General features: G+C 36.9%; 1 protein-coding gene and 1 pseudogene across 3 annotated transcripts in view; both read right to left on the bottom strand.

Annotated features, from left to right (window-relative positions):
* Window positions 1-13,682: 13,682 nt before the first annotated feature.
* On the bottom strand, window positions 13,683-65,036 carry RB1CC1 (RB1 inducible coiled-coil 1; the record flags this gene model as incomplete). Of its 2 annotated transcripts, none has more annotated exons than XM_080694415.1 (22): window positions 13,683-13,760; window positions 14,674-14,744; window positions 18,310-18,446; window positions 21,365-21,423; window positions 24,688-24,735; window positions 25,848-25,902; window positions 27,418-27,658; window positions 27,750-27,858; window positions 29,680-29,845; window positions 37,789-39,689; window positions 39,779-39,905; window positions 40,496-40,599; window positions 42,354-42,415; window positions 42,723-42,804; window positions 42,890-43,076; window positions 43,288-43,472; window positions 48,466-48,636; window positions 52,046-52,472; window positions 55,062-55,264; window positions 62,794-62,964; window positions 63,358-63,484; window positions 64,933-65,036. In XM_080694415.1, the coding sequence occupies 22 exons, from the start codon at window positions 65,001-65,003 to the stop codon at window positions 13,683-13,685; spliced, it is 4,782 nt and encodes a 1,593-aa protein (XP_080550541.1). The 2 variants fall into 2 exon arrangements, with proteins under 2 accessions (XP_080550541.1, XP_080550540.1); XM_080694414.1 differs by having other exon boundaries at window positions 18,319-18,446; window positions 64,933-65,003.
* A 5,853-nt stretch (window positions 65,037-70,889) lies between these two features.
* LOC308262070 (histone-binding protein RBBP4-like) overlaps window positions 70,890-72,089 on the bottom strand; it is a 1,268-nt pseudogene continuing 68 nt past the window's right edge. The window contains exon 1 of the transcript in view: window positions 70,890-72,089. This exon is cut by the window's right edge and continues 68 nt beyond it. The product of the transcript in view is annotated as a histone-binding protein RBBP4-like (transcript).

Genomic DNA, 72,089 nt, shown 5'->3' with positions numbered 1-72,089 from the left:
TCATTATTCACTGAACAGCATCATCTAAACAAAATCCAGTATCACCAGTTTTGAGTTGTCTTATGGCTTTTTTTCTTCCTGGTCTGTTGTAGGGTGGTGCTTAAGAGGTCTTTACTAATTTGGCTTTCCTTGCCTACAGACAGTATATTTGCATCTCTGCAAAATTAGCAATTAGCTCTTTGGCTGCACTGCAAGCATTTGCACATAACTGCTAAGATAATAAGCAACTCCTACTTTGCAGCAGGCGGAGTTGGCCATTATAACAGGACCAACATTTGAAATGCACGTGGTCACTGAAGAAGCAGTGCTCCGTGATAGCCATGGCATCCGGTGGTTCCCGCGCCACCTGGGGACACGGGGGCCCCTTCTACTGGAAGTCACAGACTCTCCAGGCTGGTTGGCTATTGGAGCCACACTGGACTCCAAATTGGTTAGTGAATATGGCTTCTGTTAGATTGGTACGTACCTGCCCTGACATGCTTACAAGGTAACATTTATTTTTGGAACAATTTATTAATATACGATGATTAAAATAACTTTAGGTCTTAACCATGTTAATTTTATAATTGTTCACAAAGATATAAAACACACGTTTCTTCAATTTTTTTTTTTTTTTTTTTTTTTTGTGGTACTGGTGATTGAACCCAGGGGCATTCTATTTCTGAGCTACGCTAAGCTCTATTTTATTTTTTTGTGGCACTGTGGACTGAACCCAAGGGTGTTTTACCTCTGAGCTATATATCCCTGTCCCATTTTATTATTTTGAATCAGGGTCTCACTAAGTTGCTGAGGATCTAAGTTGCTGAAGCTGGCCCCCAATCTGATTCTCTTGTCTCAGCCTCCCAAGTGTTGTAATTCCAAATGTGTGCTACCACTACCCCCCCCCCCTTTAATTTTAATAATGAGCAATTTCCCATGCAGCCCTCCATGGATATGCAGAAAGGATAAGCATTGATACTTCTGGCATTTAACCCGAGGACGAGTTTTAACTTCCTGAGATGCCCTTTTGAGCCACTGCTGATGGCTGGGGCTGGAGTAAGAAGTGGCCATCTTTGTTTTTCAGGTCTTTCCTGAGGTAGGTGGCAGTCAGTTCATCATGTAATTCAGTAAAGCAAGCTGAGAGGAGCACTGCAGGAAGAAATTTCCAAATAAAGAAAGCAAAGAAGGCAACCTGGGGAGAGCCACTCAGGGACCTGCAGAGTCAGAATGCAGGTTACTGGAGCTGGGCAGATCTGCACCTGCAGGTCCTCTGGAAGTCTCAAAGAACTTGCCCCTTGTTAAGAGACACAAGCCAGGTGTGGTGACACACGCTTGTAATCCCAGCATTTGGGAGGCTGAGACCGAAGGATCACGGTTTGCGGACAGCCCCAGCTACTCAGTGAGGGCCTCTGCAACTCAGTGAGACCCGGTTTCAAAATAAAGAATAAAAAATAGGGCAGGGGGTGTAGCTCGGAGGTCGAATGCCCCTGGGTTCCAATCCCAGAAAAAAAAAAAAAAGCAAACAAACAAAAAGAATAAGTGGAGTTCTGGGGGTATAGCTTAAAGGAGGAATGCCCCTGGGTTCAATATCTATAGCTATGCCACATAAATATACACTGAAATAAATTGAGGGTAGCAATTAAATATAAACAATATATTCAAAACAAAAAATATTTTGAAAGCTGAAAGCATCCTAACAATACAAAGTAGAATGTAGTGTAAGACTAAAGGACAAATACATTAAGAAGATACAACAATTCTGAATCTAGATTCATTCAGTAATAGAGTCTAAATTACACAGAGCAAGCCGGGCATGGAGGCACATGCTTGTAATCCCAGCACTTGAAAGGCTGAGACTGGAGGATCATGGTTCAGCTACTTAGTGAGGCCCTCGGCAACTTAGTGAGACCTTGTTTCAAAAAATATAAAGAATAAAAATAGGGGGGGTGTAGCTCGGAAGTCGAATGCCCCTGGCTTCCATCCCCAGATCCTCAAAAAAGAATCAAAAATTACACAGAGCACATTTGGCAGTACAGTGAGAAGATCATTTTCAGGAAATCCAATATATCAATCTCTTATATTAATTTATTTTTTTGTGTGTGTGTATAGTACTGGAGATTGAACTCAGGGGCATTCTACCTCTGGGATATACCCCCAGCCCTATTTTTTATTCTTTATTTTGAAACAGTGTCTCACTAAGTTGCAGAGGGCCTAAGTAGCTGAGAATAGTCTGTAACCTATAATCCTCCTGTCTTTGACTCCCAAGTACTAGGATTATAAACATGTACCATCACATCTGGCTATTAATTGATTTTTTATTGTCCTGTTTAGAAACCAGTTTTTGTCTTCTCCAAGAGAAAGAAGGTATCTTTTTGTTTTCTTCCAAAAGTTTTACTTTTCACTTTCAGTTCTGTGACTCATTTTATACACATTTTTGTGTTTCAGATAAGTTTCATGGGCACTATACAATCAAGGCAAGTTTATTACTTGTTATTAATATTATTTTTGTGGTACTAGAGATTGAACTCAAGGGAATGCTACTTTTGAGCTATATTCCAAGCTCAGATAAGTGGTGCATGCCTGTAATTCCAGTACTTCGAAGGCTGAGACAGGAGAATTGCAGGTTGGAGACCAGCCTCAGCAATTTAGTAAGCTGCTCAACAAAATCCTGTTTCAAAACACAAAAACAGAAGTGAGTGTCTTTACTTATTTTTGCAGGGTCCTAGGGATTGAATCCAAGCATTCTACTTCCAAGCTACATCTACAGCCCTATTTTTTGTTCTTTATTTTGAAACAAGGTCTCATAAGTTGCAGAGGTTCTTACTAAGTAGCTAAGGCTGGTCTCAAACCTGTGATCCTGGTGTCTCAGCCTCCCAAATGCTGAGATTACAGTGTGCACCACCACACCCAGCTGCCATGTTTTTTATTTTGAAACAGGATTTCACTAAATTGCTGAGTCTTATAGCCGGGCTTGGTGGCACATGCTTGTAATCCCAGCATTCCGCAGGCGGAGACTGGAGGATTGCGGTTTGTGGAGAGCCTCAGGTACTTAGCGAGGCCCTTCGCAACTCAGAGTGACCCTGTTTCAAAAAATACAGACTAAAAAATTAGTACCGGGGGTGTAGCTCGGAGGTAGAATGCCCCTGGGTTCCATGGGGGGGTGGTGGTAGGAATTTGCCAAGTCTTGCTAAATTGCTGAGGCTGGCCTGGGATTCTCCCGTCTCAGTCTCCAAAGTATGGGGATTCTAGGTGTGTGCCACTGTGCCTGGCTTAAGGTTCATTTTTTTCCTGTCAAGTCCCTTTTATTGACAAGATCACTGTCTCCCTACTAAACTGCAGTGTTGCTTTTGTTGTGAATCAGGTGAGCACATGTACATGGGTGTATGTCTGGGCTCTTTTTCATTTTACCTTGTGAGCACACAACCAGGACTGGAATTGAAAAGCCACAGATGGTCATTTCCTCCAGTGCTATTTTTAGGCTGCCACATGAATTGTTTTTGATAGAGTTCTTCTGATTCTTTTCTCTGACTTTCCATCTCTTTTTAAGGATGAAGACGGACCCGAGTTGAGCATGTGCACTGCCAGTGCACGCGGGACATGGGGAAGGAGCTCCCTGTGTGGTGAGCCTGTTCTGAAGCTGGCCTGTGTTGGTGGTCCTCCCGCTGTGAACACACCAAGAACCACGGCACTGTGCGCCACAAGTGGGGGAACTCTGTGACATGCTACTTGCTACTCAATAAAGCTGTTTAAAAAATTTCAAATTACCTTTTAGTGAGCAGTATGTTTTAGAACCTTGTTTTTGAAGGAAAATAGTAGGTACAAAAATAAACATAACAGTTTGGCTGTGCTATTTTTCAAGGAGTATACATAGCATTTATGTATTTATTTATTTTGGTACTAGGGATTGAACTCAGAGACATTCTACCTCTGAGCTACACCTTCAGCCTGATTTTCTCTCTTATTTGGCAGCAGGGTCTCACTAGGTTGCTGAGAGCTTCACTAAGTTGCTGAGGCTGGCTGCAAACCTGCAACCTCCTCTCTCAGCTTCCCAAGTGCTGGGATTACAAGACTGCACCACCAGGACCATTTACATATAGTTTTTATAAGCTGGTAACTCTCTAAACTTACATATTAAACAACAGCTTATCAGAGGCATCCTGTAGAACTAGTATATATCCAACTTAATTCTCTACTAGTACTTGTTAATTGAATGTTTAATGCTTCCTGAAAATGTCCCAAGTCCATCTCAGAATGCCCCTGGCTCTCATAAAGATATGTTAAGCCATGTGTGGCTCTAACTGCACTTAGCCATTTTATTTTCTCTTCCTCCTAAACTCTTGAATCTTCAAAGCTTTGGGGACCCTTTCTTGGGTCTTTTGATGCATATAAATTGACTTATGAACATTTAGGAGGTATTTTTTAACAGCCCTCAAAGGGCTTAAACTTCAAATTAATGAAAAGCTTTCATTCTAAAAGAAATGTTTTAATCTTACTATGTGAGAAAGTTAATTTTTAATAATCTTTAGAGCCTCCCTATATTTTAAAGACCAAATTGTGAAAATGAAAAGTTGTCTCTAATGATTTGTTAGACACAAAATACTAAATTATTTACTAAAATTATTTTAAAACATAAAGTAGTATTTCAGAGCTATAATACCACCATTACATTTGGAATAGAATGCTTACTTTTTTTTTTTTGCAGTACCGAGATGGAACCCAGGGGCATTCTACATCCAAGCTACACCCCCAGGCCTATTTTTATTCATTTTGAAACAGGGCTTCGCTGAGTTACAGAGCCTTACTTAGTAGCAGCTGAGGCTGTGAACCATGATCCTCCTGTCTCAGCCTCCCAAATGCTGGGATTACAAGCATGTGCCACCATGTCCGGCAATACTTACTCATTTTTGAAAGATGAATGTACCCCCCCCCACACACACACACATACAAAAGAAGGAAGACAGCACAGGTTACCGACTTTGTATCCTCAAGTCTGCAGTTATGCAAAACTGCAGACATCACAACTACTCTCACAATCTGAAGATACTTAGAAGTCACGCAGCAGTGGTGCAGGAGGGAAGGAGGGAATCAGCATCACACAAGTGACAACTTTGGAAGTGGAGACATTTCCTTCTGGCTTTCCAGTGATATCCACAAAAGCCCCCCTATTTATTTATTTGATGCTGGGGATTGAACCTAGAAGCATTCTGCCTCTGAGCTACACGCTAAGCCTACTTTGGAAGTGGAGACATTTCCTTCTGGCTTTCCAGTGATATCCACAAAAGCCCCCCTATTTATTTATTTGATGCTGGGGATTGAACCTAGAAGCATTCTGCCTCTGAGCTACACGCTAAGCCTATTTTATTTGGAAACGGGGTCTCACCAAGTTGCTGAGGCTGGCTTTGAACCTGTGATCCTCCTGTCTCAGGTTCCCAAGTAATGGGATTACAGGCGTGCACCACCAACCTGGCCCACCTGGCTCTATTTCTTAAGCACTCAAAAAGGAATTGTTATTCATGATGTGAAATTCCAACTATCTCAACTGATAGTAATTACTGAATACAGTAAATGGCCAGATAATTAAAACCCTGTTTGAAAGGCCTCTACGTAGTTCTTCTGTTTGTTTGGTACTGGGGATTAAATTTAGGGGTATTCTATGTCTGAGCTATGCCCCTAGCCCTTTTTATTTTTAATTCTGAGACAGGTCTCACTATGCTGAGGCTGACATGGATCTTGGGATCCTCCAGTCTCCCAAGTACAGGGATTACAGTCATGTGCCTCATGTCTGGCTTTTTCAGTTTTTAGAAGCACAAAAATGCTCATAAGTCACCACTGGTTGATGTGGGAGTCCTATGGGAAATGAGTTCCAACGTTGTAGGGTAACTTCTTTCTTACTGTATTCCAACCCCTTGGGAGTATTAGGACAAGACTTCTCATATAGAATAGCATATGTGAATGTTAGTAACAGAATACTATTGTCTGTGTAGCATTTCAAAATGTGTTAAATTATGCATTACTGCTTTTAGTTTTTTTTTTTTTTTTTGCAGTACCAGGGATTGAATCCACAAGCATCCTACCTCAGAGAGCTACACCCCAGCTCTTTTTAAAAAATACTTTTGAAACAAAGTCTCACTAAGCTGCAGAGGGCCTAAGTAGCTGAGGCTGGCCTTGAACCTGAGATCTTCCTCTCTCAGCCTCCCAAGTACTGGTATTGTAAGCATACACCACTAAGTCCGGCTCAGTGTTCACTGTTAATCCAAATTCTGGAAAGATTATCAGGTGACAGGACCATTGTCAGTATTTAGAGTTACTTTTTCACTCTTGCTTGTAAGATTTTGTGATCTTACATGCAAAATTGGAAGACTATTCATGAAAATAAGTTCCTTTTTGCAAAGGATCTAATTGAGTGGAGAGTGGCATGAAGACAGAGGTATAGTTTCTACTACAAAGTAGGAGCCTCTTCTAAAGGCAACATACTGTCTCTGGAAGTCACATACTGCACAGGCTGGGCACAGAGATGAACATGAGGCAGAAATGGCTCAGCATGCAGGTGGGTTTATGCCTCTGTGAGACTTCATACTTCTGGAGAAGATTCGTTGAAGAGCTCATTCTTTAAGAAGCTAAGCATTCTCACCAGGAACGTGGGCTGATTGAGGAGACAGCCACTGGTAGAGAACAATTCCATAGATGAAAGTGACACCGCCATTACTATTAATATCACTACTAGGAACGTAGAAAGACCTGACGACATTCCTAAAGCAGCCGAAGAAGAATTACAACATTGATTTGGGATTATCAGCGTTATCTTTGCTATTAGGTTCCACAAGACTGGAGAGCAAGTTCTGAAGTAAAACCTAACATTTGCAGAAACAGCTGTTGAAAGCTGCTGCGAGTATTAAAATTACTAAAATCGTCAAAGTTAAACTTCATAGTTTAGTGCAGTTGGAAGGATTGCTATCTCTAGCTGGCCTTGTACCTGCCCTGAAGGAAAAAAGGTTCACTGGCCTAGTCCTTGAATGAAGCATGGACATTGCCTCAAGATGCTGCCCGAGGATGCATTTTAAATGTACAGAATAAGCCGGGGGTGGTGGCACACGCTTGTAATCCCCCCGCTTGGGAGGCAGAGACCGGAGGATCGCGCAGGTTCGAAGCCAGCCGCGCATGCTGGCTTAGGAGAACCTGTTTCCAAATAAAAATGTAAAAATAGGTCTGGGAATGTAGCCCGGAGGTAGAAGGGCTTCCAGGAACCCCAGTACCACCAAATCATATATATATATATATATATGAAATATATATATATATATATGTGTGTGTGTGTGTAAATATATATATATATATATTTGCAAACAGTGTACTTTGACCAACAACCCTCTTCCCCATTACCCCAGTCCTTCTCCAGGTCTCCCTGGGATGCACTCTTACACACCACATGAAGACTAAACATGGAGGACTAAGCTTGCATTTGAGGGCTGTTATTTCCTATGAATACAGAACTGGTATAGCTAAGTTTTATTTTAAGGTAGGAATGAAACAAATAGGCAGAGTTTACTGTAAATGTCTCCAAGTCTGAGACACTAGGAAGAATGTAAACCAAATAGCTTACTGCTGAGTGCTCAGTCTCATTACTACGTTAAAAATTGTTTGAAAGAATCTCCACCTTACTCAGAAAGATCATAAATTATATGAAGTATTTGTAAAAACTGGCCAAGGACAGCTTGCTTATGCCCTAAGAGTATGACTAACATAAGAGCTATCAATTAGTGGACATTAATAACAGTTTCAACCACTGCCCTGTTACCATTGGCAACTACTAAGACAGGTAAATTTATGAAAATTAGTTTTTAAGGCAAACATTACCAATCTTGGTTGGCTTTAGCCCTAAATTTTTTCACTTCCTTGATAGTATCTATAAACCTGTATCTAAAATCTTGGAAGGCAACACCTATTTAGCCCTAATTTTAAATATGAATACAGTTTTTAAAAAAGACTATTTTTTAGCAGCTACTCTTACTTTGAATCTGGGTTGGCTTTGTGATTGTGACCAAAATAATCTGCTACAAATGTCATGACTCCTGCACTTCTGACTTTTGCCATCACTTCTTAGAATGATGCTCTTGGTGAGAAGCAGTGGTTTGTTTGATAGGAGCTCCACAGGTACTGCATCCGTGACTAGCCTGTGAAGGAATGATGTGAGGGTGTGTGGTCAGGATGGACCACTCTGCTCCAAATAACAAAAACTAACAAGACTCTTGCTCCTGGACAAAGGAGATCCAGGAAATGTTCAAGAGGTGTCAATGGCTTATTTAGCTGTGTGTAAATGAGGCACATGGAGAAACAGAAGCAGCAATAGTTTAACAAAAATACAGGACTCAAGGGCTGATAAATTGGAGCCAGTCTTCTCCAATAATCTGGAGATTCCCAAAATAAGAAAGTCTAAGAAGTTTGTGATCCAAACAAGGACTTCAATGTTAGGTCAGTGCCTAATACACCCTTCTCAGAAGTTAGATGAAGTGACTTCTAAGGATAGAAGTTAGATAAAGTATTTTTATGAAAACACTATCATTCTACATAGAATCCCACGTGACTTATAATTTAGCTAACATAAAAATAGTGAAAGGCTGAAAATTTTGTGTAAGATAATAAGACAAGGATATCTGTTTTCATCACATCTATTCAGTATGTATAAGTAGAGAAATTAGAAGAAATTGTGTTCTAGAGAAATCAGAAGAAATGGTGTCCATATCGGGAAGGAAGTAGAAAGTATATTTGCAGATGATCTGAAAATCTCAAATACATGCATACTCACACACAAACAGTAGAGTTCATTAAGTCAGCAAGTTTCAGAATGTAAGAGCAACATGCAAAAATGTTTTTTTTTATCCAACAAGATAAGTGAACTTAATATTGTTAAGATAGCAATATTCCTCTCAAAGTCATCCACAGATTCAGAGCAGGTCCCATAGAAATTCCAATGGCCTTTCCTTTCAAAGAGGAAAAGCTGATCCTAAAATTCACATGGAATCAAATAGGAACTCTAAAGCAAAAGCAACCTTGGAAGAGAGCAAAAATGAAAGACTTCCAGATTTTAAAATTACGAAGCCATGGTAATCAAATACTGTAATACTGTCTTCAAGTGGTCTGAAATTATTAAATATTCACACGCAAAGGAGTAAATTTGGACCCCTACCTCACACCATATAAAATCAACACAAAATTAATCAACAATGTAAATTTAAGAGCTCATGATATGAAATTTTTGAAGGAAAGTACGGTTAGTCTTTATAATCTGGCAATGCATTTGGCAATGAATTCTAAACATATGATAGCAAAAGCATGAGCAAAAAAGAAAAGTGAGATAAAATGGAGTTGATCAACATGTTATCTGTACTTCAAAGGACATTAGCAAGAAAACAAGACAGGATGGGAGAAAATGTTTTTAAACCATGTGAGTCTAGTATCCAGAATATTTAAGGAATTCTTAAAATTCAACAGCTTAAATGATTCCATTTAAAAAATAAGCAAAGAGCTCAAATAGGCATTTCTTCACTGAAGACACACCATGTCCCACAAGCACGAGACACCCTCTGGGGTGGCTGAGAAAGACAAAGTAACACCAGCGTGGATGTGGTGAAAACTGAAACTCATACATTACTGGTGAGAGTGCAAAAACATCCAGCCACTGAGGAAGCAATTTAAGTTTCTCAGGTAGGTAAAGATACGAATTATGCCCCAGCAACTCTCAACCTAAGATACAGAAAAGAGAATTACAAACTGGTAGCTGTGAGGGAAACTTAAACAGGAGGACTGCAGGATCAAGGCCAGCCTCAGCAACTTAAGAAACTCTCAGCAATTTAGCAAGAACCTGTTTCAAAATAAAAAATAAAAGAGCTGAGGGTGTAACTCAGAGGTAGATTACATGTCCCTGGGTTCAATCCTAAATATCCCCTCACCTTCAGCAAAAGAACTGAAAACAGGTACCCAAACAGTGCTTTCTTTCTTTTTTTTTTTAATTTTCAGTAATGGGGATGGAATCCAGAGGCATTCTACCTCTGATCTACATCCCCAGCCTGCCTGCCTATCTATCTATCTATCTATCTATCTATCTATCTATCTATCTATCTATCTATCTGGTACTGGGGATGGAACCCAGGGGCATTCTATCTCTGAGCTACACCCCCAGCCCTATTTTACTTTGAAACGGTCTGATTTGCAAAGAGCCTCACTAAGTAGCTGAGGCTGTCCACAAACTGCGATCCTCTGGTCTCAGCCTGCCGAATGCTGGGATTACAAGCATGTGCCACCACGCCTGGCTTTTTATTTTTTATTTTGCAACAGGGTCTTACTGAGTTGCAAAGGGCCCAAGTAGCTGAGGTTGGCTATGAACCTGCGATCCTCTCATCTCAGCCTTCCAAGTACTGGGATTACAAGTGTGTGCTACCAGGCCTGGCTCCAAACAGTGAATATGAAATAATTCACTTTCAAATGGTTAACTTTGTGAACTTCACGTGTGTGTGTGTGTGTGTGTGTGTGTGTGTGTGTGTGTGTATGTGTATTTAAAAAACAAGCAAAAAAGACTAGACCAGGTAATGTCTAAGATTCTCAAAAGGTTTAAAATTATATAATGGCATAATCAATTCCTCCCTGTTTTCTGAATATGAAGTGGAAGGGGTTAGATGAACAAATTAAATGAGGGGGACAAAGGGGGCCCTGAAAGACAACAAAAGAGATGTGAAAGAACTTTAGGAGAAAACTGCGTTTATTTTCAGAGACGTTAAAAAATAATGGACCTACCAGGCATGGGGGCACATGCCTGTAGTACTTGGGAGGCTGACACAGGAGGATCAGAGGATCAAAGTCAGTCTCCTAACATAGTGAGGTCCTGAACAACTTACTGAGACCATTAAAAAAAAAAAAAGTCAATCAGCACTCTTGGGAATTAAGACTATAACTGCCACTATGAACCAGGCTCTGGCTCATGCCTATAATCCCAGCTACTTGAGAGTCTGAAACAGGAGGTGCATAAATTCAAGGCCAGACTCAGCAACTTGGTGAGACTTTAACTCAGACATAGAGACTGGGGATGTAGTTCAGTGAGAGAGTGTCCTTGCATTCAATACCTAGTACATGGGGATGAGGGGGGGGGCACTGAAAAGACTCCCATTAAAGACTGTATCATTTAGATAAGAGAAATGGAGACCTAAAGATTTAACATCCAATAAGAGTTTGAGAAGACAGAAAACAAGATTTTTTATTTTCTTTTGGTGCTGGGGTTGAACTCAGGGACAGTGTACCTGAGGTAGACCCCAGCCCTATTCTATTTTTTTATTTTGAAACAATGATCCACTAAGTTACGTAGGGCCTAAAGTTGCTGAGGCTGGCCGCAAACCTATGATATTCTTGCTCAGTTTCTCAAAATAATGGAATTACAATTGTGAGTCACCACACCCAGTCAAATAAAATTTTTAAAAATTCTCTTCAAATTTCAGGACCTGCGTTCCTTGGTGGAAAGGATTCACTGGGTGCCTAGTAGAAAGAATAATCAGGGTTGGGGAAAGCAAGACACCATTGGGCCAGTTTCTAATACCAGGACTAAAAAAAAAAGCTCCTAAAAATTCCTGAGGAGTGTGGGAATGGGGTAGGAAACATGGACCACAGAAGACAATAGAGGCACGATGGAGCAGTGTCTCCAAGAAACTATATCCAGCAAAACTATCAAACAAGCATGAGTCTATTTGCAGATTTAAAAAATTTCTTTCACTGAAGCTTTCCTAAGAAGTTATTTGATTATAAATTCTAGAAAGAGAAAACCCCAAATCAGTGTCTAACAAAATATAAAAGGCCATAGAATATGAAACAGGCTTGGAAAACAACCAGCTGCTGGAAGCAGATCAAATGGTTCTAAAATGGAGTTCTCTGAAAAATGTGACTTGATAGAATAAAATATGATGAGGCACCGGAAAAGACTAAAACCATAATAACTACAATTATCTTGGATATTTGGATGCCAAAGCTCACAGCATACTGCTTTTAATTAGCACAAACTAACAATTCAATGGATAACTTTAGATTCCCATGTCTTACTTTAAATAAAACCATTTCAGTCTTTAATGAAAGGAATATATGAACACTTCTATAATGGATATACAATAGGATATAAGAAAAACGATCAACACTGCCCCAACACTGAAGTGATCTCAATGAGATGGTTGGTTTTGTATCATGTCATAGCACACGACTACTCTACAGCACAAAAACAGTAAAGATGGCCTTAGCAGATTCATTTAGACCCAGTCAAATCTGCTTAACAAAACCACCACATACAAAGTAATTTATTTTGTGTTTGTATTCTTTGCATAAAGATGTCATTGAAAGATTGAATAGAAACATATGAAATTATTTTTTCATTTATTAATGTTGTCAAATTCAGTTTTCTATACACTATAATTATTCCATTTTTGTACTATTAGATATACACATTTAAAAAAATATTTAACTTATTTTTATGAAGAAATTAAGTATTTTTTCAAAAAGAATAATTTTGTTACTGTTCTCTAGTAACAAATCTGAAACAACTCTCATACAACTCAACTACTTCATTTAAATGCCTTTGCTTGATGGCAACTTCACTAAATGTCTAGTTTACACACTTCTATTCTACATAGCACTGTTTTTACCCTGTTACACAGTATACAGTTAAGAACATTTTTTGTAATAAACATGTTTCTCTTTGATATGATACAGAACAATATTTTCACACTTCCCAACAAACTCAAATATATTAAAAATGTATCCTTTTTTAAAAGGCACACACATTTACAGGTTCAAATCTTTATTGTTTTAAAATTGTACAGGTCTTTTACAATACAATATTCTGTTATTTAAATCACCTCTAAATGGTTAATATACAATGAATATCTTTTTCTGAAACTCAACCATGAATTACGATTTTATCAATGATTATTCTAAACAGTCATAAGATGTTGGGAAGGCTTGAGTGCTCAATTTTAAAACACCAATGGCATAGACTCTTCCCTGTAGAACCCAGGTGACCTATCTGCTGAAAGTGCTTTGAAGATTGGTGATGATTTATGGCTGATCTTAAAATCAGTCAATCAAATTACAAAGTTCCTTTTTTTTTTGAACCACCAAAGGGCATTAAAAAAAAAAATCAATGAAAATTTGCTTTAGTAATCTATAGAGGCAAACTCAAAATTATGATTATCTGCATGCAATAACACCTCTCTTTAAATAGTTTTGAAGAATTTATACATTTTATAAAGAATGTGTTAAAGAGTGCAAGTATTCTGATACTGATTTCACAAAAGGACAAATGCTGGTAATAATAACTAACATTTAACATCTAAGTTCAAGCTAAGGTATATTTAACAGGCAATTAATATGGCCAGTTGTAAGCCACAATGCACAGGGTACGCCCTTTGAGAAAATCAACTAGTTTGGTCCGCATTTCTAGAGTTATCTGGGTGAAAAGAACAAAAAACAAAAACATTTTAATTCAGCCAAGAGTTTTGATGAATTTATTGTTCCTAAAACGTAGCCAGTTATAAAGTAAATGATGTTCACCAATGAAGTACACTGTCATGTTGACTTTTATATAAAAAGATGGCCCACTGTTTTTGGAGTGACCAATGAGCACTGAAGGATAATTCAGAAAATTAAACAGAACGTAGGCTAATTTCTTCCATAAGCTATACTTTCTTATTCCATGACACAGCTTTCACTCTGTAAAACTTTGTCCCCAAAGGAACTTTAAATCTGTTTTGTGCCTAAGATGGAAAGAAAAAAAAAAAAAAAGAAAGAAAGAAAACACTTGAATGATTAAACCAAATCACAAAGGTATCCTTCTATTATACTACTCATGAAACAGTATTTTTTGGAGGTGGGGGAAGAGTCTTTATCACACTACAAAAGATCTACTCCTCACCAAGTGAGAAGACACTGAGTCACACATATAGAAGATTAGAGTGGGTACAATATATTACAAGTGAGCTATATGTCTGTAAGTATCAAAGAAACCCATAAATACAGTACAATTTCCATTTGTGTTTTAAAACATCATGGCCCCAAATTACAGTGAGTTAGAAAGAATGCTCAATAGATAAAACCGATTTTATAGCACTGATTATACTGACATTACCATCAGGTCCTTTCTTTTGGTGGCCTGGAAAATGAACCCAGGTCTACCTCTGAGCTATTTTATTTTGAGACAGGGTCTCACTAAGTTGACAGGGCTGGCCTGAAAGTTGTGATCTTCCTGCCTTAATCTCCAGAGTAGCCAGGATTACAGGCATGCTCCAATGTGCCTGACCTCAGAGATCCAAATACCTTCTATTACCTTTCTTCAGTACAGATAGAGAATGAAAATAAGAAAACATTAACTCTACCAACAAACAGAATTCACTGTTGTCATCAGTTACACAACAGTGCATGTGAGTTATACTAGTAATTTAATAATCATAGGACAGAAATATTGTAGTAGTTTTCCTTAATAGATCCACAGATTGTTGGTGATCCATCTTTAAGAATAGACAGATAATATAAAGAATTATAAAACTGTTGGCTTAAACTCAATCTAACTAAGCTCATGCTCTCAATGAAGTGAGCTAAAAGGCCAAGAACAGCACAGGCATGATGACTCTTATGAACCAGCTAGTCTGCATTACTGCACAGAGCTTTTACCTTTTTGGCTTGACAGTATTCCTTTTCCATGACTTTTCCAAGTACCCAGGGTCTTCTAGATGCACCTGAAGCTAATGAATCAAATTGTCAGTTTATTTTTAAAAGTAGTTATAATTATTCATGAAAATAGAACTGACAGTCAAAACACAAATGAAGTTCTCATGTCTCAATGAATATGTAAAACTTAAAACTGCTAACACTGAAATTGCTTAATAATTAAGATAAAACTGAATTCTGGTTTCTTTTCAACTAGTAGTATATGAATTTTTTAAACTCATTTATTAAGTATACATAGTACATCAAATCACAGAACAAACACAGTGTGGATAAACTAAGCACAAATCATGAACAAATAGACCTAGGAATTCTATGCTAACTCAACACTGCCACCTATCAAAACAACTATCAGCAGAGCACTGACTTCTTTGTCTATATTTTCATTTGGTACACTGTACCATTGGTACATCATATTGGGATATAGAGTGATAGAAACACACACACACACACACACACACACACACACACACACACACACACACAATGAATGACCAATTCCAAAGACTTGCTTTCTTAGGGGCAGTACTTTCAACAGCACTGGGAGGAAGGGCAGGATCTACACCTTATGCTTGCAACCATGGCGCTTTGCACAATGTAAAACACTATTAGTGCTCAATAAACAACCAATGCTGTTAAAAGAAATGATGTCTTAAGGGTTCTTGGGTAGTTCTCATTCAGCCAAAGTGTGACAAGATAAGAAATAGTCATTCTCTTTTAAATTTTGGAAAAATACTTGTCACAATAAACTTGACTTCAAAGTTATTCATCCAATCAACTATTCTGTTTATGGTAAAGCCTTTGAGATTCCCAAATGAGGACATAATTAGTATTTATTTTATGAAAATAATCTGGCAAGAGAGCCATGAAAAATATCCGGAATAAATCCTCAGAAATAAAACTAGGAGGATACTATCACACTGTTGACAGAAGCCCCCAGATGGCATGACATGAAAACTTTTCTGATGAGAAACAAGCACTGAATAACTAATACATAATGGTGGAAAGACTCACTGACAACAAGAAGCATGCATGAGAGAAGAGCTGTGAGTGCTGCTCACAGGCACAAAGAACTCTGGCAGTCTACCTGGCTCTCCACTTTCCCGTCACCATACAGGGATGGTAGGACCCAACTAGCATCCTCCACCATGTGTTCTTAAAGGAAAAGGGAGGGGGTGGATATTCATAATCCCTTAATTTTGTTAAAAAATTATTTCTTCAAGGACTTGTAAATGTCTTTAAACAGGTAATGAATTGAAAAGAAAAAAGTATGTAGTGTTTCCTGAATTAAATACTGATCTCTTTTAGTTCTTAGGAAAAGGACACTGAAATATTTAAAGGTAAAGGGCTATGATTTAATTTATCATATGGCTGGTGTGGGAGCATGTACACATTTGTGTATAGTTGTATACTTTGACATATACACATAAAGAGATAATTCAAAGGGAGCAAAATGTTAACAGGTGAATCTAGGTAAACGTGTTTATATATTTTTTAATATTTTAAGTTTTTGCTAAAAGTTATCTCATCCATTTCGAGATTATAAAAAATATAGAAGCTGGACAGGATGATGTATGCTTCCAGTACAGAGGGAGCGCAGGATTGCAGCCAGCCTCAACAACTTAGTGAGACCCTTTTTTATTTTTTTGTGGGTCTGGGGATGGAACCCAGGGGCATTCGACCTCGGAGATACACCCCTTATCCTATTTTTTATTCTTTATTTTGAAACAGGGTCTCACTAAGTTGCAGAAGGCCTAAGTAGCTGAGGCTGTCCACGAACCATGATCCTCCAGTCTCAGCCTCCCGAATGATGGAATTACAAGCATGTGCCACCACGCCTGGCTGTGAGACCCTCTTTCAAAATAAAGAATAAAAAATAGGGCTAGGCATGTAGCTCAGAGGAAGAATGCCCCTGGATTGAATTCCCAGTACCAATGGACACAGAGGGAGGGAAGGAGGGAGGGAGGGAGGGAGACAGACAGACAGACAGACAGACAGACAGACAGACTTGTATGTTTATCTTCTCATTTCCTAAGATTCTTTGGTATTGTATTATGGACATTCCAAACAACCACTACAAAGTGAAATGATGGAATAGTCAAATGACACTGGGTTACTCCAATAAGTATCTGACTCTATTCACAGAAGCATAAATCTACAGGATATACCTTTTCTTTTTCTAAATAATTCTACTTAGCCACGTATGGTGGCACACGCTTGCAATCCCAGTACTTGGGAGGCTGAGACAGGAGGTTCGCGGCTAGCCTCAGCTAATTAATGAGGCCCTCTGCAACTCAGAGAGACCCTGTTTCAGAATAATGGGGGTGTAGCTCAGAGGTAGTATGCCCCTGGGTTCAATCCTCAGTATTGCAAAAAACAAAAAAAACCCAAAAACAACAACAACAAAAAAACACTACTTAAACTAAGTATAGCAGGATATGTATTTGGTGTTTGAGTTCCAATAGATGATGAACATTATTACTTAGTATATTTAAACTTAGCTTATTGCCTTATCCAAAGAATTAAAAGTATTTACTAGAAATTAAATATATGGTAGAAATAGGATGATAAATAAGATAGAAAAGACAACTTATCATTCATTAATTTACATTTTTTGCGATACTGGAAATGGAACCCAGAGGCATTCTACCTATGAGCTTCTTTTTTTGTGTGTGGTACTGGGGTTCTTAGAAACCCTTCTACCTCAGGGCTACATTCCCAGACCTATTTTATATTTTTATTTGGAAACAGGATCTCTTAAGCCAATGAGGCTGGCTTCGAACCTGTGTGATCCTCCTGTCTCTGCCTCCTAAGCACGGGGATTACAAGTGTGCGCCACCACGCCTGGCCCCCGGCTCTATTTTTTATTCCTTATATTGAAACAAGGTCTTAATGAGTTGCAGAGAGCCTCATTTAAGTAGCTGAGGCTGGCTGTGAACCTGCGATCCTCCTGTATCAACCTCTCAAGTACTAGGATTACAAGTGTGAGCCATGACACTGGGCTAGACAACTTATTATTTAAAGAAATTTTTGATAATCTATTTTTTTTTCTTTTTGGGTGGTACTGGGAATGGAACCCAGGGGTATTCTTCCTCCAAGGTACACCCCAGTCCTTTTTATTCTTTATTTTGAAACAGGGTCTCACTGAGTTGCAAAGGACATAAGTAGCTGAGGCTGTTTGCGAACCATGATCCTCCTGTCTCAGTCTCCCAAATGCTGGGATTACAAGTGTGTGCCACCACACCCAGCAGGTATTACCTTTATAAACAAATAAAACATGTATCAAGCTTGAATAGGTTATACATGATAATTTTGACAATTCTGCAATTATAAGGGTATGAGATACCTGAATTGTTGTATATTTAGATCAACTTATCCATCATATTAACTATACTCTAATTTTGAATTGTCCCAAGGAAATCTATGAAAATAATACGGATAATGCAGATTTCATAAAATAAACGAGAAGGCTCCCTCTTAGTTAACTTAATTACATAATTAGACAGCAGGGAAAAATCTTTTAAAAACATATATTCCCAACATTCTAGCTACTATGACTAAAATCATGGAGGTGACACTTACCACCCTCACCTGGTTTGAGATCCAGGGCAGGCAGAGACTCTGAATGTAGAAAATATAAAGTAGGACTAACAGTAAATAATACATAATTGTCATGGCGCTCGTCTAGGATGATGAGTACCAAATCTCCCACCTGAAAACTAAACAAAGAAAATAAATTTTATTGACTTTGAGAAAGATACAATCTCATGACCTTATTTTTGAAACAAGGATACAGTCAGCTTTTCTAACTTTGAGTTTTGCATCCTTTGGATTCAACCAACCAAAGACCAAAAATATCCACAGAAAACATTGCATCTTGAGCAGGGCATGGTGGTGCATGCTTGTAATCCCAAGTACGTGGGAGGCTGAGACAGGAAGATCACAGGTTCACAGCCAGCCTTGGCTACTTAGTGAGGCCTCTGCAACTTAGTGAGACCATGTTTCAAAATAAAAAATAATAAAAATAGGGCTGGGGGTGTGGCTTAGAGGTGAAAAGCCCCTGGGTTCAATCCCCAATACAGGAAAAAAAAAATTGCATGTATGAACTTACTATGCCATTTTATGTAAGGGACTTTAGCATCCACAGACTTTGATATTCACAGGGGGTACTGAAGCTAATCCCCTCCAGTTACCAAGGGACAACCATGTTTGCAATGCTCAACTATATAACATTAATGAACACTAAATCTGGCCTCTACATAATGTTCTTTTGTATCCTGCCCAGCTGCAAATGGGACTGCTGGTCATACACAGATTTTAAACTATGATGCCAACAACTGTCAGAGAACAAAAGTTGTCTTAATTTTCATGATCTAGTATTTAAAGTAAAAAAGAAAAAACTTCACGGACAGGGGTAGAAAAAAAAATAATACCTGTAACAGTTTAGTCATAGGAAGCTTTTATCCCCTAATATTTCAAACCAAGAAACATAAATTGAGAGAGAGAGAGAGAGAGAGAGAGAGAGAGAGAAAGGGAAAGAAAGATATCTAATTTCTAGTGAGCATCAAAGAGCTAGATCCTGTTGCTCCAGCTTCCAAAAGTACAGCATTCCTCAATTTGAAAGGAAAAGCAATTGAGCTAAGTCCAGGTCCTTCATTAGACCTAAATACATCCAAGACACAGGTCTGAAAGAACAGAATGAGGAGAAACATAGGTACAATTGACTGCCTGTATGCTTAGTGGTATCTCTTTTAAGTCTTTTTAAACTCTAGATCAAAACATTAATAAGTCTTGAAATTTAATCTCAGATTTTTTAATTTATCAAAATCATGTAGTTTAGTTGGTCCTACACTGAATAAATCATCAAAATCAGCTAGGATGCTTTTAAAGGATGGCAACTTTTTATTCATTAACTGATTTTCTCACACTTATTCCCATGATGATGAGACAACATTGTTTAAATGTCCAGAGCTCATACATTAAAAGAGGAAACATGACCTCTCTGAGGCAGTTAATTAAAAGCCTTTCTCTCTAGCTGGGCGTGGTGGTGCACGCTTGTAATCCCTGTGCTTGGGAGGCTGAAACAGGAGGATCCCACAGGTTCAAAGCCAGCCTCAGCTACTTAGTGAGACCCTGTTTCCAAATAAAATAGAAAAAAGGTCTGGGAGTATAGCCCAGAGGTAGAAAGCCCCTGGGTTCCACCCCCAGTATCACCAAAAAAGAAAAAACACCTCTCTCTCTCTAAAAAGACTACAAATTAAAGTGGTTTCTCTCTTCAATAAATCTAAAACTAACAACCCAGTGATTAAACTTGTAAAGACAGATACTGTTCTTTTTCAAATAACCTAAAGAAGATAAAATTCAAATGATGTTAAGAACCACAAATATATAACAACCAAAATTTGGTCAACAGACCTATTCCTAGAAAGATAAAGGATCTTGAGGCTGAGACAGGAGGATTCCAAGTTTGAGGCCAGCCTTAGCAACTTAGGCCTTCGGCAACTTAGTAAGACCCTGTTTCAAAATAATTAATAAAAAAAAAAATAGGACATGGAGGAAGAATGTCCTTGTTTTCCATCCCAGGTACCACAAAAAACAAAACAAAACAAAAAACAGGAAAGGAAAAGAAAATTTAGTTCAGTAATTTCTGCATTGGTGCTATCAGCTATGAGGCCATTATTTATGAGCTGATATCAATGCTTTTCTTTATTATTCCACAATTCCCAAGTAAAAGAATTATTACTCTGATATAGTTAAAAAAAAAAAAACTATTAGCTGGGCATGGTGGTGTATGCTTGTAATCCTAGCATTTGTGAGGCTGAGACCTGAGGATTGCGGTTCGCAGACAGCCTCAGCTACTAAACGAGGTCCTTCGCAACTGAGTGACACCCTGTTTCAAAATTAGAAAAAAAAAAAATATATATATGGCTGGGGATGTCACTCTGAGGTAGAATGCCCCTGGGTTTCACCCCCAGTACTGCCAACAAAACAAAACAAAACAAAACAAAAACAAAAAACTTGCGCCAGGCACGGTGGCGCAAGCAAGCTTGTAATCCCTGCACTTGGGAGGCGGAGACAGGAGGATCACACAGGTTCGAAGCCAGCCGCGCTGGCTTAAGAGACCCTGTTTCCAAATAAAGTATAAAAATAGGTCTGGGAGTATAGCCCAGAGGTAGAAGGGTTTCCAGGAACCCCAGTGCCACCAAAAACAAAAAACCAAAACACTATTATTGAACTCATAAACTTTATAGTATATTATGAATCTGCAGCACTTCAAAAAAAAGGGAAACAAAATTAAAATCAAGACCCCTCCAAACTAAAATGAAAAAGACTAATTAGATAAATGAGACTGAAGAGGTGGCAATAGCTGAAATGTTAATAGAGTCAAAAAGCCATCTAGAGTATTGGTGAGAATGACAATGCTGGAACAGGAATGACTGGGGATGTAATCCTAATGGTTCTGGTGTAATAATAATTAATAATCTGGCAAGACCTTGCTTTTCCATACTCTTTCCTTGCCGTTGAGTACAAAGCACTCAGTTCAATGAATATGGACCTGGATGATTATTTGGACTAAAACATAATAATAATTCAATTATACAAACATTTTAAACAAAGTCTAAAGTTAAATACTTACTCTCTAATTGCTATCTTTTCAGAATGCCTTGAAGATACTGAAGACATGCTCTGAGACATCTAAAATGAAAGGGAAAAAAATCCAGTTTGTGAACCCTATACACACAGAGCACCCCATGCACTTACTGCAAACATTTCTTTCAATATTGTATATTCCAGCCTATGTTCCAGCCTCCAAAGTCCAAACTTAGGTAATGCTTGTGTTCAATCACAATTTATTTCAACAATTAGTTTTATTAGACAATCTTACCTACATTTTTACTTATGTTGCTATTTTATCAAATTTTGGTTGGATTAAAAACTGATTTTAGAATCATTTACATTATGGAGAAAGAATCAGAAACTTGAGTAAGAATTTGAAAATAAATCTTTCTTTTGGAAAAACAAAAATGAAACAAATCCAAAAATACTCTTAAATATCTTCTCATGAATCTCTGATTCTACCCTGGTTGAAATGGGGCAGGAACACAACGCTGAGTGTTAGAAACTTCCTTTTCTTCATGTCAATTCCTGAGATTAAGTTACTACTGTAAGCAATTAGCAAATAGTAAGAGAAGTGGTAGCCATCCATTTCAGCTCCTAAAGATGAAAATACTTGCTAATGGATTTTCAATTACCATATTTCAGCTGGGACTGCTCTTTCAATGAGGTTTTTGTCCATTTATTAACATCCTCTTGTGATATCTGGGCCATGAGTTCTAAGTCCTAGGGTCCTAAAGAGGTTGCAAGAGTGCCTTTCTTTCCTAAGTAAAGTTGCCCCAATGTACAGCTACAGAAACCAAGGACAGATATGGTTCTTTTGTCTGTCTGATATAATTTTGATTGTCTTAATCTTCTCCATTCTTTTCCATAAATTAATTGGTACAATGTAAGGTCTCAATAAGTATTTAAAAAGAGCGACTTAAACAGTAACAAATGGCTAAAAGGGTCTAACAGTGTAAAGCAATTTAATTAAATCTAATCGGAAAAATGACTTCTATCTTGCCAGGTGTGGTGGTGCATGCTTGTAATCCCCGCGCTTGGGAGGCGGAGACAGGAGGATCGCGCAGGTAGGTAGTCAGCCTCGCTGGCTTAAGAGACCCTGTTTCCAAATAAATAAAAAAATAAAATAAAATAGGTCTGGGAGTGTAGCCCGGAGGTAGAAGGGCTTCCAGGAACTCCAGTACCACCACCCCCAAAAAAGACTTATATCTTGGCAATGAAGATTGGAAATTTTTAACATCATCTTCAAATTTACTGAAGCTTTAAAAAAGTTTAAGTGTTTCAAATATTTACTGTAAAAAGGGTAAAAAGATTTGGAGAAAACCTGTCGACGGAATTGTATGTCTGTGTGAAAGTGCAATTTATATCATCATCCCTTTGAATGTGAATCTGAGAGGCAAAATTTATTCATTCAGAAACACGTGGAACATCAACCTACCAAGACCCTGTTTTAAATAAAAATAAGGTAGGGCTGGGGTTGTATCTCAGAGGTGGAATAACCCTGGGCTCAACCTGCAGTACCACAAAAACAAAAGTATGTGGAAGCCTTTATAGTATACAAATTTAGTTGTAACAAAGCATGAGAAAAATGACTCAATTCCTGATAAACAGAGCATATATTTTCTTGGTTCTTTAAAATGTGTGTGTGCGTTACTGCGGACTGAACCCACGGGCATTCTACCTCTGAGGTACACCCTCAGACTGATTTTATTTTTATTTTAAAATAGGGTCTTGCTAAGTTGATGAGAGATTCACTACTTGGTGAGACTGTCCTTGAAGCAGCAATTCTCCAATCTTAGCCTCCCAGATACTGTGATTACAGGTGTGTGTCACCACACCAGGCTCTTCAAAGTCCTTTTGAAAAAGTAATCATTGACAAGTACACTATAGAATATGTAACTTTTCTTCAAGTTGAGACATAAGAAAACAAGCACATATATCACTATATTTAGAAAACAATTATGAAGCCATTATGGTGCATGCTTGTAATCCCCACACTTGGGAGGCTGAGACAGAAAGATCACACAGGTTTGAAGCCAGCCTCAGCTACTTAGTAAGGCTCTCAGCAACTTAGTGAGACCCTGTTTCCAAATAAAATATAATAGGTCTGGGAGTATAGCCTGGAGGTAGAAAACCTCTGGGTTCCAATCTCAGTACCACCCCCCTCCCCAAATTGTGAAGAACATCTCTCAAAACTTTTTAAAAAATACTAAAAAGAAGCCTTAAACTGTTTCTATTTTCTTATAGAAACTGTAATTATTTTAATTAAAAAAAACATGAAGCCACTGTGCCTTATTAAAATGAATGAATGAATGATCCACTGTAAACCAGACCACTGAAATAACTGGTTAAGATCATCATGGGTTAAAGAACAGCCATGGTTAATGTGAAGACCAAACAAGGACTTTTGTCTTTCAGACATTTCCCCTTAAAAGATAAGATTCATTTGGATGTGGTAGTGCAAGCCTGTAGTCTCAGAAGTATACTTGGGAGACTGGGAAAGGAGGATGATAGGTTTGATGACAGCCTGAGATAACTTAGCCATACCGTGTTTCAAAATAAAAAATAAAAAGGGTATGAAACTCAGTGGTAGAAATGTTAATTGCTCCTGGGTTCAATCTCTAGAAATGCACACATACACAAAGAAATAAAAATACAAAAAAGGTAATATTCATAAATAGGATATAATGCATTAAAATTATGTATCCCTGGGAGAGTGAACATGTTAATATTCAAAGGGCTTGTGAAACATAACTAATTTTTTAATTTTATGACTGAATTAATCATTACTAAGGTTACAATACAAATAATTATGGAATCCTAAGAATTTTGTCTTAAGAATCAAATACTATTATTTTCTTAATTTTTTGAAGCACCTTAAGAATGTAGTTCACTTGGTTAGTTCTAGACTTAATTCTACCAAGCGATTTTTTTTTCCCCCTTTGGTTGTGGTATTGGGGATGGAACCCTTCTACCTCCAGGCTACACTCCCAGACCTATTTTATGTTTTATTTGGAAACAGGGTCTCTTAAGCCAGTGACGCTGGTTTTGAACCTGTGTGATCCTCCTGTCTTAGCCTCCCAAGCACGGGGATTACAGAAGTGCGCCACCATGCCCGGCGAGATATTTATTTTTAAACCAAAAAAGTGTGAATCTACAATCACTACACTCAGATGACAACTCCTGACATGACTTCATTACTGTGAAAATCAATGATCAACGTTGCTTAATGAACACTACTAGAAGTAAATTAAAGCATAATCTTTTATTTATTATTTTGGGGTACAGAAATATAAAAGCTTAAAAATGTTAAAACTGTCCCCTTCTCCCCCCAAAACTTACCAGTCTTTGATTTAACCGCTTATTTTCTTCTTCTTTTAGCTGTAATGTCTACAGGTAGAAAAAAAGAGGCCCATGGTTTATCTTTGTATCTGCTACTCAAATAAATCTAAACTGAATGATTGTCAGAAAGTTTTACTTTCAATCAAACTTTGGTTTTCTTATGAAAGGTTAATGGGGACATTATTTTTCAGGAACACTTCCCAACAGTGTTAATTATTTAGTGTTTTACTGAGAATGAAAACAATTTTAGGTATATTTGCCTAAGCCACCATTTTCTAAATGTAGATATGCTTTAGCTGAGGAATCTTTAAACATCTGGTAAATATATGAACCCTGTCCTCGAAGGCTCATCTAAGAGAAGGAACTAAAGGAACTAGCATTTACAACAAACATCTCTGGTGATTCTTTTTTTTTTTTTTTTGCAGTACTGGAGATGAAACTTATTCTTTATTTTGAAACAGGGTCTCACTGAGTTGTAAAGGGCCTAAGTATCTGAGGCTGTTCCTCAGCTGCAATCCACCTGTCTCAGACTCCCAAATGCTGGGGTTACAAGTGTGTGCCACCACGCCCTGCTCAAACATCACTGATGATTGTAAGATGGGTAATCATACAACTTTTATTAAAGAGCAAATGCTGTATTTGAACAAAACTTGTACAATTTTGATTCTGGGTTTTTAAATCACACAGTTAAGCTCATATAGAGCACAAAAATTGTTGAAGACCTTAAAGGCCTAAGAAATGAAGCTAGTCACTGAATAGAATTTGTCAAATATATGTACAATTTTGTACAAAATTAGAGGGAAGCCTCTTACTGCCAATTTCCTCTTAACTGTTTCAATTAATCTTTAGTAAATATGTAAATTAATTTTACATGAAACCATTATTTCATACATTTATTTTATAAAAGCTACCCATCTTTTTCTTTTACACAGACCCAATTCTTTGGGAAGTATGACACATGAGACCTGAAATACCACTGCCAATTGTTAAGCCACTTAAGATTAAAATTATGGCTTCTCAAAACATAAACCACAAAAACAAATTAAGCACAAAAAATTTAACTTTTAAACACATATAGCCTACTGTATACTTCAGATAAAGTTTACTTAATGATCTTCCAAAGTGAACTTTCAAAATGGTGCTTCACAGAATTTACTTACTCGTTCCAAGAGCATTATCCTCTGTTTTTCTTCAGACAGCATATGAACATTTTCTCTAAAATTGAGAGAAATTTTAAAATTCTGAATTTTATTTTTCTGAGTAAGATTTCAGAAATTGAAGTGTTAATACAGATCACTTTAAAAATTTAAGGGCTTGTACAAATGTTTTAAAAGTAGCCTGTATTAAGTTAGAACATGTTTCAATATTGTCTGTTCTGACCGGTATCTACAAAACTTTTGAAATGACAAGCAAAACTTTTAACATACACTTAATAAAATTTCTTCAACTTTTATATTTTTCCACATATTAAGAATCACTCTTCTTACATGAGTGAATTCATTTTTGAAATAAATGTAATGAAGGCACCAGGCATGGTGGCTCATGCTTGTAATCCCCGCGCTTGGGAGGCAGAGACAGTAGGATCACACAGGTTCAAAGCCAGCCTCAGCTACTTAAACTTAGTGAGATCCTGTTTCCAAAAAAATATAAAAATAGTTCTGGGAATATAGCCCGAAGGTAGAAACCCCCAGGTCCCACCCCCAGTACCACCCCCCCAAAATGAAGGCTACATATATAGTTCTCCTGTAATACCACTTTGATTTTATGTTTTCAATAGATTTTAGTTCTGAATAATAATTTATATCAATACTAAATATAAAATCTACAAGTAGCAATCAATACCTATGTATCTGTATCTATGCAAGTAGGCATTAAAATTTACAGATACATAAAATTTGGCTGGCTATTTTTTATACCAGGAGTGTTCTACCTCTGAGCTACCTGGTCAGTTCTTTTTATTTTTTATTTTTTAATTTGGGAACAAATCTCACTAAGTTGCTCAGGTTGGCCTTGAACCTGCGATCTTCCAATCTCAGCCTCACAAGTACTGGGTTTACAGCTGTGCACCACCACACCCAGCTAAGATATATAAACTTCTAATTTTTATTTTATGTCACTATTTAGAATTTGGGGACTTCCACTGTGATTTGATGTATAATTTCATAAATTGTTGGATTACATTTAAACTGCATTATTTTTACTGCTTTATTGCTCACTTACTCCACTATTTTTTTTTTTTTTTGATAGAAGTGTCCTAACCTAACTATGGGTCTTCAAAGTTTACATTCTACTATTATTTTATTAAAAAAAAGTTAGGGCTACATTCTAGAAAACACCTACATGTTAAACACTAATCAGTTTTTGGTGAAATATACTCTCTCTAAAAATAAAATTTCCACCTTTTGCTTTTGAAATGCTTGAAGCCTACTCGCCTTGCCTTTCTGCCTATCACATTACCCCTTTCTGTATTATCCTGCTATAGCTTTAGCTGCCTCTCCTGTAGGCAGATTGCATGTCTAAGTACCTTTTTCTTTCTTGAGGTTCTCTCATTCCAATCACCACGTTCTCTTGATCTGTTTAAGCCTTAACTTTTTTTAATTACTTACTAAAGGCTGTGGATAATCAGTGATTTTAAAAGTATTTCCTTCCTTCAGAGTTGTGTAACTTGCAGAATGGTACTCCTGATTTAAAAAGCCTTAAATGACACAGGAGAAGACAGATAATACTTACTGGACAGACATCATGCTTGTCTCCATTGCTGAATCCACTCTTCCTTCATCTGCTGTTTCCAGGGCCAATCGATCTGCCTCACCTGGGAGCTCAGGAGCACAAGCTCCATAAAGTTCTGGGGCCGCGGCTACATATGGTGAAGGAACAAAACTGCTGCTACGCAACTTACTAACTTCTTCTTCAAGCTTTTTCTTTTCCTCAAGCAAACGAGCTCGATCTTCAGAAAGTGACTCTATCAAATCTGAAAGATCCCCAAATTAAAATAAACATTACTTAATGAGAACGAAAAAGTCCAGGTGAATACTTTTGTGTTGTTACACAACAGCACTAACCTTTATCCCGTTCTTGCTGCTGCATCGTACTTTTCAACTTGTCACTAAGATCACTGATGATGTTTTCTTTTCTCATTTTCTCTCTTGTTAAAACAGTATTAAAATTTGTCTGAAACAGAGAATTTAAGTTTTCTGTATATACTTAGCAACTAAAGCTAAGAAAACAAACTTTCAGATATTCTTTTCTATGGTACAACTGTATGTGTGAAAGATTCACAAATGTGTAATTTTAAGTAAAAATGTTATGTATTCTGGTAAAGGTTATATTTTCTTGTTTCCAATTTAATATCTTGAGAGCAAATTCTATTTTCTCATTATTGTCTAAATATTTATTGTCAGAGGAAAAGATTCTGAAATCTCGGGAAAGAAGTAAAATGATACAATTCAGAATGCTGTCACAGACATCACTTTTTCTTTTCTTTTCTTGTTTGAGTGATCTTCCTGCTTCTGAATGACCTTTTATCTTAATCTAAGTCTTGATAGGCTGTGTTCTGGATATCTGCAATGGCCACTGACTTCTTTTTTAGTTAGCCTCATTACTCCCCAACTTTTACATACTTTCTTACTGAGGTTCATATATCCAGCTGCTTGGATGGATTTAATGAAAGAGCTGGTAATCTTAAGTTTCTTTTACAGAGAAGACTAGAATTTTCAAATATTTCATTAAAAAGATTTGAATCATAAAGAGTAACAGATGAATGATGAAATAATCTAAATTGATTCTCCCTATCTGCCTAGCATTTCTAATTCCCAAACTTTAAGGGCTGTTTGGGCCGGGCGTGGTGGCGCACGCTTGTAATCCCCGCGCTTGGGAGGCGGAGACAGAAGGATCGCGCAGGTTCGAAGCCAGCCGCGCGCGCTGGCTTAGGATACCCTGTTTCTAAATAAAAATATAAAAATAGGTCTGGGAGTGTAGCCCAGAGGTAGAAGGGCTTCCAGGAACCCCAGTACCACCAAAAAAAAAAAAAAAAAAAAAAAAAAAAAGAGCTGTTTGGTTCTTGAATGAATAAATAATAGCACTAATACTATTAGGAAGCAATAGGGAGTTAAAAAAATAATTTGGTATCTTTAGATGTTTTCCTTTTTGTGTGTGGCATTGAGGACTGAACTCTGGGGTATTCTACCTCAGAAATATAATCCCAGTCCAATTTTTATTTTGAAACAGCATCTCACTAAGTTGTTGAGGCTGGCCTCAAACCCAAGATCCTTCTTGTCTCAGTCTCCAAAGTACTGGGATTACAGGTGTGCAATACCATGCATGTCTGGAAAATTCAGTATTTTTAAAGATAAATCTAACATATTCATTAAATGAAATGGGATTTTAGGATGGTTATCAGAATTTATGGTGGGTATGCCAGAAAGAAGCGCTAATTAACATAAAAAACAAATGGGCCCAACTCATAAATTACCCATATAGAACAAGGTTATACTATCACTATAAAAATTGGAAGGTACCTTAGAAAATATCTCTCAGTTTTAAAACGTGAAAACTCAATAGTTGTCTATTTGATAATTTTTGTTCCTATCAGTTGATTTATCCCCTAATTCATTAAAAAAATCTGAAATTGAGTATGTGCTCACAAAAGAGCACAGAGAGTACAAGATATAGAGGTATCAATTCTATGTAACATGAATCATACAAAGGAATCCACAGAAAATGGATTATTAAAAACACAGCTGTTACTTCTTACATAAAACGACTGGCTACTTTTCTTTCTTAATACTATCTTTCCTTGGCTTGTCATATGACATATTATTGTTATAAAATTTTTAAAATATTCATGCCTTTATCATGATGATATTTAATAAATACTAACAGGATCAATGTAAGGGAAATTACATAAAAATATAAGAAACCGTCATCTATGAAAAGAAATTTGATTTGTCTGTTTATGTCTACTCATTTAGAAATGGGGATAGAAGCACATACTTGCTGCTCAGCAATCAAAGATGTTCGAACATTTTGCATTTCTTCATTCTTTCTCTTTTCTTGTTCTTCAAGTTGTTCTAGAAACTTAGCTTTTTCTTCCTGAAGCTTCTCTTGGAGTTCAGCAACTAAGCTTAAAGAATCTTCTCTAGTAGATTCAATGGTAGAACTTAAAAATTGAATAATGTATTAAAAATTTTTAAAAATTACAGATGCAATCACAAGTGTATCAAATACCATATTTAGGCTATTCATCTTCTACAAACCTTTGTATATCAAGAAAGATATTCTGAATCTTCTACCTTTATGACTACAAAGTTAACAGAAATAAAAAGTTTAATATGAATTATACACCATCTGACATTAACATGGCTGATAATATCAGAAAAATTCAACACCATCTGCTGCTTTACTGGGTTATATAAAATTCTATGTACCTATTAAGAGATCATCTTGAATTTTCAGTTTTGCTATTTCTATAGCTGCAATTTATATGGCTACTGAGGGAAAAAGAAATATAAACTCAGTATATTAAATAGGTTTTAACCTCCATAAAATAGATTTTGGTTCATTTTGCTAGCTAATGAATAAACAACATAGAGCCAAAACTGAACCTGAGTTTACAAAGCAAGTCCTACATATTTCTGAACCCATCTTTTGTCAAAACTTGCTACTCAGGTAGGAAGGGCTTGCTGACAAAGTACAAGAGCTGAAAAGATAAGGTGAGCACAAAAAGATCAAACAGGTGAAGGAGTGCTTTAGCTTCTGATATCTGAAAATTACTCCTTTATTTACTTCAATCTAATAATCTTTTGTATTAGAAAGTCTGCCCATGAAGTAAACGACCCCCTGGAAAGTGTTAACATAAGCTACAAAAAGATAAGGAGTTGTTAAGAATCCCCAAATTCCTTCAGTCATCGTTTAACTCATTGATTTCAGTATGTATTTAGATTTTAAATGAAATTTTAATATTTTCACAATCAGAATGCACTTTACAAGCAGTATATTTAAAGCATTTGCTCTTCACTATGTAATTTCCTAATAAAACAAATATAAGTGTGCAATACTATAGCAACCGATAATCATACAGAAAATTGAGATTCTGTTCAAGTTCCAAATTTATTAATAAAATTTACCTCAACCTTGATACTTAAATTATCTTAAGGGATAGTTTTAAATGACCAAACATAAATACATAGCTTCAGACAAGCTACGTCTTATCAAAGTTGAGACTTTATAAGCAGGGTGGAATGGGGGCGACTCTCAAATCCCTAACAAATTAGTTAAAAGGACAAAGGATTTATTTTCATAGTTTATGTTTTGAGGCTGGAGGAGAGGCAGATATTCAACTTACAATCTACAGTAGGGCTAGAAAACTGTTAGGGAGCATAAATGTAAATGTTAAGGAGAAACCAGAATACAAACAGGAGTTTACTAATACTGAGAATTCTGGATAAAACTAGGACTAAGTAAGGCATAGAAATAATCCTTTTCAGTTAATATCTTCCTTTAAGAATTATCCCTATAGCTTTAAGGTGAACTGAAACTGTTATGAGCAAAAGGATCAGGTAATCAAAGCAGAGCATTGTAAAAGGCTGGGTAAGAGGGGGAAAGAAAGATAATGAACAGTAAAGGTTTTGAATTTTGTTTCTGGGTATTGAACTCCAAGGACATTCTACCTCCAGTTCGACTTTATTTTTTATTTTGAAACAGGATCTCACTAACTTTTGGAGGCTGAATGTGATCCTCCTGTCCCAGCCTCCCAAGCACTGAGATTACAAGTGTGTATCACTATGCCTGGATAAAATTTTGTTTTTTAAAAGACTATTAGGAGCCCAGTACGTTGGCACACGCTTGTAATCCCAGCAATTGGGAGGCAGAGACTGGAGGATTATGGTTCACTGACAGCCTAAGTTACTTAGCCAGACCCTTTGCAACTCAGTGAGATATTGTTTCAAAAATAAAAAGACTAGAGGAGGGCGTGATGGTGCACACTTGTAATCCCAGCATTTGTGAGGCTGAGACTGGAGGATCGCGGTTCGCGGGCAGCCTCAGCTACTTAGTGAGGCCTTCTGCAACTCACTGAGACCTGTTTTCAAAATAAAGAATAAAAAATAGGGGAGTGTAGCTAGGAGGTTGAATGCCCCTGGGTTCCATCCTCAGACCTGCAAAAAAATAAAAAATAAAATAAATAAAGACTAAAATAGGGCTGGTGGTGTAGCTTGGAGGTACAATACCCCTGGGTTTCATCCCTGGTGCCCACAAAAAAAAAAAAAAAAAAAAAAAAGTAAGGAGCCTAGTGTGATGGCACAAGACTGCACAGTACTTGGAAGGCTGAAATAGGAGGACACAGAAGGTTGAAGGCCAGCCTCAGCAACTTAGTGAGACTCTGTATCAAAATAAAACAGGCTAAAGGTATATAGCTCAGAGGTAGAAAATCTGTGTTCAATCCCACTATCTCTCCAACCCCTGCCCCGCTGGACAGAAGATTATGTAAAAAGGAATACTGGTAAAGAAAGCATAGCAAGCTGGAGAGATTTAAATTAGGTTTATAGTAGAAATAATGAACTAGTATACTTCAAATTGCTCTGTGTGTGCAGGCATACTAAAGATGTGCAGTACCCATAATTTCTAGGTATTCCGCATCTTTGTGTTGCCTGGTGCACTGCTTCAGGGTCAATGCTGTGCTGAAAAGATACAGGTTGAAGACATGGTTCTAGGCACACAAGCATGTATAGCCACAACTGCCTCCCTGAAAATACACTCTTCACCCCCCCCAAAACCAGAATAAGCATATTGATTAGCATAGAATATATCATAAAATGACTAGTTAGATAACTTTTGGAGGGTAAAGCAAACATCAAAAGTGATCTGTGAATATGTGAGATACTACTACTCATGTCATTTTAGAAAAGTCTTCATTAAAAAATTCTATTTATGCTAACATGTAAAAAGGGTTAGTATACTAAAATATCTTAAATCTCAGTTTTAATTTTTAGTACAGAAAATATTGAGTTATAATCCATATAACCAAAGTCACTTGGGAGTCCTCAGTTTTATAAAAGTACTCTAAGACCAATGTAGTCTAAAACCAGTGCTTGTGATTTTCACAATATTCAAAGGAAATTAGCAAAAACAGAGGATGTGGCTCAGATTGCTGTGATCTGCAAACCCTTAAATACTATCTGTCCCTTCAAGGAACAAGTGTACTGACTTCTGGTCAGAGGCAGATATCTGCAGGCAGTAGTATAGGGAAAGACATATGGTGTGTACCCTGAGAATTTGTCACTCCCTTCACCAAGACTTTGAGGAATAGTAAACTTGCATGGCTTTACATGGTACACTGAAGAACGGATAGCAGAGGCAGATGAGAACTGAAATTCAACAAATTTAATGCGAATGACATGATTCTGCAGTGGCAGAAGCCACAGTGACATAAACCACCAGAGATATGATATGACTCCATTACAGGCAAAAAACAAGAGCAATAATCAGGTTTGTCCCAATCAGGTGTGGCAGCTATAACCCCTGCAACCCAGGAGGCTGAGGTATGAGGACAAGTTCTAGGCCAGCCTGTGGCAACTTATTATGACCCTCTCTCAAATAAATATTGGTACTGGGCAATGAATCCAGGAGCATTCTATCTCTGAGCTACAGCTACACTCTCAGATCCCCCCCCCCTTTTTTTTTTTAATACGGTCTTGCTAAATTGTTGCGAATGGCCTTGACCTGTCTTGGTCTCTCAAGTATTAGGATTCTGGATATGTGCCAGTGCACCCAGCTTTCAAAATAAAAATTACAAAGGGTTGAGGAAACAGGTCAGTGGTAGAGTTATCCCTGGGTTCCATCTCTAGTATGAAAAAAAGTTTGTCCCAGAAAAATCTTTCCCAGCAGTTCTCCCTGAGGCTTTAATAGAATAGCCAATGAAAGGCTCATTAAAACTGTAAAAACAAAATAAACTCCAAATCTGACATTAAGAAATCTAACTAGCCAAGAATTATATAGGAATTTCAGTTTCTTTCTCCACTGCTTCTTTCCTACATGTATAACTATGGTATTCCCTCGGAAGTGAAGCAAGAGTGATTTCTCATGGTTCTTCACATAATGCTGATATTCTTCAAAAGCACACTTGAGCCATTGGAACCACACTGATGTGAAGCCCTGAAGGACAGTACACAGAAAATCTCCCAGGGAAGAGGAGGGCAGGGGCATTTTATCAGGAAATGCACTTGAAGTTATATAAAAGTAGAAATGGCCAGGTCTACAAATCTACTGACTTGTGGACAATGGGTAAAAGGCGGGCCTGAATACTGAACACCTTGAAATTAACTAATTTCCTTTCTTGTCAGGAACTTGGTGACAAATCTGTAGAAAAGGCATGTGGAAATCTCTTAAATAGGAATAAACTAATAATAAAATAAATAAATAAAAAATAATAAAATACTATCCTCTGAGGATATTATGAGTCACTGCAATGAACCCATTATATGGGCAAGTTGACATGCTTCTCTGGACACCAGTTAACTTTTGCTGCAAAGACTCATGATCATAAAGGCAGGAGTGAGGTTATGCATAGGTTAAGAAACCTGGGTTTCCATACATCAAGCAGTAAACACTGAGCTGCCATACTGCCATGTTCTCTAGGGAGACCAGTCAGCTAACTGCCACGGGCTGATTATCTGGACCACAAACATTATTAGAGTAAGAGCAATCTGTTTTTACAGGGTCAGTTACTCTCCAGATGGCTTGACATTCCATGCTTGCAATATTTATGCCAAACTACCATTTCTGAACTTAAAAACGGATGTACTCACTAGAATTGCTTCTGAAAGGAGTAACTGTTTTACTGTGAAATGTGTAGCCATGGTCTCATGCCTACGGAACTCACCAGCCTTGCCACACATATAACAGCTTCTGAAGCAGTTGGCCTGTTACAACTGTGGACCAATCTATTGCAGACCCACAGTACCAGAAGGGTGCCACTTTACACAGCTAGGATAATGTCCAAATGTAGTATATTCTCTGAAGCACAGATTACTATGTAATACCAATTATCCCAAGAAGAATAGGTAGGTTAAAGAAACAAATAACTGGAATAACTACTGCCCCAATGAACGATAAGTAATAATATACAATTTTGAGCAAGGCTGATTTAGAAAGGTGGTTCCACAAAAAAAAAAAAAAAAAAAAAAAAAAGGTCCTACTGAACTGTATCAAGCTTATACTACCATTTGGCCACTTAGGGTTCTTCATATTGAACCAAAAGTTAAAAAATGAGGTTACTATATATGACTAAACTTCCTTACCAATGGGAAACAGGTTGCCCCTACACAACGACAGCAGAGAGAAAGCTTAATGGAACCCAGGGGGATTTTTTTAGATGTGTCTGGGCACTGGGCAGAACAAACATGACAACAAAACTACAGTAGCTATATTACAAAAGTATTACTAATGACCATTACTTTAGAAACAAAGACTTGAATCATGCCTATTAGGTAATGAATAAGACCAGATGAGACACTGTCTCAAGGACAAATAGGGTGGGTAATAGAAGGAAAGTGAAAATACCTATTATGAATGCAAGGTTGGTTACAGAAATCTGGTAAGTCAGTTTAGAGAATTCTTCACCCTTGGTATGTGGTCATCCTTTCAATATTTGTTGAAATTCCTCATTCCCTACCCGATATACATCAGTTTGGACAGAATCCTTCTACAGAAATAAAGACTGGTAATTAAGGTATACATATTAATCCAACTTGAATCTGGGCTAGCAGGACATGAATTTGAGCCTTACCTTTTGAAGAGAGATTAAGCACACCTGAGGTTATACAATGAGATTAGGTTGCATCACATCAAACAAGTCATTGCTGTGTTTTTATTTGAAAGTTCATTATGGGCAAAAGAGATAGATGCAGTGCTATACTGACTGCTCCCTTCCTTGATCTCATATATACTCCAATGCAGATATTTTACATTTCCTGGCATCCTCTATACAGTCTGCCTATGTAAAAAACACCTGCAAGATTTGGAAGGTGGAAGAGAAGCCCAGGCTCATTCTCCAGAGGTGATTATAGCTAGATCCAATCTCACAGTGGGCTCCTGGCAAGTAACTGAGAACTATGACCTCATGCTGCAGATTAAGCCAGACATCACTGTCTTGAAGAGATTCTTGAGTGGTGTAGCAGCTTCCCAGCGAGGCAGGGAGAACCATCGGCTTTGGTGAGTGCTTCAGTCTAATTTCCTAATATTTCACTTACAGATTGACAGACTCAACTAAACTTTTGTTGGACTTTTCTAGGCCCTCTGGGCCTCCACACCTTGGCAACTCTTCTGGTCAGGCTAATTTCCCAGCTATAGCACAAAATCTGGTAAGTCAGTTTAGAGAATTCTTCACCCTTGGTATGTGGTCATCCTTTCAATATTTGTTGAAATTCCTCATTCCCTACCCCTGATATATTTAGCATCATTACCTGCCTTAAGTAAGAAGCCTGTTAGATCAGTTTGGACAGAATCCTTCTCACTTCTAATGTTTTCTTTCTTTTTGGAATGGTACTGGGGGTTGAATGTGTGTCTTCATGCATAGTAGTCAAGAATTCTAACATAGTCTCAACCCTTTTTAATTTTGAGAGAAGGCTTTACTAAGTTACAGAGGTCTTAAACCTTCTTTATGGATTGGTATTGGGAGTTGAACATGGGGCTTCGTGCATACCAGGAAAGAGTTTTAACATAGTCCCATCCCTTTTGAGACAGGGTTATGTAAAGTTGAAGAGGTCTCAAACTTAGAAGACTCCTTCCTTAGCCTGCTAATTAGATGGGATTACAGGTGCACGCCAGATGCTTTCTCTTTCATTTTTTTTTTGGCACTAGGATTGAACCTAGGGGCATTCTACCTCTGATCTACCCCTATCCTTTCTTATTTTGAGACAGTCTTGCTAAGTTGTTGAGGCTGGCTTAGAACTTGTGATCTTCCAGTCTCAGCCTTGTAAGTAATATGAATTACAGGCACGTGCCACAATGCCTGGCTCAGATTTTTTCTCTTAGCAATTTCCTCCGCTGATTCCCAACATACTCCCTGGCTATAAATTTCAATTTGTCTATTCTGTACCCAGAATCCACCCCAGTTCGATCCTGAAGCCTCTTTTCCCCAACAGAAATAGTTCAATATAACCTGTGCTTATTATCTAGCTCTGGTCTTTGACAAGCTTCCCTTAGCACTGACTCCACTTCCTCTAGTCTGGACATATTCATGCAGGCCCTAATTCCTCTATTAAATCCTTTAATCCCCCTAAAATACCAGAAGGGGTAAGTTTAACTGTACACCAATATATGTATTATATAGCAGATAGTTAATCCCATGAAACTGTTTACATGTGAAAAGGCAAGAGGTTTAATATATTTTTCTATGTGTATATGTGTATGTATGCCTATAAGTATATTCACTTAAGAGGAATTAATGATAGGACTTATTATGTTCTAGAAACTGTTTATTGGGCCACAAAATCTCGTCACAATTTTTTAAAAGGAGAAGTACTAAAAACCATCTTCTGTGATCAACAGGCAGTAATATCAGACAATAACAATGATAAAAATGCAAAACAAAGCAACCTACAATCACATCATCAAACCTGGAATTTCAAAACATTATCTTTCCAACCACAGAAAAAATAACTGAAAGTATAATAAAGAAAATAACAGTAACAAAAACTACATATTCCCAATCTTAGTTGAGTCTTTTCAAAACAATATTCAAAGGAAATTTTGAACTCTTTAATACATGCATATAAAATTGAGAACAAAAATAATTTTCAATGGAAGCATTTTGTAAACCTGAAAGTTATTAATTATAAGAAAAAAGAATCTCCTTAAAATATTTCAAATTTTCTGAAAACAAAATATTGATCTTTAAGTTACTAAATGGATTTATATAGTCTATTATTTTAATAATCTTTGCAAGAATTCCTATTTAAAATGTAAAGTTGTTACTTTATAAAAACATCCCAACTGCTACATTCACCTGAGGTAAATGAATAAATCAAAGTGGTATGATTACACAGGCATATCTGAATCACCAGTATTTTAATTTTATAATTGCAGACTAAACTTAATTCTTACCTTTTTGCTATTTGATTTTCAAGATGTTTAACTTTTTCTAATAACTCTTTCTCAACAACTTCTCTTTCCAATTTAAATTCTTTTAGGGCAGCCAGAATAGCTTCATCTTTTTCAAAATTAAGCTTCTGAATTAGTTGCTCTCTGTCTTGTTCATGGCTCATGACCAAGTTCTCTTTGTCCTTCTCAAGGTTCTGGATAATAGCTTCATATTTCTCTTCTTGTTGGGTGATTTTTTCTTCTTTTTGTTTTTCAAGAGCACTCAATTCTGAGTCCAACTTACTCTGAAGTTCAGCTATTTGTTCCTTAAGATTTTTTTCAATTTCAAAAGCTTGGTGATGCAAAAATGTCACTTTGTCTAATTCAGCTTTAAGTATATTAGATTCTTCTTCATGTCTACTAATTAACTCTGAAATGCACTGATCTTTTTCAATTGTCATTAAAGTACTTAGCTCTGCTAAACCTACCTGATAATTTTCATTATTATCTTGAATCTTTTGGTTTAGTTTACTTATTTCTGTTCTCAAATTTTCGGTCTCTTGTTCAAGGAGAGATTTCAAAGTTTCCTTCTGCTGTGTTTTGCTTTCTTCTAGCAACATTTTTATTTCGTCAGTTTCTGCTTCCTTCAGTGCAAGTTCTACCTCTAACTTGCATCTCATGTCTGACAAATCAGAAACCTTGAGCTTCAATTCCTGCAGCTGCTGTTCTTTTTCCTTGATGGTTGTTGCATGAGACTCTTCTATCTGATCAATTCTTTGTTGATTTTCTTCTTTCAATTTCTCCAAAGAAACTCTGTGGTCTGTCATGACCTTTTCAAACTCCTGGGTGTGCCTCACGTGCAGCGTGTCCTCTAGTTCTTTCAGGTGGCTCTGCTCCAAGCCCTGGAGTTCTGCCCTCAGCAGCTCCATCTTCTCGTCATTCTCAACATGGAGCTTCTTCAAGTCCTCTAATGCGCTCTCTCGTGACTGCTTCAGCTCTTTAATTTCACAGTTTTGAGTGTGCATTAGAGTTTCCATCTCTAACAACTTCTGATCCTTTTCATTCTGTAGACAAATGACAGCTTCTTTTTCATGTTTAACCAAAGCAAATTCATTGTCTTTATTTTGTAAAACCCCTTCAAGGCATACTAGGTCTCCTTTCAGTTTTTTAATTTTGTTCTCATTCTCTTCACTCTCCTTTAGTAGTGCATCAAGTTTAGCTTCATATTCACTTTTTAAAGACTGTAGTTCTTTTTGATGTTTTTCTTTTAGTGTTATTTCTAGGGAACATTTTACTTTTTCAATAATGTTTCTTATTTCTAATGCTGTACATTTTAAGGAATTTGAGAAATCACATTGTTCTTTTTGAACAAATGTTCTGAAGTGGCAAAGGTCTTCTTTGATGGTTTTTATACTGAAATGCGAGTCTTGGGCAACAACTCTACATTTTTCCAACTGGACATTCAGAGAAGCATGATCATCAAAATCCTCTTTAACACATGTATTTGTATCCTGCATACGTCTACTATCTATTGCGTTGATAACTGATGAATACAGTGATTCCACCATCATTTCTGGACTTTGTGGATCACTTATAGGATTAGGAGAAGATAAATTTTCTTCTATTACAAACTCATTCACAGCAGACATAAAATCAGATTCAGGACTTTCTGCTAATGAATCCAAGTCTAAAGAAACTTGGTGAATAGTTTGTTCTATATTTGGATGGGGGATAGTTTCAAAATCAAATGTATGTGCATCAATACTATCTGGAGATAATTCTTCTAGGGGACACACTGCAGGACACAAGGGATCCTGAACAGTGAGAGGAGGAGGAGTTCTTGGTGAGGTAGTAGTTGCAACTCCTGCTGCACTTTCCAGGCGTGGAGAAGAAGCCGACTGTGGAGATGCCTGACTTACAGACGCCTGGAAGAGAGAGAGAGAGACAGATATTCAAGAGCTATAGCAACACATACATCTTACACTGATGAAGTATTTGAAAGAATTTGATTTGCCTTTTGTTCATTCAGTAGATCTGTAATGGTCTGTGACATTTCATCCAAACTTTGTGCTGCTTTTACCAAATTATGGAGGGCAAGTACATGCTGGTGTAGAGGTTCAAAGTCACAAAGTAAAGGGACCCTGAAGAAACAGAATATAAACATGTTAGACTTCTGATATCTTAACCAAAAGATAACTGCCAAAAATTATGTCCCTATGTCAAAAATAACATAATCCCTCTTAAATCAATACCAGGAACATCTGAAGAAGCTTGAATCATTATCAGTTAAGTTAGAAACCTCTCAACACTACACCAAGTAAAAACTAGAAAAATAAACTGCATAAAAAGCTACTAACTTTCATCTACTTTATCTTCATTTGCTGAACACTTCTTAAGAATACTGTTACTCTTTTTCACATCCTTAAAACACTGAAAGTCAGGTGTGGTGGCATATGCTTGTAATCCTAGCATTTGGGAGGCTAAGACAGGAGGATTGCAGTTCACAGGCAGCCTCAGCTAATACTTAGTGAAGCCCTTTGCAACTCACTGAGACTGTTTCAAAGAAAAAAAAGAAAAAAAAATAGGGCTGGGGGTGTAGCTCAGAGGTAGAATGCCCATGGGTTCCATCCCTAGTACCACAAAAATAAAGAAGGAAAGAAAAGAAAAGAAGGAAGAAAGAAAGAAACATTTTAAGGTTATAACTGAGGTAAAAAATACTAGTGACATTTACCTGAGGAATGGCTGAACTTCTGAAGGACAGAATGATTGCAGAAACTGTAAATCTTTTAATGAAATATCTGGAAGTTCACAGTCAAACTTTCGAGGCTTTTGAGTCTGCACAAAAAAATTACCAAAAAATAAAGTTTATATATAGCTTATTAGAACTCAACAAAACTGAAAAAGTGTAACAATCTAATCATAATTCAGGAAGATAATAAAAATGAAAGACCAAAGACACAGTCTACTAGTTTTCTGAAACCTAACAGACTGGTAACTAAGAGGCTTTTTCTTCCCCTTTTGTTTTCAGCATCCTTTCACAGAAATTCTAGCATTCCCATCACCATTAAATAAAACATATGCTGCATTAGTCATATATCTATTCCTAATTTTTTCCCTGATTTACATTCAGCATGATTATGAAAGACCTATCGAACTACCTGCCCTCTATCTATTCTTACTACCTGTTACTGTGCTGCATAGTTTAAAAAGTATTTTACCTAACATTTCCTCCTTTACTTAATCCTTGATATTCCCTTTACATTTTCTAAAACAAAAACTCTTGGTCAGCTTCAAAGTAAAAAATAATAACTGGAAAGCCTTATCACTTGTTTTCTTACTGCCAAAAATGGCAACATGTAAATTAACTGTTTTAATCACCACTTAAGGAGATTTTAGAGATATCCTCTTTAGAGATATGCTCTTCATACAAAATAAAACAAAACGACTTCTAGGATAAAAGTGTGTAATCCCTATCCTATTACCCATTATTGATAATAAAAATGTATGTATTTCAGCCAGGCATGGTGGATCACACTTGGATTCACATTACTTGGGAGGCTGAGACAGGACTTAAGTTAGAAACCTCTCAGCAACTGAGAGTTGCCAGCATCAACAACTGAGGCCCCATCTGCAACTTAGTGAGACCCTGTTTCAAAATAAAAAATAAAATAGGGCTTGGGGTGTAGCTCAGAGGTGAAACACTGAAACACTCCTGGGCTCAATCCCCAGGACCCCCCCCCAAAAAAAACCCAATAAAATAAAACAACTAAACATGTATTTAAATCCCTAAAAAAAATCCTCCAATAGAAACATGTTAGCTGGGCATGGTGGCATATGTTTGTAATCCCAGTACTTGGGAGGCCGAGACAAGAGGATCACGGGTTTGAGGACAGCCTCAGCAACCTCAGCAACCTAGTGAGACCCTGTTTCAAAATAAAAATAAAGGGCTAGGGTTGTAGCTTGGCATTCTAAAAAAAAAAAAAAAAAAAAAAAAAAATCAGAATCATGTTTAAAGCTAGAGAGTTAACATGAGGGAAGGGAAACCCTAACATCGAAGTTTGTTCATGCAAATGTTTCTTCTCACTTCATAAAATTAATGAACTTAATATCAGTTTTAAAACATATTCATTTTTCATGTTTAAATATAATGAAAAATTAATGAGGAGTCCTGCTTTCATATATGCCAAAACATTAAAAGAAAGCTAAGTGGGGAGAGAAGAATGAGATGGAGACAGGAAAGGATGAGAAACGAAATGGTGAGAGGAAAAGGCAAAAAAGAAGGGGGGGGTGGTAAAAAAAAAAAAAAGCAAAACGTCAAACCGAGATACTCTATGTCTATTGAGCCAAACACTGTAATATGAGGTATCCTCTTATGTGAGAAGATTCTTGGTCAAAAATTATGACTATATGCTTAATGCTATCTGACTTTGAATGCCAAAACCACTTTTACAGTGATTTAACAGAAAGCACATTTTTTGTTTCTGATAAATATTTCTACTTCTGAAAAGAAATATTTTTATTTCCCATTAATTTACATGACTATTTATATGGTTATAAATATAATTTGTTATGGTTAGGTAAATACATACACAAAAGGATGGGGGCCAGGAGTCCAGTCCCCTAAACAGACGGTTTCTTAAAAAAGATTTCCCTGTATAAAGAAATTAACAATATGGTTATTTTAAAACTTTAACTTAAGGTAAAAGATTATCTCTGTTTTTTGAAAAAGTAAATTAAAACTGGGTAATGGTTCGCATTTAAAACTTAATAAATCCAACTCCATAGTTTTAAAAAGAATGTTTCTCTAGATTTCAATATCATATACATGCACTGTGGTACTATAATAATTTTTATCTGTGAAGTGAGAACATCCTTTTTCCTTTAAAAAAGAAACTTAATAGTAAAGAATACTAGTAAGAAGAATTAACAGAAGTGACCATCAAAAGAAGAATGCTTACTAAATAACTTCCCAAAAGATTCCCTTTTGGACTTCTCAGCTTCATACAATCGCTTTCCATCTTTGATTAAAGCACCAGCCCACTAGGAGAAAAAAAAGCTTAGTTAATAATATATACCAGTTTCCTAATGTTCAAAACACAACAAAAACAGAAATCAAATTGCATACCTCTCTGTAGTGTTTAATGAACATTTTTCTCCTTACTACCTCAACAACAGCTAAGCAATACATCTGAGGAACTGTACTAAGAGCTTCAACGATTTTGACTCTTTCTAATAGTTCTATTACAAGGCGGAGCAAAGCTTGCAATTTCTCTCCATCTTGATCAGCATGAAGCATCACAAAGCAACACCACCTATAAAATAAGACCATTATTTTCAAAGCCACCAGTTTGCTAAAAATAATTTATTGGTTAAGCTGAGAAAATCAAGATATGCATGCTCTATAAAAAGTCTCAATAAAGTTAATAAATCAGTATTATAACACAATGGTAGGGAAAATTTACTCTTATCACTGGGGATAAACCATAAACCCTGATCATTCTCAGTGACACCAGAACCACTTACTTCAGTCTGACATGTAGATTATTTGCTAGTTCTTGTTTGGCAGTGGTACACTTCTGTTTAATATCCAATAGTTTTCTATGATTTTGCAACATAATCATCAACTGATTTGCATGACTCAGGCACAAATCAGGTAATACAGATGCATCCTTCAAGTTTTCAGCTCTCATCTGATTTGCTAAAAATCCCTTTGAGAAAAAAACATTTTAAATGACATTTCATTTTGTTTACACAAGTAGAAAAACACAAATAGAAAATTCTTTGTTAAACGTACACTGTTAAACTTTAAAGCAAGATTTAAAAATCTTATTTTTCTGAATGTAGTGGATCCATTCAAAGTAGAAAACCTAGAATTAAGAGATCTTTGTACATCTAAGTTTTATTTTTCAAACTCAAAAAAGCCCAATAGATTAATTTATATAAGAATATATATGTATGATAGACAAAGGATGAGCCAAACGATCAAATATGATCAAGTCTTACAAAGACATCAGGATAAAGTGAATCTGACAAATGGCAATTCAGAGGAAATATACAGCAAACACTGACAAAGGGGAAATTAGTTTTGTCATTATTTACTGGGAGTGCTGACTTTGATTTTGCACCTACGAAAGGCATTATAACATTATTAGTTAATATTTAAAATGTATAAACACTGTACTTCAGCAATTCCATTACTGAAGACTTTGCCAAATACATAAAATTATATTGGGATAGTCAAATAATATTTATAATAAAAATTAAATTAAATGACCATCAAAAGAACAAGAGTTATATAAATTATGTTTGATTTTATGAAGATTAAAAAGAAAAAGACCCTGGAGAAGCAACTGAGGATCAGAAATACAAAGGTTTGTCTCTAATAACAGTAGCCTGTGGCTTTAGGTATGTGATATCTAGGAAAACTTGAGGAACAATTAGGGAAGTTAGGCAGTGCTTTACCCAGGGGACTTCCCCTGATTTCTAAAAAAATTAAAAAGTAATGAACAGTTTTATCTCCTTGCAGAACCAAGAAATAAACTGGAGACCAGAGCCAGCCAAGGAAAAGGACAATGGAACACTGTGCATTTTAATCCCTCAAGGTTATATTCTACAAATACGGGTAAACCATAAGTTGACTGGACATTCCAAGTACTGAGACAAATTTCTAGTCATTTAAATCTGTGAAACCAGAGTAAGGTGATGCCAGCCTACAGATGTACTTAAGAGTATGACAAAAGCAAACACAAATTCTCTGAAAGGAATTTGTATCCTAATTATAATTTATCACAAGTCTCATAACACTTCTTTGAGTCTTATAAAAATTAAGAAATTTTGCCAGGTGTGGTGGCGCAAGCTTGTAATTCCTGTGCTTAGGAGGCGGAGACAGGAGGATCATGCAGGTTTGAAGCCAGCCTCGCTGGATTAGGAGACCCTGTTTCCAAATTTAAAAATGTAAAATAGGTCTGGGAGTGTAGCCTGGAGGTAAAAGGGTTCCATCCCCATCCCCAGTACCACCAGAAAAAAAAAAAAAAAAAAGGAATTTTAAGCTATATTAAAAACAACAAACAAACCATAGAGCTGAAAAATAAAAGGAAACCATTAATAAATGATTAACTTAAATTAGCTACAACTGTTAAGCAGGTTAAATGAGTATCCAAGATCAAGATGGTAAAAGATCTAAAACATGTAACTGGGGCCGAGCGTGGTGGTACGCGCTTGTAATCCTTGCATTCGGGAGGCTGAGAGTGGAGGATCTTGGTTTGCGGACCTGGTTCGCAGATGGCCTCAGCTACTTAGTGAGGCCCTCTACAATTAGTGAGAGCCTGTTTCAAAATAAAGAATAAACAATAGGGCAGGGGGTGTGGCTTGGAGGTCAAATGCCCCTGGATTGCATCCCCAGACCCCCAAAACAAAATAAAACATGCAACTGGAATCACTTAAGAATAGAAAAACAAGGCCGGGCGTGGTGCCGCATGCTTGTAATCCTGGCGCTTGGGAGGCAGAGACAGGAGGATCACGCAGGTTCGAAGCCAGCCGCGCGCGCGCCCTGGCTTAGGAGACCCTGTTTCCAAATAAAAATGTAAAAATAGGTCTGGGAGTGTAGCCCGGAGGTAGAAGGGCTTCCAGGAACCCCAGTACCCCCCCCACCCACACACACACGAATAGAAAAACAAGCCGGGAGGGCATGGAGGTGCACGCTTGTAATCCCCGCGCTTGGGAGGCAGAGACAGGAGACTGCACAGGTTCGAAGCCAGCCTCAGCTACTTAATGAGGCTCTCAGCAACTTAGTGAGACCCTGTTTCCAAATAAAATATAAAATAGGTTGGGAGTACAGCCCGGAGGTAGAAAACATCTGGGTTTCACCCCCAGCACCAACAAAATAAAATAAAATAAAAAAAATAAAATAAAATGCTGGAGCTAGGTGTGGTGCCCACAAATGTAATCCTACTTTTTGGGAAGCTGAGACAGGAGATTGCAGGTTCGAGGCCTGCCTCAGCAACTTAAGTGAGAACTTTTCAAAATGAAAACTAAAAAAGGGTTAGGAGTATAACGCACAGTTTAATTTCCAGTACTTTAAAAAATAAAAGGGCTGAGATGTAGTTCAAAGGCAGTACACTCCTAGGGCTAAACTCCAGTAGCTTCCTCCACCCTTGCATCCATGTGATTTAAAGAGATTTTTAAGTGACAAAATTAAGTGTACCACTAAAAAGTACTAAAGAACATTCTAATTTATATCACACCGGCCTATATCAAAGATGGATGTTTTACTTTGGAATTAAAAAAAAAAGGAAAAAAAGCTAACATGAAGGCTATAATTATTGGTGTGGCCTAATGGGAGAGTACATCCATAGGAAAAATGCTGGCAAGAAAAGTCAAGCAAGAAAGCAAGCATCATAGTGCAGTCATGAACTTCAACTATTTGGAGCTGAGTTGCTTCATCACATTAAATTTGCCATTGTGTTTGATGTTATCCCACTTGTTTATTCTTGCTTCAATTTCCTGAGCTTTGGAGGTTTTGTTGAGAAAGTTACTGCCTGTGCCAATATGTTGTAGTGTTGAACCTATGTTCTCCTCTACTAACTTCACAGTCTCAGGTCTAATTTCTAAGTCTTTGATCCATCTTGAGTTGATTCCTGTGTTAGGTGAGATATAGGGGTTTAGATTCATCTTTTTACAAATGGATAGCCAGTTCTCCCAGCACCACTTGTTGAAAAGGCTGTCTTTTCTCCAGCGTATGTGTTTGGCCCCTTTGTCAAAGATTAATTGACTAAAGATGTGTGGGTTTGTTTCTTTATCTTCTATTCGAATCCACTGGTCAGTATATCTGTTTTTGTGCCAGTACCATGCTGTTTTTTACTACTATTGCTCTATAGTATAGTTTGAAGTCTGGGATTGTAAGGCCTCCTGCGTGTTTCTTGTTATTGAGAATTGCTTTGGCTATTCTAGGTCTTTTCCTTCTCCATATGAAGTTCATGATTGATTTTTCTACGTCTCTTAAGAATGTCACTGGTATTTTAATGGGAATTGCATTGAACCTATAGATCAGTTTTGGCAGAATGGCCATTTTGATGATATTTATTCTGCCTATCCATGAGCACGGGAGATCTTTCCATCTTCCAAGGTCGTCTTCTATTTCTTTCTTTAATGTTTTATAGTTTTTGTTGTAGAGGTCTTTTACATCTTGGGTTAGGTTTATTCCTAGGTATTTTATAGGTTTTGAGGTTATAGTGAATGTAATTGTTGTTTTTGTTTCTTTCATTGTGGATTCGTTGTTGGCATAAAGAAAGGCCACTGATTTCTTTAGGTTGATTTTGTAACCTGCGACTTTACTGAATTTGTCGATCAGCTCCAGAAGTCTTTTGGTTGAGTTCTTTGGCCTACAGAATGGGAAAGGATCTTTACCAGCCACCATTCTGATAGGGGGCTAATATCCAGAGTATACAAAGAGCTCAAAAGGCTCTACACTAGCAAAACAAACAACCCAATCAAGAAATGGGCAAATGAACTAAATAGACACTTCACAAAAGAAGAGATACAAAGGGCTAATAGATACATGAAAAGATGTTCTTCATCACTGGCCATCAGGGAGATGCAAATCAAAACTACACTGAGATTCCATCTAACCCCAGTCAGAGTAGCAAGCATAAAGAAATCAAACAACAACAAATGCTGGCGAGGATGTGGGGAAAGAGGAACTCTTTTACACTGTTGGTGGGAGTGCAAACTAGTTCAGCCACTATGGAGATCTGTGTGGAGATTCCTGAGAAAGTTGGGAATAGATCCACCATATGATCCAGCTATACCACTCCTAGGTATCTTTCCAAAGGGGTTGAATTCAGAGAAATACAGCAACATATGCATACCTATGTTCATAGCAGCACAATTTGTAATAGCCAAAATATGGAACCAACCCAGATCACCATCAACAGATGAATGGATAGCAAAACTGTGGGAAATACACACAATGGAATTCTATTCAGCCATAAAGAAGAACAAAATTATGTCATTTGCAAGGAGATAGAAAGCCCTGGAGAGCATCATGTTAAGTGAGATCAGCCAAGCACAGAAGGAGAAGATACACATGTTTCCTCTAATATGCCCAAACTAGAAAACACAAAGGATACCAGTAGGACCCCAGATATTAGAGGGGAAATAGTAGCTAAGTTTTAATGGAAAGATAGGAGAGGAGAAAGGCCGATCTTGATTAATGAGGGTCTACACCTAAACATGTGTAAAATTATGAATAAGACATGGTTAACCTGGACAACCATTGGGGGGGGGGAGGAGAGGGCACCAAATATAGTGTAAATGTATACTACTTATGTTCAATAAAAAATTGTTTAAAAAAAATTTGCCATTGTGGGTGTAGGACAGGCAGTCACAAATTAAAGTACTAGAAACTCTTTTCAAGATTTCTTATTTTTTCTCTATCCTTTAAAGATTTCATTTTTTCTTTAGGGGGGAACAGAAAGTACTCAAATGTTTATCAAAACAATGATCTTCCTTTTATCATATTAAAAATATATTTATAATCTCCTCTTACCCCCAGATATGAGAAACATATTCATGGTTTATATTTTAGCTTTCATCAACAGTAGCTTGAACTCAAACAGGGTACATAACACTTTGGTATCATACATAAAATACCTATAAAGACAAACCACAAAATCTTTTCCCAAAGAAGTCAGAAATAAGTACCTGAGCGAGCTCTTTCTGTTCATTCACCAGGCGGCTGCAGCTAGCGATCATCTGGTCCAGGGCATACAGCCGATCTTCAAGCCCTTTAATAGCTTTCATATTCTGATTATCAAGTTTGGCAATAGTTTGATGGCATTCTACTATAAATGGTCGAATAATCTTTGGATCAAGCTAAATGATAAGGAAATCCATGAGTAAAACTTTAGCAATTACTTTTAAATGTTTTTCATACTATTTGAAATATAACCCCAGAGATGTTATAAAGAAAAACATGAGCAATCTAACATATATTCATGGAATGTCAAAAATAGAATAAACAGCAGCTTAGATAAGTGATACTGAATACACTAGAATACATAATTAAGAACATAGTTTCAGGAGTCACTCATTTCCATCAATGCCATGATTCAATCAATTATTAACATCCATCAGAAAATGTTTTCATCCAGGTGTCATAAGGTTAATGATATAATTATAACCTTAGGATTATAAGGCTAATTATAAGGCAGAGTTAATGACTAAAACTCATTCCTTGGTTATTAATTACTCTTATCAACCCAGCTTCTCTCTAAAATATGTATCTTCAGTGTTACCTCCGCATCTTGAAGAAAAAAATCCTTCATTCTTGGTTTCATCTCCACAGGTATTGGCTTGATTTACTATGCTTTCTTACTCTTTAATCCTTCCCGTTCTTGGGCTTTAATTCTATAAATCTGCTGGATTCATGAAACCTAAAAACATTTTCAACACTGGTCCCTTTCCCCTGCTCAGTCGAAGATCACCAAAAGACATTGCTTTATTTGAACCTGTTGTATATTTGGCGTAGTAATATACCTTTTCCAAAATTCAGTATTTCGGAACATTACCTCTGCTGTTTCCCTAACAGCATTCCTTGCTGGTACCTTTTCCTGTCTAATCTTTAAATACCGGTGATCCAGAAGGACACTCTTTAGCTCACTTTTATTTGTCTCTATATGTTTTTACTATTAAGCATAGTTTTTTTTTTCTTCTTTTGGTGGTACTGGGGTTCCTGGAAGCCCTTTTACCTCCGAGCTACACTCCCAGACCTATTTTTATATTTTTTAAATTTGGAAACAGAGTCTCTTAAGCCAGCGAGACTGGCTTCGAAACTGCGTGATCCTCCTGTCTCTGCCTCCCAAACGTGGGGATTACAAGTGTGCGCCACCACGCCCGGCTTAAGCATAGTTTCTAATGGAAGTAAATCCAACCGGTATTTCAATCCCCAACAGGTTCACAAGTTCTTAGACTGTTCCTAGATACCTGCTAGTATCTACATGTGCTCAGCCATGGTATTTTGCTATGGTTGTCTCTTGATAAAATCCCAATGGCTTCTTTCTGCCTACAAATAACATGCAATATGTATAGAATAATGTTAATATTACATTGATTTGATACCAGTAAATCTTTTCAGGAGTGCTATTATTTTAGGCTGAATTACTTAATCCTTCAAGATAAAGTCTGTGTGTTCTACTTCATCTTTGCTCATACCCATAAACTGTTTAATCCCATCTTTGTCCCTACTTAAAGGTCTTAGTCAATTACCAATTCCTTCATCATTCATGCCTTCTCTGATCTCTAGTCAAGAGTAGAATGTGACTTGATTACTGTTGCCTGTGTCTTGTACAAGACAGAGAGCATATAAAATTAGTTAAAACTGAATCACTGTTATTAACAAGAATCCAGTGGAGTTAATAAGGGCTGAACTTCGAATACCACCCAAACCTTAACAGAGCCATTATTTAGGTACTGGCAGTATCACTTTGCACAACATTAAAATTTATATATGGTGAATATTTTACTTTTCTCCAATCTGTGGAAACTTTGGTTGAATATACACGTTTTTTGTTCCATAGTATTATCAAAAAAAAGATTAGTTGTACATTATTATGGTGATAAAAGGTCTGAAAATGATGTGTAAAACTGATCCAAATTTTTAATTTGGCCAAAATTATAACTAAATGCAAATGTAAATTAGTAGGAACTTTAGGAAGAATAAATAAACCCAAAACTGAGGCTCCTCATGTTTCTGTTATTTCATAATTTAGAGAAGTACAACCAAACATGGAAAAAAATTAGTTTATAATTTATTTCTCCTATAGAATAATAGAATAACAATACAATCTCCAAAGATATTATTGCACTTAATAGTTTATTCCATTTGTTCACAGGTAATGAAGGTTAAAATTTTCAAATGAAGTCTCTGTAGTTTTGCCAGGTATACATTTGAACCACAGAATTGTATTGATAATCATCTTCACGCTTTCAATACATAGCACTCAGTGCTAAACTATGTTTTTTCTCTTGGGTTCTTCCTAGACATCTGCATCACAGACATCTGACATCACTGATTAAAGAAGAAATAGATAGCAAGTGCCCTCCTGTGGATTGAATGCAGGGCCTGACCAATGCCAAACAAGTGCTCACCACTAAGCTGTATCCTAACAATTTTAATTGTATTTTGAAAGAGGGCTGCCAAGGCTGACTTTGAAGTTGTGATGTTCCTGCCTCCCAAGTCCCTGGGATCACAGGCAAGGGCCACTGTGGCCAGCCATAAATGCAATTTTTAGTTTTCTAAAATATCAGTTGCTTAAAAAGGAACATTACATAAACACTTCTACCAGCTTGAACACCAATAAAATGTATGATTACAATGCACTGATAAAAAAAATAAAAATAAAAAGGAACATTAACATAGCTTTTCATTTTGGGTAGTAATCTTTGCCAAATTTATTATGTAATCTTCTGCCCTGGCAATCATCTTTATTAAATACAATAACTACCCTTCTGGATGTCACTGAGGAAATAGATACCAAAAAGAATTAAGAAATCCACATTTTAAAAAATTTCTTATTTAAGTCATCACTTAAAAAATGTGCTGTTTTCAAACATGCCAGGTAATGTGTTTACTTTAAGGAGTAAATCAAGACTTAAGTCTCTTTTCCAACTGAATGGTCCTCGAGAAACACTTAACTACTCTAGCCAATACATAGTTTAAAAACGAAAATATTCAAGACATTATTTAATACTTTGCTTCACTAAAATATATGCCTACATTAACTTCCTTTCTGGCTTCAAATATTTTAAATCGACTTATGGATAAGACATGGAGAAATATTTCCTCCAGGTTTAACTATAAGATGCAAGTAAAACTATAATGTCAGAAGTCTTGAATTTTGAAGGAGATAATATGGCTTAAAACTTTAAAAACGAATGTTTCTCTCTAGGAAGATGGTGATTGGAAAAAAGCACAATGGGATTTTCTGAGTGATGGAAATATTCAATTATCTTCTTTTGGGTAGTGGTGGTTTGTCCTTGAACTAACCACTCCCAATCTATGTCATTTATTGTATGAAATTCATTCTCATTGCACTTGAACAAAATTACCTATTATCATCTCAATTCATAAATAAAATTACAAGCAAAATAATTTCATACAAGGTGAGAAGTTCCAATGCAAGGCACACCATTTCCACTGTAACACAATACCCCCTTTTCCATGGCATAGTAAGTAAAAAAAAGTAATATAAAATGATACAAATATCATGTTAATCTTACTTACCCTGCTCATAGAATCAAAGCACTTCCTGACCAAAGATTCCACATCATTAGGTCTATCTTGAACATTTATCCAGTCTAACAAAGAAACATTAAAAAAAGGCAGATCGCCATCTTTAGCGTCTATTGAAGTTTCCTCGTGCTGGACAGCACTTTGACAAGACTCCCTAATGTCTTTGCCACTTTCAGCATCTGTGGTGTCTGGGGCTAAATGTTCCACTGACTTGTGAAATGAGGTTAATGCAGATATAGAAGTTGTTCTAGGCATTTCAGGAGAGAGCACCAGTTCAGTGGATCTTTTCATCTCAGACTTTTCTGATCCTTCATTTTCATTTAAAGAATCCAGTCTTCCCAAACATTCCCTGTAACTATGTCTGGTTAGGCACTCCAACAGTGGAATCTTGGCCATTACTGAAACCGCAGTTCCTAAACTTAAAATACAAAAGATCTGTCAGTAAAACAAATGAGACTGCTCTAGTTAAGGATTAACATTAAATCAACTAAATCACATTATCTGATATACAAATCTTACCAGCTTTCTTAACATACATAAACTAGTTTAAAGCTATCCCTTCAATAAAAGAAGTCTAGCAGAACAAGAAGGTTATCATTAATATATTTAATACCAATCTAAAGTAAAGCTAAAGCTGGGCATGGTGTCCCATGTTTGTAATCCCAGCACTTGGGAGGCTGAGACACGAGGATCACACAGGTTCAAAGCCAGCCTCAGCTACTTAGTGAGGCTCTCAGCAACTTAGTGAGATCCTGTTTCCAAGTAAAGTATAAAATAGGTCTGGGAGTATAGCCCGGAGGTAGAAAAGCCCCTGGGTTCCGCCCCCAATACCACACAAAAATAAAGCTAATTAAGAATACACTAAGCAAGTAGATATTGGCTTTTATCAAAACTTCATTAAGTAGCTGGGCGTGGTGTACCCTTTTGATGCCAGCATTTGGGAGGCTGAGACAGGAGGATCATGGTTCGTGGCCAGCCTCTTAGTGAGGCCTCAACTACTTAGTGAGGCCCTCTGCAACTCAGTCAGTGAGACCCTGTTTCAAAATAAAGAATAAAAAATAGGGCAGGGGGTGTAGCTCAGAGGTCAAATGCCCCTGGGTTCCATCTCCAGACCCACAAAAAAAAAAAAAAAAACTTCATAAAGTACAAAAATCATATATACAAAGATTCACAACAGCAATGACTTAGAAGATAACACTGTCTTTAAGTCAATCAGATATTTGATATATTGATAGCAAAGGAAAAAAATTAACAATCTTAATCTTAGGTTAACTTTTACATTTATCATACCCAAAAACAAACAGATTAATGCTGTTGAAAGGCATGGACAAAATAAAATTAAGATACTCATAAAATAGTATATAAAATACTGTTTTCTAAGTTAAATTGACATACTTTAAACAATTCTCAAAAAATTGGTGATTTAAAAATGTTAGTCTGGGCATGGTGGTTCTTGTATGCCTGTACTCTAGAGGCTGAGACAAGAGGATTGCATGTTCCAGGCCAGCTTTAGCAACTTAGCAAGACTGTATTTCAAAATTAAAAAGCAAATAAAGGGGGAGGGGTATCTTAGAGGTAGAATGCATGAGACTTGATTGGAAGGCAGAAAAAAAGAGGGAGAGGAAAAAGTACCTGCTACTTGCTTTTAATTAAAGGCCAAGATAAGAACAAAAAAAAAAAAAAAAAAAAAAAACCCTACAAAACCCCAAACAAAACAAAAACTCCATGTAAAACTTTGAATGTGTATATGCAAGCTGGGTGTGGTGGCACACACCCATAATCCTGGTACTTCAGAGGCTGAGACAGGAGGATCACAGGCTGAAAAACAGCCTTGGCAACTTAGTGAAACAGAGTTTCAAAATAAAAATAAGAACTAGTATAAGAATGATCTAGGGTTGATCCCCAGTACTCCCCTAAAAATGTTACATTAATGCTCTATTTTACATTAACCATGGTCCTTTCTTAAAAAAAAAAAAAAAAAAGAAAGTAGATAAGCCATATAAATGAGGGCTAGAACACCATGCTTTTCCCCCCCCTATCTTATTAAACCTGCAGTGGATCTTTTCATCTTAGCCTGTTCTGATCCTTCATTTTCATTTAAAGAATCTATTTGCCAGGCGTGGTGGTGCACGCTCGGTGCTTGGGAGGCGGAGACAGGAGGATTGTGCAGGTTTGAAGCCAGCCGTGCTGGCTTAAGAGACCTTGTTTCCAAATAAAAAGTATAAAACAGGTCTGGGAGTGTAGCCCGGAGTTAGAAGGGTTTCAAGAAACCCCAGTACCACCAAAAAAAAAAAAAAAAAAAAGAATCCAGTCTTCCTAAACATTCCCTGTAACTATATCTGGTTAGGCACTCACTCCAAGAGTAGAAAGCCTAACCCAAAAGTAACCTAAAATTCTCCCTGATAACTTTCATTTCCCTTAGACCTTTACACTTTGCCTTTTCTTTATTGGGCAAAAGAGATAAGCAAAGAATATCAGTTTTAGAAATGATTTCAAAAGTATTTGGAACCTTTTTGTAATTAAGACAACTCACACAAAGATTATGGGAGTCCAATAATATATATGGTTACAAAATTAACCACAAGTTTAAAATTATAAAATTATATGCCAGGTGTGGTGGTGCACACTTGTAATCCCAGTCTTGGAAGGCTGAGACAGGAGGATCGTGGTTCACAGACAGCCTCAGTTACTTTGTGAGAGGGCCTCTGCAACTCAGTGAGACCCTGTTTCAAAATAAAGAATAAAAAATAGGGCTGAAGGTGCAGCTTGGAGGTAGAATGCCCCTGGGTTCCATCCCCAGTAACACACACACACATTTGTGTGTGTGCATGCGTGCGTGTGTGTGTGTAAACAAACCTATACATATATAAAAACTACAAGCTATATCATACTATCATAAAAGATTTAATCCTCAATTAAATCAATATAAGGCATACAAGAAACATACAATGATTAAATGTACTGGTTTCAAACAGACATCTTATTACTCATTTAATGGTACACATACTGAGTAAGTTTTAACTTGATGTCTTCTATGGATTGTAGATAATTTGAATAAATACTTTCAAATTTGAAAAGTAACTTTTGGTATGAATTTGAACAGTCCTCCAGATTGGCCATGATTGCAGCCCAGCCTTGGTGCTGAAGATGTTCATCATGTACAAGACCTTCACAAAATGAACAAAGTTTCTTGGCAACTTCATACATTTCCTATATTAAAAAAGAAAATAAAAATAAGCACAATAAAAAAGGGCAGTGGTTTGTGGGCACATGTTTACATATGGCTATACTCATGTTTTCATGAATACATAAGCACATTTTAAAGATAGTGTTTCAAAGAACTGTTTATCTTATTAGTCATGCCTGTAAGAGCCTGACAATAACTCGGAAATGCTGATTTGTTTCTGAGCAGGTATTCTAAGAAATGGATTCCAGAAAATATGACTTCAGGAAAACAGACAATGGAGACAAAATTTGCCTACTGTGCACAATCTCAAATGTCCTCTAAGGAGATACAAGGCAGACATACTCATTAAAAACAAATTTTATTTTTTGAGGTACTGGGGATGCAACCCAGGGGCATTCTACCTCTGAGCGACACCCCCAGCCCTAATTTTATATTCTTTATTTTGAAAAAGGGTCTCACTGAGTTGCAAAGGCCCTAAGTAGCTGAGGCTGTCCACAAATCCAGATCTTCCTATCTCAGCCTCCCAACTGCTGGGATTACAAGGGTGCACCACCATGCCCAGCAAAAACAATTTTTGCTGAGTTTTCTTCTCCATTACTTAGAGTCCTTCTGGTATCCCAATTACTCCCTAACTTGTGCATTATTAAAGAAAACATTTGACCCTCCACTTTCTGACTCAGTGGAGCCAGGGAGGAAACAGAGGGAGAAGACTGAGTATCATTAATAGAAATATTACCATCGACTATTAGAACATATGTGAACATACCAATCTCAGTACTCCATATTGGGAAGGAGGGAAATGAGGAGGTGGGGGAAGAGTCACCAAGTTCTCTGTGCATGTATGTCACTGTCAACATGATTTACATTATAATGTGAGACTATAATGCATTAATAAAAGCATATTAAAGGCCGGGTGTGGTGGCACACGCTTGCAATCCCCGTGCTTGGGAGGCAGAGACAGGAGGATCGCGCAGGTTCGAAGCCAGCCATGCTGGCTTAAGAGACCCTGTTTCCAAATAAAAAGTATAAAACAGGTCTGGGAGTGTAGCCCGGAGATAGAAGGGTTTCTAGGAACCCCAGTACCACCAAAAAATTTAAAAAAGCATATTTTTTCAAAATTTGCAAAAGGCATAAGCTAAAAATTTAATACACTATCAACTTCTAGATTAATATGGTACTTTTTATAATTTAATAAAATTCTTGAAAATATTTTATGTAAGTAGTGTAAATATCTTCAGAACAGATGCTTGAAATTCAGCTCAAAACAACAAAATAATTTATCAAGTATAAAGTACTAGAAAACAATGGAGATACATGATAAGTCCTCTGTCACAGATGATTTTTGTTTGCTAGAAAATAAATGATTCTAACTGTTCACTATTACAAGACAGACGGAAAGTCAAAAGAAAAAAGGGAAACTAAGGCCTTCGGAAAGTGGGAGCATTTGACTGAAGTACAGAGGTGTAAAGAGAATGTGAACAAAGAGGCAGAAGAACTTTAAAGGACCCCCCCAAAAAAAATGGCTAAGAAAGAAGTGTAAAACACTACTGGGTAGGAACAAACAGTCTACAGGAAAAGGGGAGCGAAGAGAGGGCCCCAAGAGCAAAGACTCAGAAAACACTATGGTAAGAAAGCTGAACTTTACTCAGAAAGGACCAATTTTATGGGGAAGAATATGACCACTTAAATGCTTTAAGATGTATAAATGCAAAAAGATCTAGAATATGTAATGAGAACTAGATAAAAGAATGGATGTAAAATTTATTTTTGTCACAGGCCAAAAATTGCTATAAATGCAGCAATAGTTAGCTAGTATCAAAAAAAGAGGAGAAAAAAACCTCTTGCACCAGAAAGAAAAGATGTTTCCTTTTTTTTCTTTTAATACTAGGAATTAAACCCACAGGCATTTTACCTCCAAGCTACCCCCTTAACTCTTCTTGTTTTGAAATACGGTCTAAGTTGCTGAGAGCCTTGCTAAGTTGCTAAGGCTGATCCTCAAACCTCTGGTCCTCCTCTTGTAGGATCTAGCCTACCAAGTACTGAAAATACAGGTGTATGCCACCATGCCCTGCATGTTTTCATATTTTTTAAAAATAGATGAAAGGCAGATGACATCCCTGAAAGGATCAATAAAAGGCAGTTGGATACAGTATAGCAAACTTTTACACTACTGCAGGGGAAACTTCTTGAAACACAAAAACAGCACTCTACCAAATGTAATTTTTAAAATACTGGACATGAAAGTATATACCTGATATTTATAACAGAGGCATCATATCGATAACTTATAAATTTAAGATATCTAACCTAATAAGAAACTTGATAAAAAATTAATAGATCAAATACACAAAGGATAAATTAAAAAAATGCTGTCATTATGTAAAGAAATTGACATATTCATATTGGGTGAAGAGAAATTAGAAAACAAATTATTCCATCAAGTGCAAAACTATGTTAACTATAGCACCATTTAACAACAAAATAAAAAGATGACAGGAATGGAAGACAACCTAAATACTTAAGACAGCAAAGGCTGTTTAATCTATTTCAAAGCTGCAGAGCCTTGTAACAATGAGTAAGAAATACTGGGCGTAATAATCTTCCATATATTTGGAGAGACTAAAGTGGAAAATGTTTGAAACATTAGAGATATATGAGATGGAAATATCCCATGTTGAACAACAATGGGAAGGGGTTGGAGAGAAGAATGAGAAAGGAAGAAAAAAAATTTTTACCTGAAAACAGCACCAGTTTTGGAGAAAACATGGCTCTTCCTACCTACTTTTTCTTCCTAAACCCAACCAAATACAACAACAAGGAAACAAAGAGCAAAGACTTCTTTCACCTCAATAAAACTAAGAATCAACTATCGCTGCTCCTGCCATACATTCATGATAAGATTATGAAGAATACGGAAACTGGATCTAATTACATCAGATATCTTTACAAAGACCAGGAAAACCACATTCTCCTGGGTGATACCTGGGTTGGCTACACAAACCTTTGTGGGCCCTATTTGAAACCAAGAGTAGCAGAAGACTTTACAAGAACTATCTAAAGAGATTATAAAAAAAACTGTGAGAAAAGTCAGCCCTAGAGCTGCTAAATTTTGTCTAAAGTGAAGGAAGGTAATACCTCGTCTCTCTCCCACTCTCAGATACACATTCTGCTTCTTACCAGGGCTCTCATGGGCAGCCTCAGGAACCCAGAGTGATTTCATACTCAGGAGCAGCTGGCATAATCCTTTCTTAACTAATTTCTAGGGAAAATTTAACTTATCTAAAGATGAGCAAGAAAGTTATAAAATGCACCAATATAAAATCTATATTGTCATTATTTAAAAACTGTAATAATAAAGGAAACCAAAGGCAGAAAAAAATCTACCCCTGGATCAACTGGGTTTTATGAGCACATTCTTTCCAATGGCTTAAAGGTCAAATACAGAAATTAAAAAAAAAAAAAAAAGAGCGAGAGAATTGGTACAGTTCAGGAAATTAGTAGAGAAAAGTCTTGAAGGCCTCATTGGAGATGCAGGAATTTTTAAGTCAAGATTTAAAAACCAAGACAAGGAAACCGAATTATCAAGAAAATACTACTAAACTTTATTACTAAGAACTAAAAACAAGCAAAGAAAAATATCCATAGATTCTTAACACTTGAACCTGAAAATCAAAAGGTATTATGCTTAAAATACCCAATAAAAACCACAGACACGAGGTTATAGCCGATTAAAATAGCTGGGTTTCAAAGAGTTATTGCCATAGATAAAAAAGGGGGGGATATTAAAAGTAGAAAAAGATTGATAACCCAATAAAGAGTCAGGAAAGAAGAAACCTAACAAAAAGTGACCAAATGATTCATAAATGGAAAAAATTCTCACCCTCACTGATTTTGTTACAAAAAAAAAAAACAAAAAACAAAACAAAAAAACCCCATGAAACCAAAACCAACCAGAATAACTAAAATTAAAAATCCATGAAACCAGATGTGGTGGTGCACACTTATGATGCCAGTACTTGGGAGAATGAAAAAGGATTGCTGATTTGAGGCCAGCCTCAGCTACTTAGTGACACCCTGTTTCAAAAGTTTTTAAAAAATAAATCCATGAAATCAAATTATCAGTGAATCTGTGGAGCAAGTGAAACATCTGCACTCTGTTGTTGAGAATATAAATAAATGGATATGACTACTTTAATTATTTATTTTGGTGGTACTGGGGAGGGAACCCAGAGTCTTTCTACTTCTGGGCTATACTCCCAGACATAATTTGTATTTTATTTGGAAATAGGGTCTAAGTTGCTGAGAGCCTCTCTAAGTAGCTGAGGATGGCTTTGAACCTTATACGATCCACCTGTCTCAGCTTCCCAAGCGCAGGGATTGCAAGTATGCGCACCACCATACCAGGCGATATGACTACTTTTTAATTAGTAATATGTAAAGTTGAATTAAAGGCATACCCTAGTTATGTACTCCAGAGAAATTAATATAGATAAATAAGCGCAACATAATGTACAAGCCTATTCACAGCAGATTTAGTCAAAACAGTCCCAAACTGGAAGCATTCACTATTTGTCCAGCAGATTCATAAACTGTGGCATATTTATACAACAGAATAATATAACAGCAAATATATATAACATAAATAAATGCTGTGGCAATGATTCTCAGAAAAATGTTGAAAAAAAGAAACCAGATCCAAAATCATGCAAAAATTTCATGATTCCATTTATGTAATTTTGTTGTGTCCAAAGCAAAAGGCAAAATATAGTAATCTATGGTTTAGAAGGCAAGATGTAGCTTACCTATATTAATCTTATTATTTCATGTTTAATATTCACTTTGTTTCTATTACTTTTTTAGATTTCTGCTAGATTAATGAAGTTGCTATTAATTCCTAGTTTTTCTATGCCACTCTAACTCCCTAAAGTAAGTAGTATCAGGACTTCAAATGTCCTCACTCACCAGTCCAGTCTCTTACTTTCTCTCCCTCTCCCTGTTCGTTCGTCCATCCGTCCGTCCGTGTGTCTGTCTGTCTGTCTGTCTGTCTCTCTCTCTCTCTCTCTCTCTCTCTCTCTCTCTTTCTCTTTCTTCCCTTTTTGGTGGTATTGGGAACTGAACTCAGAGGTGTTCCTCCTCTGAGATATATATATATCTCATTGAGGCCCTTTTTGCTAAATTGATGAGGCTGACCACAAATCTGTAATCCTCATGTCTTAGCCTCCGAAGTACTGAGATTAGAAGTGTGCACTAATGCTCCTGGCTTTTCTTTTTTTTTTTTTTTTTGCAGTACTGAGGATGGAACCCAGGGGCATTCTACCTAGCCCTAATTTTTTATTCTTTATTTTGAAATAGGGTCTCTAAGTGCAAAGGGCCTCACTAAACTGAGGCTGTCCGCAAACTGTGATCCTCCTGACTTAGCCTCTCTCGAATGCTGGGATTTTAAGCGTGCACCATCACGCCCTGCTTTCCTCATGTTTTAAAATCTTTGCAATGCTTTTACTTGTAATCCTGCACAGCAAGTGGATAGTTTGCTCATTTCCAGGTCTCTCATTGCCAAATCTGGAGCCCTCTCTCCAGCGTGTCTTGCTACACATTATCATGCACCCTCTTATACGGGCCTTCCACAGGCACTGGGTGTGTGTGTGTGGGGGGGTCCTCACTTTCCATAATGGACAGCTCAGAGTCATCTTGTCTTTTCTCTGCCCCAGATACAGAATTAATTTCTGCTCTAATAAGATATGTGTTGCATATTTTTATATATTTCTGTCACTTGAGGGTCATACTGAAAAATCAGCATCTCAATAGCAATAACCTTCTTACTCATTTGATCTATTTAATTTTTAAGTATTTAATAGAGAAATTATGCCAGCTCTCATTTAATACTGCTTTTTTTTTTGTTTGTGTGTGGTACTAGGGATATTACCCAGGAGCATTCTACCTCTGAGCTACACCCCCAGCTCTATTTTTTATTCTTTACTTTGAAAGAGGATCTCACTGAGGTACAAAGGGCTTCACTAAGTAGCTGAGGCTGTCTGAGAACCACGATCCTCTTGTCTCAGCTTCCTGAATGCTAGGATCACAAGCTTCTGCCACCACAACATTTAATGATTAATCATTAAATGATTCTTGATACAGAAATGTATTTCTCTTACTTTATCTTTTCCTTACATAATACTTTTTTGATATTTCCTGTCATTGTTGACTTAGGTTTTGTTTTCTTTAATCACCTGAAAAAGTATAAATCCAATCATAAATAAAACACACCAAAGAACTCTATTGTAAATTCAATGTATGGAATAATAAAAATTACTTATAATTCAATATATAAAATAATTTCAATTTTTGGACTCTTTAATGCTTAATAAATATATTTCAGAAATATGAGGTTATTTCCTTTTTATATTATATCCTGTGTGATAATGAGGTAGTTTCATAAACATATATACATTAAAATAAATTCCCACCAGGTGCAGAGATATACACTTGTAATCTCAGTATTTGAGAGGTAAAAACAGAAAGATTGTAGGTCTGCAACTAGTCTCAGCAACTTAGTGAGACCCTATTTCAAAATAAAAAATAAAATAAGCCGGGCGTGGTGGCGCACACTTGTAATCCCCGTGCTTGGGAGGCTGAGACAGGAGGATTGCACAGGTTCGAAGCCAGCCTCAGCTACTTAGGCTTTCAGCAACTAAGTGAGACCCTGCTTCCAAATAAAATATACTAAAGGTCTGGGAGTATAGCCCAGAGGTAGAAAGCCCCTGGGTTCCACCCCCAGTACCACTAAAAAAAAATAATAATAAATAAAAAAAAATAATAGTAAATAATAAAAAATAAATAAAATAGAATTGGCTATGTAGCTCAGAGATAGAATGCCTCTGGGTTCATTCCTCAGTAGCACACACAAAAAACAACTCCCAAATTAATTACTAAGCAAAGTTCAGTAAATGGCACCTATTTTTACAAAAGCTAAATAGCATTAATTCCTTCATTCCAAGACATTTTTTTCATATCTAAAAGCAAAACATAGTAACTGATAGCTTGGAGTCCATAGTATAGTGAGGTAAACAGAAAATTATAAAAAAAATCAAATGACTGTGAAGCAATCTGTGAGAACTGCAAGAAGTTGGATAAGGGCCATGCATGGGAAGAATCTTGATTCTCCAGAAATGACACATGGATAAGAAAAAGGCAACTGCCTATTTTGAGCTACTTAAGCCCTTTGTCTATGTATACTCTAACAGATACTTTAGCAATTAAAAAAATCTTTAAAAGTAATTACCTGTTTATCATCAAATAGAAGTTGTCTAAATCATATGTAAGATAACATTTTTACTCTAACATTCTGTAACTATTAACTCAGATTCACTAGTAATGTATGGGCTTAAAATTCAGAAACTAAATATATTAACTGTAAAATATTATTTCAAAAAAAAATTGGTATTTTTCATTTACTTTGCATGCTTCCTACATAATGTAGACTACTATGCTATTTAGACTTGAATGCTTTAAGGAACAATTAGTTAATTAGTTAAAACAATTGTTTATATCTTACCACTGCAAGTTGTGTCCTTGAAGCAACAGTGTGAAAAACTGCAGGCATCATAAGAGACTCTTCAACTTTTATTTCCATGTCATTTTCTGTCGAAAAGGTGGTTTTAGGAATAGCAGGTGCACGATCACATAAGATCATTTCTTTGTTAAAAAGAAAAATTGGATTTGTGTCCTATATTAAAAAAATGCAGATATAATTAAAATTAAAACATTACAACTACTGAACACGCACAATGACCTCAATCTAGGAAGCAGATAAGCTTTTGAACACTGAGTCCCAGGCTGCCTGTCTGATGTGAAGGCAGAATATTCCGGTAAGAAGGGCTCTGGAAGCTGGGTGTGGTGGCGCACACTTGTAATCCCAGCATTTGGGAGGCTGAGACAGAAGGAAAGTGTGTTGAGGACAGCCTCAGCTACTACTTAATGAGACCCTTTGCAACTCAGTGAGACCCTGTTTCAAAATAAAGAATACAAAAATAGGGCCAGGGTTGTAGCTGGGAGGTAGAATGCCCCTGAGTTCCATCTTCAGTACCACAAAAAAGGGGGGAGGGCTGTGGATACATACCGTGCCAGCGCTGTAGGTGCACACTCTTCGATCTGCAGCCATGCACTCTCCTCCATTGACCACCAGCACCTGGTGCTGAATAGCAATCTTGTATTTGCTTTGAATAGCATGCTTAAGGTCTGCCACACTTCCAAGGAAAGAAAAAATAAAGTTACTTATTTTTATATCTGCCAAATGACTTTATTATTTCCTATTCCTTGAACTGGATTCTATAATCAACTGGCTGACTGCTGGTGAATAAAGCACCTGTTTTATCATTTTAAAAGTGAGTCTACTGCTGGGTGTGGTGGTGCACACTTGTAATCCCCGTGCTTGGGAGGCTGAGACAGGAGGATCGCGCAGGTTCGAAGCCAGCCTCAGCTGGCTTAAGAGACCCTGTCTCCAAATAAAATATAAAATAGGTCTGAGAATGTAGACCAGAGGTAGAGGGCCCCTGGGTTCCATCCCCAGTACCAAAAAAAAAAAAAAGAAAAAAGAAAAAAAAAAGAAACACTAGTGGAATTTTTAAAGCAAAGTTTATGCCGGGTGTGGTGGCACACTTGCAATCCCAGTACTTGGGAGGCAGAGACAGGAAGACTGCAGGTTCAAGGACAGCCTCAGCAAGTAGCAAGACTCATCAACCTAGTGATACCGTGTTTCAAAATAAAAATTAAATAGGGCTTGGAAGTAGAATGCCTCTGAGTTCAAGCTCCAGCAAAACAAAAATAAAAAGTAAAGCAATGATTATTGATCAAAAAAATGCATAATAATCTCAGTATCAGCCAGGTGATGGTGAAACAGTCTATACTCTGAACATAAAAGGTTGAGGAGGAAGAACTACTTCAGCCCAAGAGTTCAAGGCCGGCCTGAGCAATTTGTAAGACACCAGTCCAATAAGACAAAGAAATAAAAGAAACAAATAGTCCAGTAACAGATTATTTATTCTGTACTGCTATCAAGTTTTTGCTACTATGGCCACTATAAAAAGTTAAAAAGGTAAGAAGTTTAGAAATGATATTTACTACTTTTCTTCCCTTCCTAGTTTTATTTCTTCCTACCATGAGAACCTTAAGTATTTGAAGCCCCTACAAAAATGGAGAATGATTAGATATATGGGTCTCATTGATTTGGCTACAATTTTTAAATTTATTTTATCCTCTCATTATCAAATGAAACAAGTCTATTGACTTTAATCACAAAAGGTAATAAAAACATGATTAAAAAGCATGGAAGTAATATACATGGCTTTACAACGCTAGCAATGATTCCCTTAACAATGTCCTGTTAAACAGAACAGCAAATGGCTAGAGGTACTTGAAGAGTAGCATCGCTTTGAAATTAAGTCTTCTCATAGTTTGGTCTGTTTACTGTAAACAATATAGACATACAAACAGAACGAAGCACAATTTAAAGAGTTTAAATTTAGCTTTTCATAAAATGATGACAATTATACATAAGATGTATTGGGGGAAAGATTTAAGACTTGTTATATTCCTACTAATCTTTAGAAAGAATAATTTTCTTAAAATCAAATGTTTCTTTAAATATAAAGGATATAAACAAGAGAGTAAAGAGAATGAATGAAATACAACTCACGTTTGCACTGTAAGTTCAGTGTCAAATGTTAGAGTAGTTCCAGTATTCACCAGAAACACATATAACTTCATGATGTTTTCTCTGGATTCTGTGAGATTATATCTCACTCTCTGTTATGGGTCCTAAAAGAGAACAAGAAAACTTATCAATTTTGCAAATTCAAACAAAAATACTTTTATCATTAAGATCCAGTACAGTCTTACTATGTAAATAATAAAAATCAATATAAGTTTTGATGTCTAACACAATTACCTGGATAGTTCAAGGAACTGCATAAAAATAAGTAGTAATGAGATTAGTAAAAGAAAAGTATAACTTCTACTGTGTGTGCGTGTATGCCTCTACCATCTTGTACACTATTAAGATGTATGACTATATGCAACAATAACAAATTAAAAATGAGCAAAAAACTAAATTATGTGACATGAGTGGGGAATGAGAAATTATTGAATTTTGTGGTATTATTATTATTTATCCAAAACCAGGGACTGTGATTTTATTTTTTCCCATTATCTCCCAATTACTGGATTTACAGGGATGTACCACCACATCCAAGTCAATAAAATTTTTTTTAAATGTATGGAGATATAAATAAATGAGTATAATGCTCACACACACAAAACAAAATTGGATGCTCTCCCTAATATACAGAAGCTAAGGACAAAATGCGTCCTCGGAGGAACCTAGATGAAGGAGAAATGATAGATGAGCAAGTAAGAAACTACAGATGACTGAACTGAGGGGATGGGAGGGGGAAGAGGGAAAATCTCTACTGTACATGATGTACATTCATAAACATATCAATCACTAAGCCAAACATGAGAAGGAAGGGGGTAGAGAATGGGGTGGGAAGTGAGAAAGGGCTAAAAAAGTGGTGTGCATTTATGTTTCTACCATCCTGTACTCCATTAAGATGTATGACTACATGCACCAAAAAAAGTAAATAAATTAGAAAAAATTAAGGCTTCCAGACAGGCATAGTGGCGCAGGCTTATAATCTCAGCATTTGGGAGGTTGAGACCAGAGTATTATGGTTTGCAGACAGCTTCAGCTACTTAGCGAGGCCCTCTGAAACTTAGTGAGACCCTGTTTCAAAATAACAATACAAATAGGGCTCAGAGGTCAAATGCCCCTGGGTTTCATCCCCAGACCCACCAAAAAAAAAAAAAAAAAGCCTTCCAAAAATAATCACTGTTTTAAAAATAAAGAATAAAGAATAGGTCTGGGGTGTAGCTTGGAGGTAGAATGCCCTGCAGTTCAACTCTCAGTAACACACACACACACACACACACACACACACACACACACACACAGGTAATAAAATAAAAACTCAGTATGAAGGTCAAAACAGGGACTTACCGTCAGGCACTATGAAAAAGCACTGCCACTTTTCTTAAGTAGATTAGAACTGGCTTATGGTTGCTTTGCTTGGTATTGGCAACTGAATGGCATTACTCGTTAAACTCAGAGAACTGAAAAAAAAATGTCCAAATTATTAAACAGAAAAGCAATTCAATTCAACACACAACAACATATGGTCATTATCCCTTCTTCCAGTTAAAATTACTATCTGTTAAGGGTAATCTCTGTTAGGTCCCTTTTCCTACCTGGATATTCACTAAAACCACAATCATGGCTGTGATTCACATTACTCTATTAAAATACAAATGAAAGTCAAGAATGAATTCTCCAAACTGCCTGCTATTTCTATAAGTCCTTTCTCAGTCCTTAAAATAATAATGGTGAAGAACTGACCAGACTCCTGAGTTAGACAGCTTGGGTTTAGGCCTGGACCTGCAACTATAATTTTGGTCAAGTACTTAACTGTTTGTTTCCTGTTTTGGAAACAGGAATCTAAGGGGGGTACCTTCAGCAGAGAGCTTCCTCTAAGATAGCACCAATTATATGAGCCACCTCCACTTCCTGGTACCCACTACAGTAAATTTCTTCCCACCAAGATGTAGGCAGGGCCAGTAAACTATTTCTAATCAATAAACTGCAGCAAAAGGGATGGAATGTCATGTCTATGTTTTTCAAGATTATAAACTGCATCTCACCAGCCAACTCCCTCCCTTGACAGTTTTGGTAACTAAGTGGCCACATGGATTGTTAAACTTGGTGAGAAACTTAAGATGGCCTCTGGCCAACTGTCAGCAAGAAGCTAAGAACCTCAGCCTGACAATCATCAAAGAAATGAATCTTGACATTAACTACTAGAACCTATATACAGATCTTTCCCCATAAGAGCTACATACAAGACACCAGTCCTGGACAAAATCTTGATTGCGGTCTGAGAGACCCTGAAGCAGAGGACTCAGCCAAGCCATAACCAGAACTTGTATAATTCATTCATGTTGCTTCATGTTGTTTCAATTCTAGGAGCCAGGTTATTAGTTTACTCAGCAATAAATAATATATCATAACCACAGTGTAAGGATTTTAAAAGGGAATGAGAGAAAAAATTTTCATGCAAGACCATGGTGCCTGGCAGAAAAGGAGCCCGAGGCCTCCTTACCTTTGTATAGTAGCTCACTGCTCGCAGGGCTACAGCTATCATCACTGCTAGCTGCATACTCCCAAAACTAGCCCAAATCTCTCTGGGATCCATTCGACCCTTTTGAAATTCAACAAATCCAAATTGATTCCCAAAGTGCACTTCTTGATTCTTATTTCTAAAACTGAACTCCCTATCTTCTCTGCTTCCTAAATCTCCTTGCTTTACATTTCTATCACTGATAGAATCTGCACCCACTGATCTATTAAATGCTACCCAAACTCTCCTAATATACACAGAAACAGCAAATGTGACCTGTCAATTCTCATACTTAAATACTAACCCTATTCCTATTGTTACTGCCTTAAGTCCAACTCATTTGTCTAGCTTCTAATTATTAGAGGCTTCTCAAAACCAGATTCTCAAAACCTGCTCCATATCTCAATCACAGAACAACCATCCTTCACATGGCCTTCAAAAAGGGATCATTCTAAATGCTAAGCAAATCAAGGTTATCTGCTGCTTAAATGCCACCCTGAATATGATTTTTAGAGTGTAGCTTCCATTCCGTGAATGTTTATTATATCCTACGAAACTATTCTATATGGTTTCTTAAGTGAAATGCTTTCATTTGATTCTCACAAGAATTCGTTAAAGTAGGTAAGTGTCGTTACCATATTACGATAAGGAAACCAAGAATTAAGGAGTTAATGCTATAGATGAGGGATAATTCAAACCTGTGCAGTTCAATGCAGCCATTTCTTGCCCTTAATCTAAGGCAACATCTAAGAGGGCAAACACAGTATCGCCTTCTCTCCCCTGTAGCTTCTCACTCAATCTTCAGCCACTCCCCTCATTTTTAATCTCAAATACATTACTTAAACTTCCCCAATAAGACAAGTTGCAAAGAAAATCACCTGCTTGACATCAAGCCCAAGATTCCTCAGCTTGTTCTTTAAGCAAAATCTCTCAATTTTCAAACATCTTTATGACAATGTAAGTCTCCAACCGGTCCATTACCAACTAATCTCACACACCATTACCATTTACGACTGATGTAGATACTGCACAAATAAAGCCCTAATTTTGGGGGGTATTATAAACACATAACACTGTCCTACTTATCTAACACAGATGAAAATATATTTCCTGTTATAGTATAGATTAATACTAAATCTTTTAACAAGAGAAAGTAACTATGAAGTTAATAAAGTGAACAGTTAAAAGCTAACAGCTTGCAAGTAACAGAGCTGGGTTCCTCAGTTTACAAAGAAGCCCTTGCTCATTGGCAACTCCTAAAGACCATGATATGAATGCAATAGGAAAAAAAACCATACTTTTATTTATTTTTTTCTTTTTGGTGGTACTGGGGGTGGAACCCAGGGGCTTTCAACCTCTGGGCTATACTCCCAGACCTATTTTATATTTTATTTGGAAACAAGGTCTCCCTAAGTTGCTGAAAGCCTCACTCAGTAGCTGAGGCTGGCTTCGAACCTGTGTGATCCTCCTGTCTCAACCTCCCAAGCCCAGGGATTACAAACATGCCCAGCAAAACCCACTATTTTAAATTACCAAAGTTCTAGGGGTGGTGGTGCACACCTTTAACTTAAGTGGAGGATGACAAGTCATGCCAGCCAGCCTGGGCAACTCAGCAACACCTGGTTTCAAAATAATACAGGGGGTATAGCTAAATAGTACAGTGCCCCTCCCTCCTTGCTCAATCCCCAGTATTGCCAAAAAAGAAAGAAAACAAACCCCAAAACTTAATATTTTGAGGACTTCATACCACAGTGTTGTTTCTATGCTGGCTCATATAATTACCCCTTCCTTAAGCATTTTTTGCTATTACTAATACCTCAATGATATTAATGGTTGATGAAGCATTCAACTTGTATATTCACTATAGTTTCTTTAATTACTTACTACTCCCCTGTTTTAATCTCACAGTGACACTTTGTTTTCAGGATTAGAGATAGATGCCTAGAAGTAAAACTGCTGGCCAAAATATTCATAGATTAAGGCTTCTTTTGCCTATTTATACTTAAGCAATATGCTTTTAAATGCTTGCTAACAATATTTCACTATTTTATATTTACATGTTATCTTTTGATTACTAATGAGCTTTATTATTCTTTCATAGATTACCTAAGTACTATGTACTACACTAGCCACAGAATGTAGCACTAAACATGACAAATGTAGTCCTTGAACTATTATGAACTTCAATCACTAGAAAAAATAACCCCATCTTATAAACAGTTAAAACTGAGGCAAGCCTGGCGTGGTGGCGAATGCTTGTAATCCCAGCATTTGCGAGGCTGAGACCTGGAGGATCACGGTTTGTGGACAGCCTCAGCAACTTAATGAGGCCCTCTGCAACTCAGTGAGACCCGGTTTCAAAATAAAGAATAAAAAATAGGACAGGGGGTGTAGCTCGGAGGTCAAATGCCCCTGGGTTCCATCCCCAGACCCGCAAAAAAAAAAAAAAAAAAAAAAAAAAAACTGAGGCAAGACATGTTACCATGCCTAAGTTTTATTTATTTATTTATTATGTAGAAAAGCAATTTATTCCATTATAAGCACTTACACAGTTAGTCATGGAGAGTAACAGGCCTGCTGGTGAAATGGGTCACCCAAAATGGAGATGGTATCAAACCTAGTGGTCAAGGACTAACTCCTAAAAAAAATGGCAACTCTTATCAAGGATTAATTTAATTTTCAAAACAAATACAAGTTATCAATTCACCCTTCTCAACATGACAGTCCACCTGTGCTACAACTGTCAGGTAAAAACATACATCTTTACAACTTGGTGGTCCCAAGTTAAAAGAAAAACACAACAAAAACAATTTCACAGATAGGAAATGAATAATATGAAAACAGCAAGAAATACACTAACAAGCAAAAATATATGGGAAAGGAGGTATATGTAGTTTTGACTTAACTGAAGAAACCAAGAGACTGGCTTTTATAGGAAAGTGTGTGTTCTGGTAAGTCAAATGTGACAATTTTAGAGTAGGAATCTATATTGACTTGAATCTCCCCTAATTCCTGAATAAAAATGTCATCTTGCAGTATTTATACTTCATGGCTCAGACACCCACCTCACCTGGCTCTATTCCTTACACAATCTAGCCTTTACTTAAATGAGTCTGAAAAACTTGGGGATATAGCTTGAAGAAAAATAACCATACATAATATTCCCCTTTCTGTAGCTACTTTAGACCTGGGTTTTTTTTACTACAAAATTCCTAAAGAAAATTTAAATATAAGTCTGGCTTTGTTGAATCAAGTACCCAAGTTAATATTTAGAAAACACCCACTGTTTGGGTTAATAGCATTGTCGGTGGTGCTTGTAATAGAGGGATAACCGAACAAAGTCTGTGTCTCAAAACCAGTGTTAAATCAATCTCAGGGTTGAGAGGAAAAAAAGGGGAGTCTAAAATCACAAGGTCAGACATATTTAAGATCCTTGTCCTTCTGGATCCACATTTCCTTAAGGATCTTCATCATTATAAATGTTCTCTGCCATCTGCCATACTTGCATGATACTGTCTTCTGATACAGAACAAATCACCCAAGGTTCATTGGGATTCCAGGAGAAATCGGATATTTTGGCAGTGTGACCACCATGAATAAACAACAATTCTGGTGGGCCATCTTCTGCATCTTCCGGGGACTGTTCCTCTCCAATTTTACTTAAATCCCAGACATTGAGTCTATGATCAGTACCACTGGAAGCCAAAATAGTCTCATTGTGAGGTGACTACTGAACCTGGAATATTTCATCCTTATGTGATTCAAAGGAATGCAACTTAAGTTTCAGATTTCTCAGATCCCATAAGGCAACAGTCTTGTCAGCTGATCCTGTAGCAAGAATGAATTCACTTATAAGGATTGAAAGAGAGGCAGTTCACTTCCACAGTGTGAGCATCAACTGAATGGCTTGGCTTGGAAGTATTGTTTGAACGAGTATCCCAAATCATAAGTTTCTGATCACCAGCAACTGACCCAAACAGAGACTCATGGAGCAGATGCCAGGAAACATCTTCTACTACTGCTGTATATCCTGTAAAGATGGTCTTTGCATCAACCACTTTTCCTTCCTTTGGAATGGCACTGATGTCCCATAGGCAGATGGTGTGGTCATCTGAAGCACTAAGTAAGTGCCCACTGAGATTTGGGTTCCAAGAAAGCCCATAGCCTTCCTTCTGATGTCCACAGAGATGCAAATCTGGGTTGCACTCTCCAGAAGGGTCTGGTTTAGAAGGATGTTTTGTATAGTCAAAAACAAACACGTCACTTGATGGAGTCTTTGTTTGCAATGATGCAAGGGTTCTGGGGCATATAGTGGGCCCGGTTTACTTCTCCTTCATGGTTGCTCTTGATTTCTATTTCAATTTCCCACTAACCGAGCCAAAGTTTCCAAATTCTCCTTTCTCACTGTCGCAGTGTGATGCATCATCATTAGGGAGCTGTACGCTGGCTATCACAAGGTGGTTTTGTTCATCTGACGTATATGTCCCCAGGACAAGTTGATGAATGCTGAAATCTCTCCTTTCTGGTCTGGTTACATCTGGGAGCCACTGTGCAGTTAGGCTGGGCCATTCCAGAGCATGGGTCATCACCAAATCATACAGAAAAGGGGTGTTCTTTTTCCATT

Source organism: Muscardinus avellanarius (assembly GCF_963383645.1).
Source record: "Muscardinus avellanarius genome assembly, chromosome: 4".
In the NCBI taxonomy this organism is placed as follows: Eukaryota; Metazoa; Chordata; class Mammalia; order Rodentia; family Gliridae; genus Muscardinus; species Muscardinus avellanarius.
Note: the sequence above shows the minus strand (reverse complement) of the source record. Positions and strands in the feature narration are given on the sequence as shown.